The 71,420-nt window shown below is 44.3% G+C and overlaps 1 protein-coding gene across 1 annotated transcript; it reads right to left on the bottom strand.

Annotated features, from left to right (window-relative positions):
* Positions 1 to 15,347: 15,347 nt before the first annotated feature.
* Positions 15,348 to 60,537, bottom strand: GUCY2F (guanylate cyclase 2F, retinal). Its single transcript, XM_054188293.1, has 18 exons — positions 59,799 to 60,537; positions 57,382 to 57,683; positions 54,377 to 54,731; positions 49,859 to 49,943; positions 46,521 to 46,617; positions 45,585 to 45,719; positions 44,700 to 44,780; positions 43,415 to 43,591; positions 42,404 to 42,560; positions 40,884 to 41,033; positions 38,668 to 38,816; positions 37,229 to 37,392; positions 36,754 to 36,946; positions 36,439 to 36,613; positions 31,238 to 31,336; positions 28,835 to 28,929; positions 27,683 to 27,768; positions 15,348 to 15,486 (listed from the first exon to the last, which is right to left on the bottom strand). Exons 1-18 carry the CDS (start codon positions 60,535 to 60,537, stop codon positions 15,348 to 15,350), a joined length of 3,378 nt encoding a protein of 1,125 aa, XP_054044268.1.
* Between the last annotated feature and the right edge of the window lie 10,883 nt (positions 60,538 to 71,420).

The following is a 71,420-nucleotide window of genomic DNA, read 5'->3' as shown; positions in this document are numbered from 1 at the left end:
AGTCTCATGGGCTTCCCGCTCTTACATGGGAGAGGTGAGCAGGCTTGGCTGTTTGGGCTGGCATGGAGACAAGCAGAAGCACATAAACAGAAAGCAAAACACCCAGCTACTGAGGTGCTCTAAGACATCACTGCCAGTATAAGCATCATTATCTTGAGCTGACATTAACCCAGTTGCTTTTCAGAAATTACACTAAAAGAAAAGAAAAGAAACCAACCGGGCAGAGATGATCTGGCAGTTTTTAATGACTTGCAAAAGATTAGAGGTTGAACACGTGCTCACCTCACGCTTAAAATAGGCTGTATCATGTCAACAGGATGCCCATCTCTAATTACAAATGATATTTCCCCAGACTAAACAAAGTTTGATATTTATGCTCCATTTCCTCCGGCTCCAATTATAGGCTGTTCTTTTAAAAAAAATACATGAGGAAGAAGAGGGCCAAGAACTTTGTTCTGGACTCTCTTTTTCTGTTCCTGCTGGTGTTCAGGGAAGTTTGCCACGTGATGATGCTTTGCACACTGGGGTTTCAGCTTGCCTTTGTGCTGACGCTGGTGGTAAACTGGACAGGGAGATGTCCTACTTGTCACCAGGTTAGCTGTGTCTCCTGTCCCATCTCAGACTCATCAATATGTTGCCTGCATCTCTCAGGCCCTGTGTCTTTAGTTATCCTGGAGGAAGATGCTGCTCTTGATATCTCTCTGGACTAGGCCTGGCTTAGTACCCTCTGGTACCAACCATAACCTTCCTCAGATCTACCTGGCCTTGGCCCATAAAGACATTGACATTGCAAGGTGCAGACAGCTCCACTTACAACTGCAAAGCAGGCATGCCTTAGCTAGCTCCAAACCATCTAGCAGTAACCAAAGTAGCTGTGAAATTAAGCCAAAAAGTAGGGTAAAAAACTCATGTCCAGTTCGCCCGGGACGTTCCACAATCACCCACCCAGATATGACTAGCTATGAAGGGGTCAGCTGTGTTCATGCTATGATGCAGCGATTTGCAGGATGGACAAAGTCCTGGCTCATCTTGTCACTTGGGTGGCTGCCTGTTCCCAGGCATTTCTTGATGCCTAGGCAGGCAGTGCTACAAAATTGAACAAGAAAGCAAAATGCACATAACAGTACTCGAGAAATTTGTGGAGTGCTTGAGGGACATTGTACATCCCTTGGAATCGCAGATATTGTTGAAACTCCCAGTGTGAGCAGGTACCACCACAGGATTTAGATGAGGTGACTTTGGTGATAAGATGACTCTTCTGCAGAGTGAGAGACTGCAGAAGATCTGAAGAGCTACAGATGTTGCCTATCTGGACTTCTGTAAGGCCTTTGACACCCCACCCCCAACATTCTTCTCTCTAAATTAGAGCACTATGGATTTGGTGGGTGGACTGTTCAGTAGATGAGGAAATGGTTGAATGGTCACATCCAGAGGGTAGTGGTCAATGGCGCAATGTCCAGATGGAGATCGGTGTCCCTCAAGGATCCATATTTGGACGAGCACGTTTTAATATCTTCCATTCCAACCTGAACCATTCTGTGATTCTATGATTCTATGATCAACGACATAGACTGTAGAATCAAGTGTACCCTCAGCAAGTTTGTGGATGATACCAAGCTGAGTGGTGCGGTTGACACACCTGAGGGATGGGATGACATCCAGAGGGACCTGGACAAGACTCAAGAACCGAGCCCATGTGAACCTCATGAGGTTCTGCTGGTACAGGGTCCTGCACCTGGGTCAGGGCAACCCCCAGTATCCATACAGGCTGGGGGATGAAGGGATGGAGAGCAGCCCTGTCAAGAAGGATTTGGGGGTACTGGGTGGTAAAAAGCTGGGCATGAGCCAACAATATACACTGGCAGCCCAGAAGGCCAACCGTATCCTGCATCAAAAGAAGCGTGGCCAGCAGATTGAGCGGGGGGATTCTGCCCCTCTGCTCCGCTCGGGGGAGACCCCCCCTGCAGTGCTGCCTCCAGCTCTGGGGCCTCAGCACAGGAGAGACACGGAGCTGTTGGAGCGGGGCCAGAGGAGGCCCCGGAGATGCTGGGAGGGCTGGAGCCCCTCTGCTGGGAGGACAGGCTGAGAGAGCTGGGGGGGTTTAGCCTGGAGAAGAGAAGGCTCCAGGGGAAACACTACTGTGGTTTTTCAGTACTTAAAGGGGGCTTATAAGAAAGACAGGGACATACTTTTTAGCAGTGCCTGTAGTGATAGGACAAGGGGTAAAGGTTTTAAACTGGAAGAGGGGAGATTTAGATTAGATATTAGGAAGATATTTTTCACTCTGAGGGTGATGAGATACTGTCCCAGGTTGCCCAGAGAAGCTGGACGTGTTCAAGGCCAGGTTGGATGTGACTTTGAGCAACCTGATCTAGTTGAAGATGTCCCTGGTCATGGCCGGGGGGTGGGACTACAAGACCTTTAAAGGTCCCTTCCAAAGCAAACTATTCTATGATTCCGTAAGATAACAAAAGTACAGCTGGAGAGGAAATGATGGACAGATGTGGGGGTTGATGGGACATGAAGCAGTGAGACAGTAAGAGAGAAAGAACAGGGAAAACATGTGGGCAAAACTGCCAGGCAAGAAGTGTAGCACAGGAGCTGCAGAGAGTCCCGTCATTTTTGGGGGGAGAAAACAGTGCAAGTGGAATTTGTGTTTGTATTGTGGAGGGCCAAAACTGCCGCCAGGGTCCTCTGTTTTAATTTCCTGATGGCTGTGGGCCTCAGACTTACACCATTACCCAGTGAGACTTCGAGGTGCGGCTTGCAGGCAAAGTTGCCAGGTGAACGTCTTGAGAAGATGAAAATAAAGGCGGAGACCTTCTGCCTTGCACTTGCCCTGGTGGCTCTGATGGTCGGATGCAGCCTGCATCCAACATAGATTTTTCAAGTGTCTCTGGGCTTTGTCTGCGCCCCCTACCATCTCCAGGGATGTCTTCCAGCCTGTGCTTGAAAAATCCCAAGTTTTATCAACAGGTTCAGGAAATTGTGCTGTATGTGACAAATCTGGTTTATCTTGAAATGGCAAACCAGATGAGACTGATGTGGTTTCTCTTGCAAATACTTCTCATATCTCTGCCTGACACCGCAGTAGCAGGAGGATCCATGAATCAGGTGGTGCCAAACAAGCTGCAGAACAGTTTGCTCTGCCGTCTCTGTTAATGAGGTTAAAGATCATGTTTCTCTCTTTAGATCCCCTGCTCCATTCAAAATGTGAAATATCATCCATTCTTCTTCCTTCTTTTCTTTTTCTTTTGAGTGGGAGAATGAAAAGGAAAGCTGGTCTCTGCCACGGATTTTTTAGTCCCTGCTATTGACTCAGAACTTGTGAAAATGACTTTAAGCTATCAACCACCACTGAAATAATCAATTTTCCCTTTTTATTGTTGCTTCTCTTTCCACCTCTTTGCCGCGTTTACTTTGGGTAGGTGGTGTCTTACCACGGGCAAGCTATAGTGAAGCCATTACAGGCATTATATCTGCAAGGCCTTGAGGTTGATCATGAAACCGGTAATTTTCAGCTCTCGTGAAAAAGGCTTTCACCACAGTTGGTTGAGAGTGTGATCTGCCCTCTCTTTAGCTACTTCTATGCTGATTTTTCAGGCAAACACTGAAAAAAAGTTGCAATCGTATCCTAGGGAGAGAAGAAATGACTTAGAAACACTCTATTTTTGTCATGTTCCTTAAACCCTTTGATCCTTCCCATAGCCCCTTGATCCATCACTACGTCATCGCTTATTGAAAGCATTTTTTTTTATAGCCCACAGCTGGATTCTGGGTTATTTCCAAAATGTCTTTGCTTCCTGCGCAGTGTGTTGGCTTTTCTTGAGTAATCTAGCTCCCACCCCCAATGATGTATTTTGGGTTTTTCTGCATGGAGGGAAAAATATTTAAGCCCAAGCTTCATCCATGAACGTACTTCTTGCTGTGCTGAAACAGTACATTATGGCCATCCCTGTGCACAGTGCTTTGAGTGGAACATACTCCTGAAGGAGAAAAGTACCCGCACCATCTAACAACCCCTCCACACCAAATAATGAAGCGGGGGTACATTGGGAGACATGGGGAAATGAACATTAGAGTTATTTCAGTGGAGAGAGAAAGCAGACATAGGGCAACATCCTGAAAAAATGCGTTTTTAGTCCTGCTCATTGAACAATCTCTTTGATTGTTCAAAAGACTGGAAATTTAATTTCATGCTGAACATCTCCTTCTAGATTTTGGAGGTGGGATGCACTCGGCAAAAGCTTTGGATCCATTGCACAGGCCGCATTTCCACTAGGAAGTTTAGTGCACAGGAATGGTGAAATATGGAGAATAAAGAAGCAGAGGTAACTGTGCTCAAACATGTATCATCAGCCCCCTGTCAAGCACAAGTAGAAGAAGCTACAGGAGCAGCATTGAAGATCAGAGTAAACTCCTGGTCTCCTTTTTCTTATACAAATTTGTAACCCCAGAATGATGTCATGGGTGAAAAAGATGAGCTATCTCTGATCAAATGTAGACATCTGCAAGGTTGGCATCTATCAAATAAACCACTGATCTTGATATCCTTCGCAGCTCATGGAGGGAAATGGAAGCCCTTCTTGCTGATGATTCATCTCATTCTCCAGCAGATGAGTCACCCACAAGGAGCTCCTACTTTCTCCTGTGAACGCGAAGGGAGTGGTGAGTGACTAACGCAGATACAGATTCAAAATCAAAGGAAATGAGTCCCTCTTGCAGTCAGGAAACAGAGAACTGGATTTCTTGCTGGTTGTGGGAATACCTCCTGCTGGTACAAATCCCAGCTTTCCTGCCCAGGTTGGACATACCAATCACTTAAAATACTTTCCAGATTTCCTTGGAAGAAGCCACTTGGTGATAGTATTTCTGGATGTGTTACAAATATTATAAGTGATTCCGCCATTCTACTGTTGCTTTGAGGGTCTGACATCTACCACCCCGCTGAGCGAAGCCCGGAGCAGGATTCCTGCCCTGAGGAGTGTCTGTACCTCTATAAAGCATGTCCTTATTCACAAATGCAAATTCTTTGTTAGCAAGTTGGGATGTAGCTTCTGGGGTCAGACTGTACATCCCTTTTCCTACTCAGGTCAAACGCACTGGATTTTAGACAATGATCTCATGAGCCACCATATCTAAAAGGTCTGTCTGTGCCACATCATAAGCATCTCCTGGTTGGAGGAGCATGCTTCTCAGGATTTAATTTCTGGTGTCAAGACTCCTGTATTTTTATACCCTCCAGAGCACGAGTGAAAAGAACAGAAGTTCTTCTTTGCTCATTGTACCTTCATTCGCTCATGGAATCACAGAATAATTTGGGTGGGAAGGGACCTTCAAAGGCCATCTAGTCCAACTCCCCTGCCATGAGCAGGGACTTCTTCAACTAGACCAGGTTGCTCAGAGCCCCGTCCAACCTGGCCTGGAATGTGTCCAGGGATGGGGCATCCACAGCTTCTCTGGGCAACCTGGGACAGTGTTTCACCACCCTCAGCGTAAAAAATTTCTTCCTGATATCTAGTCTGATATCTAGTCTGTCCAGAGGGTCCACGTTCCTGCTAGCACACCTCATATCTTAATGGATGAAATAAGCTGTTCCTAGGACTCAGGACTACGAGAGCGGCCTCATTGCTTATTGGTTCACATCAACATCGCTAGATTCAGATCTCAACTGTTTTCAGCTGTCAGGTAACACAGTCTTGAGAGATGTTTAACAGACCCCAGAAGGGACCTGCCCACTGAAAAGTGGAGGCATACAGCTCCCACCGACCTTACCCTTTCTCCAGACACACACGTGCCAATATCCACTCCTCTTTCATCCGCAGCACTAAGGAAGCTTCTCACCTTCCACACGTGACACTCCCTGCGGTTACCCCATGGTGGCCTGCTCCCGGCTCAGCCCATCTCATCCTTGAACAATGCAGAGAATTTCTAAAAAAATGAACAAAAAAAAAAATAGCCAGCGCATTGTGCAACATCAGGTTGTCTTAAGGCTCGAGATTCAGGGTAAGAAAGTCATTGGAGATGGTCAAAGAAAACATTGTCAATACCTTTCTGGCCGCTGAACAATTTGCTCATTGGTTTGTGCAGGGAACACATAGGACAACTGATTTACATATACTTTGCCTGCCCTCTGGTGGTGAATGGCTGCTGATTAATTGTATGTATAGGTAGCTATTTATATATAGCTACCTATATATATAGTATATATATACACACATACACACATGTACATATATATATATATGTATGTGCCTATGCATATGCATTGACATATATGGTGGAAAATGCTTTCACCTGAATTGTACCTTGAACCCGAATGTTGCAGATGTGAGTGGTAGTTAATTGCTGTCCTTGGCCGTAGCTGGTCTTTTTAAATGCTGAAGATTTTCCACCTTACTGCGATTGTGCTAACACTTAGATAAGTTAAAATAATTCAGCATGAAAATAATAAAAGTATAGTTGAAAGTTTGTTCCAGCTTGGAGAGACCAGTGAGCTCTTCGTGTGTCCTTTTCCTCTCTATAAATAAACTCTGGCGAAACTGGGTGAGCTGTATGAAATCAAGAGCAAAATGTTTTTCCAGGACCAGTTCTTGCAGAAAATAAAGGACAGCATAAAAATAACCGCTGCAGGATGGATGTGCCTTCCCCTACACAATGCCGGCCTGGGTTAGCAGGAGGACACAGAGAGAAAGATGGCCCTGGGCTGAAAGCTTGGAGGAGATATATTCCTTCAGCCCCTCAATGGCGTTTGTTTTCAGTTCACCAAGGGCTCAACACCATATTTCTTACAACTGTGTCCAGCACCTGGGCATGAGGTAGTGAAGATAGGTGTGTTCAACACTGCAGCTCTCAGGACTTATATAAATATAACAAGTATTGCCTAAACTTGGTTTTCTTAGCCTTTTGTCTTTGATGTGACCTTTTACAGTGGGAAGGGCAGCAAAGGTGGCTTCTTAGGCTCTATTCATATTAACAGGGTTTATCTTTGTCTAGAGGGAAGAGAACTAGAGAAACTTCTTGTTTCAACATTTTCATTCACCACTCAGCATTTCCAAATGAAACTACAGTCTTTCCCTTTTGGGAAAAGAACCCTCAGCCCTTGGCAACCTTGAGATTTGCAAGCCCTTCTGTAGAGTGTTATCCCAATTTCACAGTTGCTTTGGATTGTGTTTCAAAACCATGCCCAGGGATGAGCACACCATGTCCCAGGTAGCCTTAGGCAACATGGAGGTGGTGTCCATAGTGTCCAAACACAGCATTTATAGCACATCGTCCAGTGACTGTGGCAGTACTCATCTTCCTTTCTGTCTCACAGTAGCTCCATCTGAACCAGTGACCAGTTCCTGGGTGCTGGATTCAACTGTTAAATTGCTACCACCAGTGGTCCCTTGGCCAACAAGCACCACTTCAAACAATCCCAGGGCATGTCCGGGGCCAGGGGTATTTCCACCATGTAGTTCGGGTGTTCGGGAGGAGAGGGAAGTTTACTAGCTGGTTCCAGTGCCAGGGAAGGGTGTAATTTAATCATGTGGGTGTCACCATTGCTTTCTGTGGAGCATCCCTTTGTCCTTTTCCATTTTTAAGGCCACAGAAGTCTCACGCAAGGTAGTTTTCTCCCAATGCTCAGGGCCTTCTGGTGTTCTAGATATGGGGGTATGATTTGCTGGAGACCTCTCAGGATGTGAAACCTGCTTCCCACCACGGCCAGAGGACTCCCCAGCTAGGGAGGTTCTTCACCCAAATCCTTTCCACCTGCCTTATCTTCTGCTGGCTGGGCACATGTGGACAATAGTGCCTGAACTTACAACCAAGGCAGGTTCATCCCACCTGAACAAACACCTTTGTATTCTAACCTTGCCTGGTCTTGTATCTCCTGTCTCGTTCCACACACACGAGTGTTGGACAGTCTGCACTTTTCCCAATGCTCAGCCACCAGTACAAAGCTATAGCAGTAGGGGTAGAGAGGAAAAGGTTTCCAGGCTGATCCCTCCTCCCCGTAAACCAAGAAGCAGCGTTCACTGGGTCACCCTGCAGATTGGACCTGAGGCTTGGACCTACCATGAGTATTGGGTCATATTTCCCTCTTGACCTGGCCGTGTTGCAGCCCTGACAGGTGCAGTCAACCAGAGCAACCTCGATGACATCTCTCCACGAATAAACTTTGGCACATTATTTGGATAACAACCTGGGATTATTCCCTCTGGTGCTTTCTACGCGATGATGGTGTCTGGGGAGCTAGAGTTACAGATTTGGCCGGGCAGACAATCACCTCCGCAGGGAGCCCACACAAGTAGGTTAAACAAAAGCTTTATTTCCACACTGCATTCTCGGGACACGGTGCCAAGATTTCACAGACTGCTCAAAACAAGGATTGGCAAGCAATGTGCTGCTCCTGTGATGCTTTCTTATTGCAAACAGCCCTGAGTCACACAATGCATGTTCAGAGCCAAGCCTGAACTTCCTTTAAAATAAGAAGTGTTCAGATTAAAAATTTTCAGCTTTATTCTTTAAAGCAATAATGTGCTAGAGCAAAGCTCACATGCAGAGAGGCGTAAGGAGTTTCTACACCACCAGACTCTCATACATAGTTAAAACCCTCTGGTGCTACAACAGAAGAAATATTCAATAAGCCATGGTTTTTAAAGCAGTTAATTGCAGTACATCTGCCGTCAGATATTATTCTGTGCTATGCTGCGTTTGGACGGTGCACTGCTCCTGGTGAGCAAAGACCTCAAGACCGGAGCTTCATCCACGCAGAGTCTGTTTGCTGCCCTCTATTCCTCCCCACAGTTTTCTGGCAAGCGTGGAGAGAGGTCAGTTGGTTTCCTGCAGGATTTCAATATTTTGAAATGTTATTTCAGTTCCAGCTTCTGAGCGAGAAAATAAATAAAGAAGGAAATTGGATGTGGAGGTTGGATCCGAGACATCTGCCTCCAGGGTTGCTTTGCAGCGAGAGGCTGGAACGGGTAACGGAGATGGCCCAGCAGACGGGCAGCTGAGCTCTCTGGCAAACAAACTGCTAGAAAACCAGACCCTTTTCCATTTGAAAACTGCAGAACATTTGCAACTTGGCAAACCTTAACAACAATAGCAAAAAAAGCTTCAGCGCTAATAAATGCCTTCTGTTCAAGACCAACTGGAATCTCATGCATCGTATTGTGGTTTTCATTTGGACATCAGGCCTATGCAGATATAACATACTTCAGCTTTGGTCCTTGGCCCTGTAGCGACTTTCCCTGAGCTTCTCTGCATATGTTCATGAAAAATGTTCCAGACATCTAGCTTTGTGAAAATTAGAGTATTTATTTTCAGTCTGTTGTACGTTTTTTTTTAACTGCACCTGCACTCTGTATTACCTAGTTTGGCTCCTGGACAGCCCCAAGTTGCAAAGAGATAGTGGCAGAAGGGAGATTTAGTTCCTTTGAATAGAATTATTTTAATGCGCCAATGAAGCAGTCAATAAAAGAGAACCAGCTGATAAAATTTTTCTTGACTTTCAGGAGATCTTAAGCAGGTCCCATGCAGGAAAGGAGAATGTATTGCACTGAGTAATGACAAAGCGAAAGGCAAATGCTATGGATCAAGACTGATGTGCAGGCAGGAAGCAAAGAGGAGAATTACATGATCAGGATTCATTGTGCAATGACTTTGTGGGTGGTCCTTGCAGTCCCCCACTGGGTCCTGTGCTGTTTAACAGAATTTAGAGATGCTTAGGAAATTCAATAAGGGCAAGTGTAGGGTGCTGCACCTGGGGAGGAATAACCCCATGCACCAGGACAGGTTGGGGCTGACCTGCTGGAGAGCAGCTCAGCTGAAAGAGACCTGGGAGTCCTGGTGGGCAACAGGATGACCATGAGCCAGCCATGTGCCCTCATGACCAAGAAAGCCAATGGCATCCTGGGGTTCATCAAGAAGAGTGTGGCCAGCAGGTGGAGGGAGGTCATCCTCCCCCTCTACTCTGCCTTGGTGAGGCCGCACCTGGAGCACTGGGTCCAGTTCTGGGCTCCCCAGTTCAAGAAGGACAGGGAACTGCTGGAGAGGGGACAGCAAAGGGCTACCAAGATGCTGAGGGGACTGGAACACCTCTCTTAGGAAGAAAGGCTGAGGGATTTGAATCTTTTCAGTCTGGAAAAAAGACGACTGAGGGGGAATCTTATCAAAGCTCAGAAATACTGAAAGGGTGGGTGTCAGGAGGATGGGGCCAGGCTCTTCTCAGTGGTGCCCAGGGACAGGACAAGGGGTAACGGGCACAAACTTGAGCATAGGAAGTTCCACCTAAACATGAGGAGGAACTTATTTCCTGTGAGGGTGGCAGAGCCCTGGCACAGGCTGCCCAGGGAGGTGGTGGAGTCTCCGTCTCTGGAGACATTCCAAACCCGCCTGGACACATTCCTGTGCAACCTGCTGTGGGTGACCCTGCTCTGGCAGGGGGTTGGACTAGATGATCTCCAGAGGTCCCTTCCAACCCCTACCATTCTGTGATTCTGTGATTCAGAATGTCTCAGAGACATCCATCAAGGAAAGGAGGAGAACCAAGGGAGACTGACATCTGTAGAAATCATGAGGCCAGGCTTGGGGATGATTGTGAGGAACTCGAGTGAGTGAGGAAAAGGATGGTGAATGAAATTTAATACCAAGAACTGTAAAGGCACAAGCACCAGAGGAAAAGAGTTAGGTGCTTCTTACACTGCACAGAGCATGGAGCTGGTTTCATCAGCTCGGGAACTCTCCCTTTTGGTCATTGCAAGAAGACTGGGGGGAGTACCCTGGTGTGGGACGAATACTGAAAAGCTTCATGTGCCTGCCTGTTCCAGCAGTCACTGGCCCAGGATTCCTGCGTGCTGCTGCCCACCCACCAGCTGCAGGATGCTGGAGGAGAGGATTCCTATACCCAGGGTCTGGAAATCATCCTGGATGCAATAGCTTTCAGTGCATTTTGGGAGATCTGGTCCAACACTGTGTGCTAACTCAATCTGCCCTTACATCAGCTCTCTATATGCTACCGCGCTGTCCCCACAAGCTGACACAGCAACCCCATAGCTCTTCATCAGGCTGAGTTTTGCCTGCAAGAGCTATATCCAAGGCCACCATTTCACAGTGCTTCAGCATGAGCATGGAGAGTTGTAGTTCCTCTGCCTCCTCCCACCTCTACAACTACTTGAAAAGAGGTTGTAGAGAGGTGGGGGTCAGTCTCTTCTCACAAGGAACAAGAGATAGGACAAGAGGAAATGGCCTCAAGTTGCACCAGGGGAGGTTTAGACTGGATATTAGGAAAAATTTTTACACTGAAAGGGTTATTAAGCATTGGAACAGGCTGCCCAGGGAAGTGGTTGAGGCACCATCCCTGGAGGTATTTAAAAGGAGAGCAGACATGGTGCTGAGGGACGTGGTTTAGTGATGGTTTTTGTCAGAGTTAAGTTGATGGTTGGACTCAAGGATCTGAAAGGTCCCTTCCAACCTAGATGGTTCTATGATTCTGTCCTTTTATTCAAACAGTTATTTTTAATACAAATGAGGTCAGTGATGAGAGTCACACTAGGACTTTGTGGCACGACTGAAGGGAAATGCAAGGATGTGTGGCTACAACAGTAGGAAATCCTTATCCCACCTTCACCAGAGATGCCCATGGACTTGCATCCAGCTGATGACCACTGTTACAGTGTGTGAGTAGGTGGGTGAAGGGGGGGGAAGCATTTCCCTGTGCATAGGACCTTGCCAGACCGTGTTCTCGGTTACATGGACAGAAGGGAGCAGATTGCCCTGATGTCTCCCATGCATTCAAAAAAGGAACAAATCCATTGCTGGTGTGAGGACAGACAGTTGACCGTGTAGTGACTGTGGAGCTGTCCCTGACCTCACCACTGAAGGACATGTCCCTACAATGCCAAGGTAAATAACCAGAATGTCAGGGAAGGCGGACATGTTGATGTTTTTGCATGAGGATGTCAGGACAGAGACAACATAGTTTCATGAGTTCAAGGAGAGGTAAGGCTGCAGAAGACTTATCCTCAGCCTTATTCCTGCCTTCACCCGGCTGCAGCTCCAAACCTCAGAGAAGGACCTTGACATTTTCCAATGAGAAATGTGCTGTGGGGAGTGGTATTGCCCCCTTCCCTCTTTAGTGTCCCCTGTCATGGGAAACTTTCCTTACAACTGTTTTGATACCCATCCACGCCATGGCTACTCCATACCTTCCTTGGGTTCTTCTGCATCTCCTCATACCTCCTCTACTTGACTGTCCTGCTGCTCATTTATGTATTTGGAGATCTTTTGGGGATCTGCCTCTAAATTACTGAATAATGGAGTGAATACGTGAACAGGGGTCTCCATAGCTACCTCATCTGCACTGAGAGCTGAAAAGTAAGCTGAGATGAGGATAAATATACAAAGAAAAAAGACTTACAGGTGGAGGGATAAGTCTCCAAGGATCTTTATTGGCATTTGGTTTTAATTCACTGTTAAAAATACTGTATGAAATATGAACTCTATTCAGACACTGTATGTTGTGCATAAATACATCTTCTAGAGCTTTCAGCGTGTTTGCATGATTGCATTAAAATTCACCCTATAACATTAGTGGTAAAACCTCTGGCAATCACATGGTAGGTTCCCGTTGATAGTGGTTTCTAGAGTGTGCGCTTCACTATCCGAGAAATCCACCAAGTGACTTGTCCACAATCACCTGAGAAGTCTGCTGCAGAGCTACAAAATTCACATTTGCTGCTTCCAGCCCCCATCTTCCTCGTTACAACACCCAAAGACTAGTTTTAGGAGCAAAATAACAAGAAAAGAGCCTGATACAGTAATCACAGTTAATATGGGAAGAAATCTCATGAGTAAACCTAAACCTGTCTAAACAGAACAACGCCAGGAAAATATAAATATATTTTATGGCTCTCTAACAGCAGAGGTTATCACACTCAGGGATGAGTCCTTGGCCTCTTCCTGTTGAAATTAAGAGAAAAAAATACCACTGGCTTCAAAGAGAATTAAGAATTATCCTGGGATTACTAAAGTCGTCAGTGATCAGAACTTTGCTTCTCTGCTACCCTTTCCCACAGATTTACTATTTTATTTTTTTTAAATAAATTCAAAGAATGTTGTTTATTTTTGAAGACTACAGGCTGAAGAAAGAATCCAAAAACTGTGTGCAGAAGGGCAGATTGAAATCCCCTTGTTTAAATCATCTTCAGCTGGAAAATTCAGGTTTTGGCTACCCAACATTTTCATAAAATTGTCTCTTATTGCATTAACAAAAACACACACTCAAAAGATTATCTCTTAGTGGGTAATCATGAGATAAAAAGCTGGGTATCCCCAAACTCAAATATATATATATATATATATATCTTTACATATGTGTAGATGTTGAAAGGGAGAACGTATGCATAGTGGTAGTTTGAAGAGGTGTGGTGTTCGTTTTGGTTGGGTTTTTTTCCTCATTTTAAACTCATGTTTGCACAGACCAGTCCAGATAATGTCCCTCCCTGGAACTGAATATTGAGGCACGTTGTGTCAGAATTGCCTGGCTCATGTCTCTTCCACAGGACTTTATTCCTGAATTAATTTGCAAACAGAGGGCAAGCACAGAGCAGAAGGCGAAAGCTTTCCTAAGCCCTGCTTGACAGCTCAAGTGTCGTATGAGCCCTTTGACAGATGGCTTTCAAGGGCCAAATTCTTCCACATGGAATACCTACTCTCATCACTGAGTAGGCAAAAACTTCTTTCACAAAACCAGGTGCCACAGAGTGCAATCTCATTATTGAAGAACATTAATGATTTTCCCTTCTGTTTTCACTTTTCAGAGTTTCGTACCCCAAACTGCTCTTACTTTGAGAGTACATGCGTTTTACACTTGCTACGGTGAATTAGGTGTGAAAATTGTATCTTCCTTAGCTTCGCGGAGCCTGGCTTGCCTCATTTCATAAAGATATTTGCCATAACCAAAGAAGGTTTGGTCAGTGGTTGACTCTTATTTATCATCTGAATGATAAAAATCTGCTCTGATTGCTCCGGTGAGAAGAGCTCAGACTGAGCTTGAGGAAGGTCTCCGTGTTTTCAATGAGCACCTTCTGGTGGTAATATTGATTAAATTACCATATCTGCTGTTCTCTTCAGCCTTGCAGAAGAGAGAACAACAATTCCCAGAAGTTTGTTAGAAGCCAGACGTTGAACAGGAGTAAAAAACCTGGAAGAAGAAATGGCCAAGAAGAAAATTATTTGGCCTTGATGAAGTGTGCTCTGTGAGAAGTGCCTACAGGCCAAATGCTGTGCCTTTGCAGAAAGGTATTTTTACCCACTGGGAGGCTTGCTTTGAAGACAAGTGCTTTTGAGACCACTTGGAGATGGGGAAGAAAAAAGAGTGATGCGTCCTAGACTTTGCACTGCTTAAGTGATGTACTTTTCATTCCCTCAGCCCCACTTTTGCAGGAAAGAAAATTCATATCTCATTAGTATTACTCAGCTAAAGGAACTGCAGAATGTCATTCTCTGCATCTCAGTTTTACAATAGCTTGGCATTCTGCTTTGGGATGAAAAGCGTAAAATGTTTTAGATATGCTCTATGAGTGTGTGTATAAAGCAAAACAAAATGTTCTTCCAGTTTAGATCTGGAATTGCGAAGACGACATATTTTGACATTTTGGGCAGAATCACATTTTGGCATTTGGAAACAAATATTGATTCATACCAAACTGTTTCATTTCAAAACTGTCATTTCAGTTTGAAAATAGCATTAAAATGGCATTTGCAGCTGAAATGTCAACTTAAAAGAAAATGTTTCAGCTTAAATTGACATACAGGAACAAAACATTTTGATTCAAAATTTCCCCTTGTGGGGGAGTAAAAAATATTTTTTGTTGTTGTGAAAATCATTTTCTTCTCAATTGCACTGATTTTCATGAAACCAGAGTTTCCTACAACAACAACAACAAACCTATTTAATGCAAAACAGTTAAACCATTTTAGCACTTGGCATTATTGTTCAAGTCCAGGCCCAAGTGCAGCCGGACGTGGTTGTGCTGCCATGCAGACCTAGCTAAAAGGTTTTCTGGGCTCATCCTTGTGACAGATGCTGATGAAGAGCTGGCATCACCATCACCATCCCCATTACTTTCTTCCCCAATGGATCCCTGCCAAAAACACATACATACAGCTCTGAGCTGGTGTCCCATTTCACAGGAGGTGATGGTCAGGATTCATCTGCCTGCTCAGGTTCACCCTCTGCAAGAGCTAAGAGGCTTCATCAGTTATACTGCTTTTGGCTGGAAGGGAATGAAATGGAGGGTGTGAGCTCCTCTGCTGGGTTGGCTTCAAGGAGTCCGTCCTGATCTTACTAGTTCTTCTCAGAGTTCATCCTCTTCAATGCTTATTCCGGCCTCCTTCATGCTCCCCAGCTCTTTAAAGGTTGCTTTTGTCAGTGTCTTCTTTGTGCCCCTCAGGACAAATTTGAGTTTCCTGGTCAGTACATCTGTCCAGTTGAAGCTGTAAAACAGGGAAGAGAGAGGGAGTTAGCAACCCTGCTTGATAAGGAATAGTCTTTCATTTTGCATCATTTTGTGTCAGACAAAGCAGAAACATTAGATGTTCTCAAAGCCATGAAGAAGCACCAGGCAAGGAGGGATGCTTGTTGAGAACTGCAGGGACCTTGTGGTCCCAGTAGACCATACAACCGCTGCAGCTGTTGCATGGTTTAATGAGACACATAGAGCTTTCATCCAAGGATACCCGCTTTACAAATGTAAATTATATTTACATAAAAACAACCAGAGGGCTTCAGCTGCTCATGAAAAACATTTCTAACTGCACATCACAAACCTCATAAAGCCCCTTGCTGGTAATAACAGAGATTCCCTGTTCATCAGCTGGGTTTCTCTGGGTTTGATGGCATTCACTGCCACCAATGAGAAATCTGAAGGTCCAGCCGCTCTGACAGCCCCGTGATCTCACCAAGGCCAAGATGGGATGGACAGAGAACCAGAAAGCCCTGCCATCCATCTCAGACCCAGGTGTTGTTTCACTGGCTTAGCCTGGCACTGCTCCTGAGAGAATATGCTATGCTGAGTACTAGGACTTTAGAGCTGGCCTACCTGAGAGACTACATCTAGATCCAGGCTACTAAACCAATGTGATGGAGCTGAAGACGATCATTTGCTATGATTCTCTAAATGTCCCTGGTGCCCTGGTTCTACCATCTGTCGGTAGGGACAGATTTATTGTAACAGAATGGGGATTTCAGAGACAAAACAAACATCAAGGACTTGTAGAAGGCCAGGAGCTGAGGGATTAAGGTAGGTCTCAACTCTGCAGCTGTCCTGTCCTGCATAAAGCACCACATGAAATGAAATTTACCATTTATAATAGAAGAAAATATCATTCCAGCTGTTGTAAACCAAAAAGAACCAAATTCTAACCCATACCAATAACACCCTTGTGATTATATAGGTATTAAAAAGAACTAGTTGAGAAATTGTTGTGTGTATACATATATGTATGGTTTTAAATTGTACACACCATTGTTGTGTACAATGAACAAGCTATTACTTTAGAATAGAAATATATGTAAAACTGACTACATGAAGCAGGGATCCCAAGAGTGTAAGATGTGAGGTCTTGACAGGCGGGGAATGAATGTTATTAGGCCCAAGGACTATTCACACTAGTGACAGATTATTAATATAGAATTGTTAAGCAGCCTAATGAAACTGCCCTCAATGACAGCCCAAGATAAGCTGTCTTTAAAGCATCTATTAAGCATCTATAAAGTATATACATATACTTTAAAGTACGTATAAGACTATAGCAAAGTCAGCTAATAGCACTGGCACCAGAACCAGGTATGCAGGGTTGACCACTCAGACACTTTGTAGTGTAACACCGCGTATCTAATGGTTTTTATTATCATTCAAGGGAATTGTATTGTATTATTCGACCTAAAGTTCTGCAGATGGTGTCTGATGGTCTGATTACCTGTGCTTGAGGACTGGCTATTAAATCTGGATGCAACAAGAGAAGAACCAGGACCTCCAAACTCAGCACACATCATGGTCCCTTCACTCAGCGGGAGACCAAGGGCAGCCAAGGACAACCAAGGGCAAAAACCAGGAAAGGGATCTGAAGGCAAATTGCTGAATCTTAAGAAATCACCCAAATGTATCAACCCAATACGATTTAGGATCCAGTGGAGGATCGACCCTGAACATTCACTCATTGAACTTTATGAGAAAGAGCTGATGCCCTTGTCAAAGATGATCCCAAATGTTTTGTAACCACTAAGGAGACAAGGAAAATAAATGTCCTTTTCAACACCTTTCCAACACCTTTCTGGTGTTGAATGAAGAAGATAGGCCTTCCAGTGTGTTGCCAGGAAATGTCCCTGCATAGCAAGAGAGAAGAAGGAGCTGATGCAGAGTGGAAGAAAGAGAAAGAGAAGAATGATGTGATGGTGCAATAGGAAAAAAAAATATCAATAGAAATGAGTGTTTGATTTCTGCAGTTCTGGTTTTAATCTTTGGAGGGATCAGGCAGGCAAAATGATCAGAGATTAGCCCTGCAGTGGGGCTGTAATTGTATGGGTTTCTGGGTAGGTGTGGGTTTCACCTTTGAGGACAGGGAGAATCTTTATCAAAAACCCTGTTCTGAATGAGCTTTCAGATCTTTACGGCTGGTCAGCCACACCTTGCTAGTCTATGGCTTGGCCAGCAAAATGCAATAATTTGGGTGCTTACTGTATTTCCTGAATGAGAAAGAACCTTGGGGGATCTCCTGTCACTAAGCTGAGTTCATGGGACAAGAGGTCAGAATAGAGGGAGAGGCAAAGTCTTGAGGAAAAAAAAAAAAGAGGAGAGAAAATAACATAAAAAATTGAGCCTCGGTACTTTTAGGTGATCTCAGACTGTTTCTTTGCCTATGCAGGACACACTACCCATATGCTTATACATCTAAAGGTCAGCAAAGATCAATACAGGTGGCACTAAGATTTATACACCATGGATCCCTCCATAAATACAGCAGCGACCAACCACATTGGGGTGAAATCTCGCCCCTTTGAACTCCACAATGAACTCTGACTGACTTGCACGGGGTCTGAGTCTCATCTCTAAAGTGAGATCAATCTCAGGATCACGGGGAGTCATTGACCTCCCTGTGGGACAGTTGTCTGCTGGTCCTTGAGGGAAAAAGAAAAATCCCTTTCTCTGTAAGATGCTAGGGGTGGGATTCAGCTGCCTGAGGATACTGTCTAGCAGTATTTGAGATGACATGTTTTATCCTGCTTGGTCTTCAGCTGCTGTTTCATCTACCAGCCTTGCAAAGGTGTCTTTGACAACCATGGTGCTCTGGCCTGAATCCCACTTGCATGGGTGGGTTGGTAGGTCCACGTTAAGATCCCATATCCTACTGCAGGAGAAAGTAGAAGGATCACTAACGGTATAGACAAGAGGTTTATCTCCAGGTTACTGGAGATGCACTTTGGTATTCCTCATGCTTTGTTGTATGTTTTTATCAAGATCTGGCCAGAACCATCACTTGTCTTCAAAAACAGATGTCCACCAAGGAAAACAGAGTCGACAGTCAGTCTTTCAAGGTTAAAGGATTCGCTTTCTGACCACAAGGAGTACAGTTTTGGCCTTCCTCTAGACTCCAGGCCAGATGAATGCTCCAAAAGCCCTGAGATGGGGATCCCTATCATCACAGCAAGGACTCTGTGAGACTGTTAGCAGTTTACAGTCCCAGACTAATGGGACTGTAAACTCAGTGAATGAACTGTAGATCAGTGCATCTGAGACCCTTGTAGAGCGTCCTTTTATTGCTATCAAGGAAAAAACAAGCTTATTATGGCATGATCCCTTTCATCATAAATGTCTAAATAGATTAGCTGGAAACATCACTAAGCCACCAAGCAGGCACGTGTGAATAAGTGGCTGTTGAGGACATAATTGCCTCCATTGAAAGCTTCACGCACACAAGAAGGATTGAACTAGGACTGCTGAAAAGCTCCAGGTATAAATGCCTTATTGATTTTTCTGCTGTTTCCCATGGATTGAGCCAAGTGGGCTAATGAGGACCTTCTGTTCTCCATAATACACTGCTAATCAGCCTTGCTTCAGTGCAGAAGATTAAGTCTGTGGGTGATATATGTGCTAAATATTTTACTATCAGTATATGTGCAGTTTTTGTCAAGCAGGGCTAACCCAAGTGAGAGATCCTCTTTGTCTCTGGCCTTGGAGGATTAGCTTGTCCTCATAGGTGCAGATCAGCAAAGCAATCCTCTGTGCCTTGGAGCTTATATTTAGCAGTGAGTGTTCACATATGGTAGTGCTTATGCAGGTCTCTGCACAGTATGTCCCATATTTAAATATTTTTCTTTTTTTAAACGAGGAATTTCTGCCCAGCTCCTAGAATAGGGAGAGCCTCAGATAAAAAATTAAAAATCTCTGAAGGGAGATAAAGCAGCTTAGTAACACTCCCTGAATCTTTAAAAGTTGTGGTTGGGAAAGAGTAACGCAGCCAAAAGTCTTCTGCTGGGGTTTATCCTTGTGAGAAAATTGGATGGAGCTTTAGTCTCTACAGTAATCTATCAGCTTGATACGGCGTATTTTAGGGGTTTTTAACCAGCCTATATCTAGGCACCTTTTCCTAAGAAAGTGGAAATTAAGTAAAAGTTAGCTCAGAGGCACTGAATAGAAGCATTATTGCTGCTTTCAGAGCTATTATTTAAAAAAAAACCACAACCATACAGCATTTTCACAGGACATCAGACCCTCTATGTGCATGCGTGGGTGCACGTGCTTATATGCCAGACTTGCTCTGGTAGCACCTATTTGATCAGGCACCTCAGGTCATGCTGTGATACCCCATGCAGCTTCTGAATTCCAAACAAATCCTCCTAAATCCACATTTATTTTTTGTACCAGCAGGTACCATAATGTTGAGTAACAGAGCTGGATCCTCTTCCATGTCATGAGATATGGAATTATACTAGGCAGGAGATACACGTTTCAGGAAAGCAACGATAGGCAATTTGGATTCTTCCAGGCTTGAACTCCAGCTTTATCTCTGCGTTTACCATGGACTGGGCTCCTCCTGGCACAGTGCACATCGACATCCAGTGGATCGATAATACACTGCAGGTAAGCACAGTAATACTGTATGTCTTTCAGGAACGAATGTGATAACAGGTCAAGAATTTGCTAGGAAATCGCCCAACAAGGCTACTACTATCTCTACACAGCTTTGTTGCTCTTCCGAGCACCTTGAATGAGACTCTTTAAAAGAGTAATACATATTTTTGACCACAAAAAAAAAAAAAAAAAGAAAAGAAAAAAGGCATGACACTAAAACCAGCAAAGTGCAGACAAATAACACATAAGCAGACACTAAACAGCACAGCTACGTTGGGACTGTCCTACAGCTACTACCTCAGATCTAGGCCCTTTTGCCAAGGAGTTTTTCAGCTTTCCTCCTTTTGAACTCTGCAATTTCTTCCGGGGGTAACCCATGAGCTCTACACCTGCAGTGAACATGTAGGCCATTAGAGAAAGAACCAGTTCAGTTTCATCTGCAATAAAGAACAGACCGTAACAGAGACCAAGGGAAAGGCAAGTGTCTTCTGGGGCGAAAAAGGAAAACAAGTATTGGACCTGGTTCCGATTTTATTTATTCCCCTCTTGTATCGCTTCCACTTGACTTATTGCAAAGGGAGAGGTTAGCTAATTTAATTTTAAATGTCCCAAAGTTAGATGCCTGCTCTGAGAAAGGCATCTTTTGTAATCTGTATAGCCCAGCACTTCCAGAGGGCTCTTGACACATCTTAGACCCTTCTCCTTGGATGAGATGAATGACTTTGTTGATTGAGGAGCACAAACGAGGTATCTATCATGGCTGTATCCAGAATCTATTAGACAAGATGAATCCTGGGAGAATTATTGCATTATTCATCTGATCCTCCCCCTCATTCATCAAAGGGAAGAGCAGAACAAAACTGCTGTGAAGGCATTGTCTTCTGTTAGTTCAGCTCCTGCCTCAGTGCCTTTTGGTCTTCCAGGGTTGTTGCTTTCAGAAAGTCTCAGCTCTCAAAGCCATGGGCACACTTCCAAATGGAAATCCTATTTAGCTGTCCCTAGAGGCAGCCAGTTGTCCCTGAAAGCTTAGCACAAATTTAACAGCCTTTCCCGAGGGAGATCGGAGTCAAGTTTCAGCGCTTTTGCGAATTCTGTCCTACAAATGGAAACGTCCAGCCAAACTGTCCTTCTATGCCTTACCTAAATCCTCAGCTCTGGAGACATCTTTCCTTTTAACAGAAACAATGATCCTTGTTTATAAACCCCCCCATGAGTGCTGGAGCCTTTAGGGCTACGTCCCAGGGACAGTGAAGCCAGGAAGATACAATCCTGATGGGCTGAATGAGGAATGGCTTCTTCTGGGAATCTACAACTCAGGTAGAATTCCTCTCCCTGAAATTTAGGTATCTGCAACAGAGATGTCTCCATCCAAGCCAAATATCTTTGCCTCTATTCTGAGCCAGTAGAGGGAAGCAGGCTGTACTGGACCACAGTGGGGTTGTATCCCAAAGTGGATGTCCTCTGTGGAGCAGAAGAGGTGCATCTAGAAGTGCCTGTTTCTCTGCATTGACTCTAAAAGGAGTGTAAGATGACCAGCTCGGATGGAGGTCTCTGTGCTAGAGGTATATAGCTTTTAATAAGATGAAATCCTACCCATTGGAAGGGGCCATCTCCAGTGCCTTTATGCAAAATTCAGCCATGCATGAGGGGCTTATTCTTTGACTCCAACCAGCAGGACTTCATCCACAGGGGAGTAGAGGAGGTTGCTGCCTGTTTCTGCGAGGCAGAAACATTCTGCCTGTGCAGCAGGTTGTGACCCACAGAAGGTGAAGACCTGACCAGAATATTTGGGGATGAAGTGCAGTATCAGATTGCCTGAGCTCCACCTCCAAACACTGCTCACACAAATATCAAATAACCCTTTGATAATAACTTGACTTTCATACACAGCACAATAACAAGAAAAAAGATCCAGTGTAAACAGCACTGACATCTCTAGCTTTAAACTAAAGGGTGGAAGATTTAGACTAGACCTAAGGAAGAAATTTTTTACAATGTGGGTGGTGAAACACTGGCCCAGGTTGCCCAGAGAGGTGGTAGATGCCCCATCCCTGGAAGCATTCAAGGCCAGGTTGGATGGGGCTCTAAGTTGAAGATGTCCCTGCTGATGGCAGGAAGGTTGGACTAGATGATCTTTAAAGGTAACACATTGAATCCCATCTTCCAATCAAACAATGCCACGACCTGACTTTGCTTCCTTTCAGTGCATTTAGGGTTTCTTGTTATTGGCAGTTATTATCTAATCTAATATTCCAGCCAGTTCTCCCAGAAACCTCAGCTTGCTCAAAAAGACCTTTTTAGAATATATCAGCTGAAGTAACAGCATTCTAAGTCAGAGAGCCTTCTTCAAAGGCAGCTAGGTCACTGGCTTTCATTCCCTTTCTCCCTTCAATCAGATTTCAGAGAAAAAGTCTTTTTTCTCACCTGCATTATACCATAGCCATGACCAGAATATTCCTTTTTCTTCATTTTGCTGTTGTGTTAGGAGTTCAGAAATAATTTGAAAAGAAAGCATTGATTGTGAAGGAAAAAACATCTGTCCTGACGTTGGGTGATCAAGCCTATGAGCCAGAGGATGTTTTGATTTCCCCAAATAACTCTTGTTACATGTTATAAAAAGTTTATTTATGAAATGTTGTGCTGCTGTTGTATAATTCCAGCTATGTAAGGACAGCAATAGTTTTTCGCTGCTGTTTGCTTCATAAGCTCTTTTATTTCTGATTTAGAAGCACATTGGGTGAAAAACTTCAAATAGGAGCCTGAATGGAAATCCTTTTGCTTATTGCCCCCAGAAAAAACACATCAACAGCAATGCAACACTAGGTCCTCTCTGTTGATCATCTCCCATCCTGCCAGGGTGCCTCAACACGGACAAAGCAATGAGAGCCTTGTACTGGGCAGAAGAAGTTGTCGTGTTGTCCTAATGGGTGTCATTTTCCTGGCTTGTACAAAGATGCTTCTCATCTGGTGTTGGGAGATGGATTCTTTGAGCATCCTTCCCTGCTTCTCACCCATTTCACCTTCAAACAAGGATCTTGGTGCTTCCTCGAGGGCTGACACTCATGTATATGAGGATGGGAGAGCCCCAAAACTTCCTCCTGTCCCTGTCTGCATCTTAAGTTTTTAGTGATTTCTCAAGTCAGGTTGTACTTATCATTGTGGATGGTGGTGGCCTAGATGCTTTATTTGCCCTCCTGGACTTGAGAACCTGTATGTTTTGATACAAGAGAAGGGATCTGGGTTTGATGATAAAAATCCAAAACTCTCGTATGTTCTTTCCCCGGGCACTGGATTCATGGTTAAAAACCCTTGAGAGGACCCACGATCTGTATCTTTCTTCACTGAATTGTATTCTTTCTTTTCTTTCTTCTTTTTTTTTTTTTCCCTCCAGTTTACTTTCCTAGCTAATTTAAAATAGAGTTAGAAAGGGAAAGTTTCTAGATAAAACTACCCCCTGGGTAGTAGGGCTCCTACTGCTTGAAAGCGCTGTATTCAGTAGCAGAGCAAAGGATTTCTGAAACAGGATGGTAAAAGTTGGAAAGTCAGAAAACTGAGTATGTCACTCATCTCCTTGGAACTGCAAATGAACATGATCCTGGCTCTTGGGGCGGTTTATCTGAATTTCTTTAGCTATTGAATTTTTTCCTAGTGCTAGATATTTTTTCAGTGCTTCGCCAAATGCATCTGTGATTTAGTTCAGGTCAGGCTTGTATCTCCTAGATTTGTATAACATCATATCTTTTCATGGAATCATATATCTTTTCTGGTGTTTTGGACAAGAGGAGCACTCCAACAGTGATGATGAGGTGCTGCCCGTGCCAGAGCATCGCTGGATGCCAAATTCCAATATCCCACATTTATAACCTAGCGGCTTTGCGCTTTTTCCATGACTGCTCTGCAGCCCCAAAACTAGTCTCCTGGTGTATCCTTAAAGAAACCTCCCAGCCTTCCTTTAAACCTATCTGACTGTGAAATTTCAAAAAAACAAAAAAAAATTTATCCTACAGGTAGGCTGCTGCTCCACTGCTCAATATGCTCTTTTTTGCTATATTGTCATTTTGTTACACCTTCTCTATGTCCACCCCAATCTGCTCTTATTTCTTGTGGCAGTACCAGGCTTTTGCAGAAAGCTTTTTTCTTTGCCTTCTGTAGCGATTGCACAATGGAGCCCCAACCCACAAGATCCTGAGATACAGTAATACAAATCCTAACAAGCTGCAAGGAAGGAGAAATAATATTCATTACAAGGCAAACATCTGCCAGGGAAGGCGTAGAAATTCGCCTTGGAGCAAGGAAAGGACCAAGGATCCTATTGAACTGCCTGTCCTGTTCTTCATGATGCAAAGTTAACCTAAAGCTCCCATATAAAGCAGGTAAAATTGAGATGTGACCAGACCTAGAAAGAAGGAGGCTATCCTTCAAAAAGGAAAATTCTCTGGGGCAGGAGCCTGCAATCTGGACATTAAACTTGCACTTTCCCTGTATCCCATAAAAAGAGCTTGTGAAGGGGCTTCTTACTTGATTCGCAGTAAGCTTTTTGCTTCTGAAAACAGATATACAGACCCGGAGCAGCTGGACTTAAGGCTAATTTTAAGAATAGTCTTTTAGTTCCTTTGATTTTATTCATGGTTGGAAGAAAGTAGGGACGGTAAGAAGCATATTAGGTCTTTTAATGGAATTATGTTTCTTCTTAATTAAAATGTTTTGTATCCTGCATGAGCCGTGTCACCCACAGCACTTGCGTTTTACAAGTGCATTTATCTGAACTTCCTTACACAGCTGTAAAGGTATGAAATCCTGGTACGGAGAGTGGAAATCAATGAGAATGTTCCAACTAATGCTTCCAATAAGTCTGTAATTGGGATTAAACAGAGAGGTCGGTGAATATCAATTAAATTCAAATTATGTAGGTGCAATGATTGTTCCTTTGTTAGTCATTTGGTGGTGGCTTGAGGTTTATTACTAGACAAACTGATGTATTCTCTCATCAATTTCAGCAATACCAGAAGCAGTTGTTATCACAGTATTTTGCTGGACCGTTAGTATTAATCCAATCACATAATTAAATATTCTTCCATATTTTTAAGATTAATGAAGTTTGGCTTCTAACCTCAATATAAACTCAGCTTTGTAAGGTCAAGGACCATTGTCCAGGTCTCCGGTGCCAAGACAACTGCGAGCACAGTAGGATAACGAAGCTTGATTTGTCCCTAGATATCTGTGAACAGCTCTGTGAGGTACTTGATCGTAGATCTGCTCATGACCGCCTACCACAGATGAAAAAGCGCCTTCTCTTGTCAAGAAATCCTGCCAAGGACTGTGCTTGCAGCTTTGATTGACTGATGGGGTTTATGTCATGGTAAATAATAGGAAGATAGCAATTCTATTTTTTTTTTATGTCACCTGCTGTCTTTTCCACAAACCACTGCAGTGCAGGCCTGAAATGCTCCATATCTCAAGGGCCATGACTTGTCATGGCAGTAAGAAGCACTAACAGACTACGAGTGAAACCAAGCGCATCAAGTTATCTGGGTCTATACGAATTCCAGGAGATAACTCGTGGGGTCAAACACAGATCCAGAGATTTTAAGAAGATGAAATCATTTTTTTAGGGTTACTTTGAGCCCTTTCTTCACATAGAACTTCCACCTCTAGGATCTGACCCTTAAATCCTTGGCCCACAGGTTTGCATTTCCATAGCACAGACATGAAGCCAAGCACAATTTATTAATCTTCTCTTAATAAGTACCACTTCTCAGCAAGACCGCAACAACTGCCACCAAAGTCACAAAATAAAGCATGAGATAAAAGCAAATGCTCATGGAAAGGAAAAACCTAAATAGAAGATGAGTTGCTTCAGGACAGGGTGAAAACATGAGCAGAGGAGGAATTTATTCAGTACCTCCTCCTTCAGCTCAAAAGCCTACAGATGAGGAAATCCTTATGGAAGTGTATGAGGCAGTGACTTGAAACCATCATATTGGCCAATAAGAGAGAAACAACTTTCAGCCTCTCATAAACTGGTACAAAACTGAATCATCAAGATAAGGCTGGAAAAATGGGATATAATGTCGGATACCTATCTGATAATGTCACAGCCTATGCATGAGGCAGTTCTCCAAATATTTGCTTCTCTTGAACATCCAGTTACTTCTTCCTCCCATTTGACATTTGACTTCTACAGGGCATAGCTTTGATTTTGACCCTTCACTAGGAAAGATTCAGTTTCATATAACTTTTCTTTTTCCTCTGATTACTTTCATAATCGTTCAACTACTGTACGGCAATCTATGTGGACAGAAATACTGCAAAGGAACAGTGAAGATCAGAGCCTTGGGACAAGAGCAGAAGGTCACCTCCCTCTCTGCAGTGGGAAAATTTTTTGCCTCCTCTTATTGTCCCCTTGGACCTGATGTATTTTCTATCACTTACAATCCATGTTTAGAAACAGCTTGGGCCTGCGTAAGTCTGACTTTGGCACACATGAGCAGAGGACAGGCTCTTTGAGGACTGTGGAACGAACCTCAGCAGTCAACAGAGGCCTAACGCATACTTTTAGATGGTAAAACCAGGATGAGAAGAACCTACTCTCAAGGTAGAAGTCTTGGGGCTTCCTTGGTTGCAGAGGAAGTCAGAGCCAAAGTAAAACCAGACCCTGTTTGCTGTCAGACATCTGTCTCTGAGCTAGTCACTGCAGGACATCTATAGAGTCAATAAAACAGGCATCTTGCAAGGAGGATTCATCTTCTAATACAGACGTCCAAGCAGGCCAGTTGAATCAGACCCCTGAGCATGTATTTCTCTTTGTTGACTATAAAGGGAGTCAAGGTTGACTAGCTTTAATCTGGGTGACTACACTGTTCTTGTCAAACAAATCCTTCTCCTGGTTTTTATGTCCTGACCACAGTGTCCTTTCCAGGCACACAGCATACAACAACCGAACAGGCAGTACTCCATTTGCAAAGTCAGGCATTGCAAAGCTACAAAATGGGCTAATGAATTTCAGTCTTTGCTCACCACCACTTGCATGGTGGCAACATCATTAAGTCTGTAATTACATAATGCTGCCATGTTTTTACAACACAAAATCTCTTTATTGTTCTGTTCGAATGAACAGTGCTACAGGGAAGAAACATGTTTATATGGTGCATGAGGCTGGTGTTTTCTTCAGGAGGTTGATGGAAGGAGAGAAAAATTTGAGTGTCACCCATACGCTAACAACACCAGAGTTATGAAAATGTCCCTGCCTGTGCATGTCCCACACGCACATGGAGTAGGAAGGAGGTTCAGGAAGGAATTCCCTGGTGCTCCATCTCCAAGGGACTATAGGGGGGAAGCAGCAAGTTTCCCTGCCACTTCTTGGGAACTGGCGTTAAGGAGAGGAGTTGAAGAAACCACACCACTTCTGAGTCCCAGTACTATGCCTGAAAATGTAAGTCACCTGCGGAAAATGATGCAGACTTTGCAAACAGGTACTATGGAAAGAGAGCTATTCATCCTGTGAACACCAACAAGGACCTTCTAGTGAATGTATTGAACAGCGATGAAGTCACACTTACCCTGGTTTTATTTCAGGAGGTTTAGGTAAGGGCTTCAGGAAGCCTTTTTTCCCAACTAACCAATATGTGTCTTCTACTCCTTTACCCTAAAATAAAAACAAAAATCCAGATAAGAAGCAGCTTTCTGACCATCCTCTTCTTAATACAGAACTTTCTCACTGGGTTTCTGAGGGCTTCATATACACCCAGAGACAGAGCATGGCTGGAAATCTTGGGCTTCACAATGGTTCAGGGATGATTTGAATTTCCCTATCCTAGAATAGTACATCTTGTTCAAACTGTCATCTACAAACAACCCTCATTGATCTGGGTCGTTGAAACTACACAGCTTAGCAGAAATGAGAAACTACGGGTTTTCTAACCATCTTATTTGGCAGCACTATCATCATTAATCGAGAGATTTCACAACTGTTGCTGGGCTGAGTATCAGACTAATAATGTTCTCTCCCACCACTGATGATTTAGCTTTTAAGGTGAGATGCACCTGATGAAATATAGGCATCTATAATCAGAGTCAATCACCCTTGACTGGAGAAGTGGAGGAAAACAGGCACTTCTAAGGCAACATTCATCTTCACATAAACTGGACCCCTGAAAATAAGTCAGGTTAATAATTTCCTAAAGTGCCAATTTATCTTCACTAACTATGTAAAGGTTTCTTTCCATTGACTAAACCTGGAATAATTACCTCAGATCTCCACTTGCAGACATATGAACCCGGGTGAGATGATTCTACTTGTCATGAAAGATTGTTGAGAGACCTGGGGCCATACGCAGACCTCTTATGGTAGGTGTTTAAGGCAAGCAAAGCTCCTACCTCTGCCTAATGACTATGTAAAGGGAGAAGTGATGTCTTGAATTAGTTGAATTAGAAAGTATTGTCTTGTTTGGACACTGTGAAAAGTAGCAGCTTCTGTCAAGGGTGGACTAAACAGAGTCCTAAATAAATAACTAGATCCAGCACATACAGCTGATTGTTTGATCCCATGGTCCTTCAAGAATTACCTCATGTACTGAAACAACTGATGGGGACAATTGGGAAGTATCCAGTGGAAGAGTGGCGGATGAAGGCCAAATAAGAGCTTAATATGAAAATTCCTTAAGCAAGAAGATTCCCCTATGAAGCATTTCGCACAGCCCTGGCCTTCTTACCTTCAGTTCTGTTTTTCCCCTAGGTATGATTTCATAGCCTTCGTTTAGACTCCGCAGCGTATCCACTGTACTTTGGCTGACATGAATTCTGTAAGCTGGGAACGGAAAGCAAAACAGCTGGATCATTATACTGCACACACACACTGCAAATTCCCCACTGCTTCATACTGGCAAGGAAAAGTCCTCCAAGGCATGCAGGCATGTATCTGGTGTAGCTGTGTGGTGCTCCTCTACATAGAGTACAATGCTGATGGATGGATCCTTCCATGCAGGGCTGTAACGAGCACAAGGTGAGAGGAGATCTACACTGGGGACTTCCCGGAGAAGGTTACGAAACACTCTAAGTATAGAAGTCCAGCTCTTAATTAATGTTTTTTCAGCACCGTTGCCAACTGGGATCAAGAATACCATTTTCATCTATTGCCGCAGCATAACTAGGCAGCAAGAAAGAAAAGAAAAATAACCATTTGTCTTGTTCCAGACACCCAACATCATTTGAAAGTTGGGATGAAGAGCAGAGAGATGGAGTTTGCAAGGGGAAATAATGAAAATGTGGCTGTGCATCTAGATCCATCTGGGGTTTTCAGTAATTGATTCCATCCAGAGCTGCCATTAACAGCCTATGAACAAAAAGGGCAAAGGTGGAGATCTTTATCAAATTCCCATCTCCCACCAGCTTGTTTTACAGTCATTGCTAGAAATCACTGAAATTTGTTGCTGCTCTGTTGGTGTGAATGTTTCTAATTCAAGGAATGTTCCTAAAACATTTCCCCCCCCCAGTTTTCTTTGTTGTTGTTTTTGTTGAACTTTTGTTGCAAATCTGTCAATCACATTCCCTTCCCCCTTGAAGGACAGGGGATGAACCAATTAATTTTTTTTTTTTGCAGAATAATCAGAAAGAAGAACATCAGTTCAAATATACAGAGGAAGACCACACAGCTTTGAGCTACATTTCCTGAGACACTAACATACAATCTTCCTATTACTCTGTATCTATATACATTTCAATTAATGTATAATGATGCTCCTGTTTCTGCAGTGCTCCTGCTGTCTCCAGTCTCAGTGGGACTTTGCACTTCCAAGGGCCTAAACCTTGAGATTCTTCAAATATCTGTCTTGCCATTAGAAATCTGCTATCAAAGTATTTCCTCCTTTCCACTGCTTTCCAAATGCAACGCATGCCTCTTAAAATAAGCCAGCCATAATCACAAGCAAGGCAATGTTCCTTAATTAATGATTAGCCTAACTGCTAGTCTTAATTAGTCTTATCAAAACCACTAAAGCTAGAAAATGTGAGGATTGTATGAAAGAGTGAAAAAGTTCCAATGTAGCATATATACTGCAGCGTGTTTCTAGCCTAGCAGGACCTCAAGGTTTTAATATTAAATATCACAAACTTCGTGTAGCTTGTAAACCAGTCACAATGGGTAATTTCTTATAGCTGTTGAAAATATCAAAAGAGAGACCAGAGATCAGGGATTAAAATGCATGAGACATTGCCTTTGGAAATAAACTTGTACTGATAACCTGGACATCAGAAGCAAATTTGAAATTCATCCAGGGCTCTGACACTGCTGTCCACTGCGTCATCCACAGTTCATCCACTATGGTTTACAGATCTGTGTCTTAGCCAAGGACACCATGAAAAAGCAGATCAGGATACACATATGACTGAAATACAGGGAAATGTTCCTTCTCTACCACCTTTTTTTACATGTCTGGAAGACTCCAGACATGTATAGGATGGTATCATCTTATCTGCTGCAGCTATTGATTCAGGGTGCATAGACTCACCTTTTATAACTGGAAGCCTCAGAAAAATAAAGGCAAGAACTTGAGGGAAAAATAGCATCAACATCAACCCATCAAGAAAGACATCAAGAAAATCCAAAGGGGAAGGGAAGCTTAAGGATTTCCTTAGGACCCGCCAACTCGTGGAGCTGTTATTGTTGATAAATGAAGCCATTACAAATGATGTCCTTCATGTTGCAGGACATTGTCGCCTGTGGTTGCCCACATGTGCTTCAACCTTTCCCTTGCACTGGCCAAGACGGGTAACTGCATTATTTTACTGTGCAACGAGAGGTCTGAATTAAGGGTCCTCAGCAATGATTGAAAGCAAGATCCAACCCATGTAGGAGGAATCAAGGGCAATATTCGTATTCCTTTTGGTTGATGGGATCCAAATCAGAGGACTGTAGCTGGAAGGCAGGGTCTTAAAGCTGACCTACAATGGCAAAACTGATGACATCCTCTTCAGGCTGCTTTGAATTTTGTTGTTTGACTTGCCCTTTTCTTCAGAGCCGATTCAGTTGCAATGCTTATAATTAAAAATGCGCATTTCTTGGTCTGTCTTGAGAACTTTGTCAACCACCCACCCCAGGGACTGTCCCAAATACTCACGCAGGCCCGTGGACTCCATTCGTGACGCCGTGTTCACCGTGTCTCCAAAGAGGCAGTACCGTGGCATGGTGAGCCCCACCACGCCAGCCACGCAAGGCCCTGAAAGACACGTCATCTGTATAATCCAGAAGGTTCCGCACAAAGTAAGGGGCCCACTGACAGACAGATCTCATCCTCTCCTCTGATATTGAAAAACCATGTGGGAATACAGGATTTTTAAAGATCTTATTGGCCTTGGTGCTTGCTACAATCAATCAAAAATCAAGCATTAGCGCTTTATGCCTGACAAAGGCCTTGTGTGGTAGGACCTCAGTTCACCACCATCTGGGACAAATTTTTCAGAGTTCATGGAATCTCAAGAACTATTGAAATCTCATTGTAAAAAGACCTCCTTTTCTGTCTGAAAAAACTAAGGTCCTGTAACATGCCCTGTGTCCCGGTGAAGCAGGACTGAAAATCACCCTTGGACATCCAGGGATGCTGGCAGCACGCTGGACCACCCTGTGTCCCCTCCTTGTGTTCCCCTCCTTGGAAAGGAACACATCATTAGCTCTTCTGTCTAGCCAAAGACTGTTTATTTTTTCCTCTCTCTCATTCTTTAGATGAGATCCACTCCCTTCCAAACTAGCTCCCAAAGAACCAGTGCCAAGTTCTCAGGGAGAGGTATGCGTGCAGGATTCACACCAACACGCACACACACGGAGACAAAATGTGTGGCAGGCAAACAGCACAGACAACTGTCATCTGGGGCACTCGGGTTAGCTAATGTTTGGACTGTGCTCTGAGGGATGAATTGCTAAATTTCATCACCCACAATTTAAAACATCAGGCTTGCAAAATAAATGCAAAAAAAAAAAAAAAGAAAAAACCAAACCAAAAGAAAAAGTTAAAAAAAAAAGAAAAAAGACAATGTTCTCAGAAATGTAAGGAGGTGCGGGGCTTCCTGCAGAGAAAAGACAGACCTCTTTGTATTTTGCATTCGGTGTATGTATGTTATATGTCTTTTCAGGCTCCGCCTGCCTTTTCAAGTTCATGATCCTTCTGGATTAAGATTTAACAAAGCTGACATCTAGGAAGTCTTTTCCCATGCCAGGTTACAAGAGATGTGAAAGTAGTACATCAATAGTATCTGAAATTATGCTATAGATAAAGTTTTTCATAATATGAAAGGTTGCAGGTTAAAAAGTTTTAAAATAGTAATAATAGCAGTCATAATAATAGTAATAATAATTGCAGCCTAATTTATAAGTGATCGGTTACTTGGTTTAAGACAATGTAATTTTACTGTGATTTTAGCTGCCTTAGTTACAAAAACTGATTCTTCATATAGTATTCATATACATCAGGACACTGAAACTCCATAGCTGAAAGCTATGGGCAACTTTGCAAGAACCCCTGTTGCTGTGACCTCTGAAAAATTGTTGCTGCAGAGTCCAAGTAACAGGATTTCAATATAATTTACAGAGGATGCAAGCTGAGAGGTTAGATGGAATTTAACTCCTGCCTGACGAAGCATCACTTGCTTAAAGATTAAAAAAAAAAAAAGAAAAAAAAGAAGAGGGAGAATATTTCATACCAAAAATGTTACAAGGACTTAAACAGCATGTCTGGGTCAAACACAGCATGCAGGGACTGCTGGAGGTCAAGTAAAGATGATTTAATGGTGCGGCCTTGGATAAGACACCGCCCCTCAGAATTTCTTCTAATTAAATTCCCATCCTTATCAATACTCGCTAATTTGGTTCAAGCTCTTCAGGAGGAGCTATATCCACTAGAGGCCGTTTTTTCAGGGTCTAGTCTGTAGGCAGTTTGATAGCACAACTGTAAGGACACTGTTGATACTATGGTGTCAAGGTCCTAACGCTTACCTAACTGGTCCTTAATGTGTGCATAAAAAAGGATCTAATTGGAGACATTTTAATTCATGCTTCAGTAAGAGCTTTCCCTGAGAAAACACGAACTCACATGGCATCGCCTCTCTTCATCTTCTGGTGACGACATGACAGCAGCACTCAAATCTCAGTAAGAACCAAAGCCCCTGCTGTAATAGGCATTGCAAGGACACAAAAAAGTGGTTCTTGTCAAAAACCAGACCTCACTCAGGAGGATTTGATTCAAAGTACCAATATAGGTAGCTGAGCTTCTGCTGTAGTTGGTGGAGGCCAAGTCAATGCAGTCAACTGAACTGGGTGAGCCTTTCCAGTCCTGCACCTGAGCAACTGTCCAGGGTCCGTTTACATGTCCACCAGACCTCCACTGACCACAAAGTGAGTGCAGGCTCCCTAACACTCCTGGAAACATTTGCACATGGGTGCCCAGGGAATTGGTGGAGTCACCATCCCCGGAGGCATTTAAAAGACATTTATCTATAGTGCGGAGGGACATGGTTTAGTTGTGGACTTGGCAGTGCTAGCTTAATGGTTGGACTTGATGATCTTAAAGGTCTCTGACAACCAGAACAATTCTATGATTCTATTTAAATTTAGGTTTCCTACTGAGTCAGTACGATCACCCAATCATTTCTGCAAAGCTCACAACCTAGGATAGGCAAGATTTTTAGGGACAGGCACTACTTTTCTAGATCACTGCCTTTAAGCCCGTCCTCCTGTTGCAGAAAGTTGCTAGTTCAAAACCAACCCTGCAGTGCAAACACAGCCAAAGAACTTCTCCACGGTGAAAGCATCCAAGAGTTAATTCACTCGCTGCCTTCGCTGCCTGTGTGTGTTCCCCCTTTGTCTAGACAGCCTCAGCAAAGGGCTAACAAAAACTCCCAGCGATAAATCTCCCACAGTAACAAGTTTCAGAGGAAAACAGAGACCCTGTGATGAGAACATTATGGCCGAGTTGTTTAATTATACAGGTTCGCTGGTTTGTTTTGAAGCGGCGCTTTGCCAGGGCTTGCAGGGTCAGTTAATGAGCCGTGCTGGCTACGACTCTGCAGCAACCATCAGTGGAGGTTAATAAGCTTGATCGAAGCGTGGGGCTGGCTGCCAAAGAGCCTGACTGATAAACAGATCCTCTTCAACCTCCGCGGAAAAACTTGTCTTCTCACCACCGCTCTCCCCAGCCATCCAGCTCCAGCCCAGAGATGACTGGTGTGGAAACAGCTGAGTCAGCTGAGTTTTTCTGGACGTGCAGTCAAGTCAAGAGAGGACACCCAAGACTCCAGGGTGCATTTAAAGCAGAGGAGAAACTGCAGACCAAACAGCGGTCTTATCCTCTTCGCCTTACCCATGCATTGCCACAAGCGGACCATGGGCATGGGCGAGGAGATGTTCCCAGAACTGCAGCTCTCCATTGGTGCTGGACAGACACGGGCAGCCCATGTCCAAACGGCATTTACTGCGTTTTCAGAGAGGGGAACACGAGCTCTTCTTGGCATCAGTTTCCAGAGAACAGTTGGCCCACAAAACTGGTGGTCACACCCGTTCTCCATCCGTTCCAGGACAGTGAAAGTGTAAACCAAGCCCTCCTCTCCCCCAAGTGCTTCCTCAATGCTTTCATGATGCTGGTGATTCCCTCATCATGCTTCTTTCCTCAGGAGAAACAGGGTCTAGGGTTAATCAAACTCTGCTGTCAGCTCAGTGGCTCAGAGAGCTGGTTTGCTTTGGAGCATGCATTTCTCGCTGCTCCCATGACAGTAGGACATTGCCAGATCTGTGCAAAACAAGATCTGGCTTCTGCTTCTTTAGAAATAAAATACCAATTCCTCCCTGTCTTCCTCTTGCACCCTACACGACAGCTCATAGCAACACTGCTTTCCAGATACCCAGAGTTCAGAAAAACAAGAAAAAATGTAACCACCCCCCGCACACATCATCTAGGGATAGATTTTTGTCTGGGTGCATGGAAGACCTGTTGCAGAGCTGCTATCAACAGGCAGCAGCAGATGTTGCGCACTGGATTCCTCTCTTTCCATGTTGAAAATGTGCTGCTGATTCTCCAGACACTCCTGCTCTGGGCAAGACAAGCTGGGGCCATAGTCTCGTCTCATTTCTGCCAGAGTATAAAACTCACAGTGCTCCTGCAATCATTCCTTAACACTTTAAACTTCTGTGAAGGGACAGCCAAAACCCCCAAACTGCAAAAAAAACCAGAAGGGAGTTGAGTTTTCAGAGATAACCCCAAAAGAAGAACTCATGTGGTCTAGGAGATACGAAATAATGACTTTAGCCCTGCTCAAGTCACATCTCTGTTCTCAGAATATTCTGGGTGAGATTCTTCTTCTTCTCTGCTCTTACTTCCTTATGCATACAACAGGATATTGACTTCTGTAAAACATTTGCATGTCAAAGCTGCAAAAATGTGGGCATTATCGGATAGACTGAAGGACAAAAAACCCTGTAATACTGGGTCAGACTCCTGGACAATCTTAATTAATTATTTGGCTTCCCGCAATGGGCAGTACCTGGTACTTCAGAAGAAGATACAGGAAGTCTGGTGATGAATAGCTGGGAAAAAATTATTAATGGATTACTGTGGTATAAAATTATGAAGCTTCATATCTCTTCAAAAATATTGATTCTATGATAACTCCAGATGACTTTTCCTCTGTTTAAAATCCCAGTCATACTTTTGGTTATCTGATGATTGCAATCCTACTGTATGTTTTGTTTTGTTTTGTTTTGTTTTGTTCTGCAGTTTGATTACACTTTGTGTAAAAAAAAAAGGAACTTATTTTCTTTTTAAACAAGCCACTTTTCTGTTCATTGAGCAGATTATGACTTCTGTGCTAGAGATGATTTACTTTCCTTATAACATGCTTTTTTTTAAATATAGCTCTATCACATATTCTTCCAGTTACGTCCTACCTGTAATAAATCTCCCCAACCTTTTTCATTCTTTCATCACCCTGTATGCCTGTTTTTCTGTGCTTTTTCATTTCAGAACAGAGTTACAAACATGTCTCCATATCACACTGGAGAAGACTCTACGGCACATCAAGGAGCCGCCCTTACAATGAAACCCTTGTGACTAATGTGTCTGATGCAGTTTCTGACTGCGACAGAATACACAATTTCTCCCCCAAATGATACCGAGCCATTTCCCTCCTTGGGGTTTGTGCTTCCATTTTAATGTCCTTGTTGCTATGGAAGACTTTAAAGCGTCTTCTAAGGGTGCTTGTTTTGGGGTAGGAGGGGAGAAAGCATTCAAAGAAGTAGTTGTTTGATGTTCAGGCCCAGGCGAGTGCAGCCACCTACCTGTGTGGAGCCCGATTCGTATCCTGAGGGGGATGTCTGGCATGTGTCTCATTTTGAATGTTCCCACCGAGCTGAGGATGTCCAGGGACATGTTGGCTATCTCAGCCGCGTGCTTGTTTCCATTCCGTTTTGGGAGCCCTGAGGCAACCATGTAGGCATCACCAATTGTCTCCACCTGGCAAATACCATGGCATTAATAACCAAAACAAAGCAAAAAATAAATAAATTGAAAGAGATGGGAAAGAGCAATAGAATAAAACTACAAGAGTGTTTGACGCAGGCATGGCTTGATCCTTGTGTCCAGGTACTCCTCACCTTGTAAACATCATGGTTTCCAAGAACAGCATCAAACAGCGTGTAAAGGTCATTCAGAAGGTCAACGACTTCAATGGGTTCACTGAGGGCTGAAATGGTTGTGAAGCCCACAATGTCGCTGAAGTAGATGGTCACCTGGTCAAAATACTCCGGCTCCACAGTGCCACCAGTCTTGAGGGCTTCTGCCACCGATCTGAAATAACAACACAAGCAAAGACAACGGGGCACAAACCCTTGTTGTAGGCCATGCCCAAGAGCTTAGAAAGTCTTGCCTTACTGTGCTCAAAAGGTCTTCCAACAAATAGAAGGATCTATATGGCTGTAACAAACACTGACTAAAGTTTATTACTTTGATTGGAAGGTGCTTGCCAAAATTGGAGGTCAGCTCTGCAATCTTGCTCACTCCTGGGGAACTCTTTTGTCCAGTCTAGCTATGATGTTTTTTTTTTTTACCATCTAAAGTACCAGTACTTACGGGGGGAGCATTTGTGACAGTAGTTTTTCTGTCTTCTGTTTTTCAATCTCCAGCTCTTCAGTTCGCTCCCTGATTAAATCTTCCAGGTTGCTCGAATACTGCTCAAGCATCCTGAGCATTGAGTCAATGATATTGGTCTTTTTCCCTTTGTTGATGGTTTTGAACTGGAAAAATCAAACTAGAGAGTTATTTCACCATCTCATTACACCATTGTAGCACTCTAAGTTTGGAAAGGAACAAAAAGCAAACATTTTAAGGGGACAATGCTAAAGACTGGCTTTGTCAGTGGCAAGACATCAACAATAAAGGCAAACTAGAAGACAAATTTGCATCACTAACTATGGAAGCTGCCCAGGAGCATGTTCTTTTTTATGAACTTTCAGTGAGCGTTAAGTGAAACACCACCTTCCATGAGTTGCCAATGTGTGTGTGAGTTGTTACGGAGTTCTAGCATGCAGCAAATTTGCACCCTCAATTATCCCATGACCAACCTTTAGGGTGACTTGCAGCCCTTTGCATTCAGAGGTGCAAATTTTGGGGCATCAACAACACTTAGAAACTGCTTATCTATTACTGGTCTTAAATCCACCTTTGCACACTGTCATGTATTCGTGTGCTGCCATCCACCACCCCCAGCTGCTCATTGAGTTGTTCTCTCTCCTCTTGACCTGAAGCTGAGCCTCTGGACCATTTGGATAATCTGAGGCTTCAGACACTGCTTTAGACTCAACAGTGAAGTCCCATGGGTATAAAATTAATCACAGTTTCATAGGACTGAAAGGTAAAAATTAGGAAAAGTTTACCTAGTTTGACCTTTTAAGAACATAGGAACAGTACTCCTGGATCAGACAAGGTGTTTATTTTGCCAGTATTTGTCCATGACACTGGCCAGTAACAGATGTCCGGGAAAGCTGTTCAAAGAGGGCTCAGCTACAGCCATATTTCCTTGGGATATGCTCCCAGCATACACCAATTTGCAGATCAGAGAACTCCTATGCCAAACGTTGTATCTTTGTGTTTAACAGCCTTTGGTGAATTTTCCTTTTAAATTAATCACCTTTTAAATACTTTAGAAGATCAAACAACATATTGATCTGAAGGTGCTATCATAATTTACAGGTCTTTGATGTCCATGAGAACATCTGTGCAGGTACACTGCAAATGTGAAGACACTAATCCCATGTCCAGCCTGCTTCACACCCCATGTGGTGGTGCCATGGCAGCCCAAGTTCAGGACAAGGTGTAAGCCAGGCCAGGCCTAGCCAGCAAACCCAAATATCTAGACATCATGAACCATAAAATAACACAATAAATAGCAAAGGCAAGACTAGAGCTCTGGGGCTTCTCCAATCATTATTTAAAGGTTCACTTAAAGAAATAAAACACATTTTCCGGCCAAGTACAAACAAAGGATTCCACCTGCTGGTCTATTCACCGACCTTATGAAATACCTCCTCAAAAGTTGGACGTCGCTCGGGGGCTTCACCCCAGCATTGCTTCATTACCTGGATGCACTCCAGGGGGGCCAACTCAGGGGCTATGTTTGGGCGGCACAGGGGAGGGGGCTTCTTCACTTTCTTTATAATTTCTGTGACAAAGAGAAGAATGGGAAGCACATTGTGAGATGGGTGGTCTTGGTGGGGACAAAGGACATGGACCTTTTCGCCTGTCCCTTGCTCACTCCTTCAGCCATCACCATTATTCCTCACCACCCACCAGCTGCATCAAACGGACCTGGGATTTTCTGCTTTCCTCTGCCAGGAGTCTTTTGGAGGATTTAAAAGATAACAGATTCATCTGCCTTTTTGTCCCTGGAGAACCAGGTTATGAGCAATAAAGGGGCTGGATGGGGGAGGTTGTGTGACAGATGGATGTGTGAGCCTGCAGGCTTGTGTTTATTGAGATTGCCTCTGACTCTCCCCATTAGGCTCTGCGATCCTCTATGGGAGCAGAGAATTATGGTCAAGCCCAGACAGGAAGGATACCAGTCTGTGACGCTTCACCATTGACTGGAAACCAGTACTTAGGAGGCTGATGGGAATAGAGACAGTGGAAAGTATTTTAAGGGGGAGAGTTTGGGTTTAAAACAATGTGTGGGAAATTACTCTCTATCCAGAGGTGAAATAAGACTAATGAGGAACTGGTTTGGTCTTTCAGACCCTGAGAAGTCAGCCCTTGAATCTGTGGTTTTTAGATAAAACAGTCCTACAGCAAAGGAGGGGAGCTGCAAGTTTAATTGACAGCTGAACCACGGACAGGGGAGTGTGATGTCTTAATCCAACCCCAGCTTCAATTTTGGTATTTCTTAGTAAGGTTACCCTGGAGGAAATGTGTTTTTCTTTTCACCCAAAGTGACTGTGTTTGAAAGTTTCATCTTGTGTAGTGCAGAGCAGTCATCTGGATTGAAAACCACCCTCTTTCTGGCAAGAGCCCTGCATTTCCACAGCTGTTACTGTGAGTACCCAAAGCTTTTCAGTGTTGACAGTTTACTTTTAAGCTCTTTGGCTCATCCCACCGCTCTCCACCAAACGAACCAAAGAAAGCACCTGACACAAATATTTCCTGGGGCAGCCAAGGGGAAACGCCTTCCCCAGACAGTTTTAAAGTTCACGCCACAAGTGAAAGCTCCTTGAGGGTTAGGATGGAATGAGTAGAAATTCATCATTTCATCAGGCGAGGAAACTGGAGTGTACTATGTGTAACATTTGCTGGAGGTTTCCCATGGGGACTAGGTAGGGGGACACCTGATAATTACATCATAGGCTACATCATAGGTCCAGCTCTGAATTACAGGGTGGGTTACATCGTGTTCATTGTCATTGCGTTGTTGCAGCAGTTTGGTGCACAACAAGGTCAGAGACCCATTTTTTCAGGCACTGAACTGGCAGTTACTGAATGGCCATGCCCCACTTGGTGACTGTCCAGCTTAAAATATGTTGAGAACGGGCTTTCACTGAAACCAGCTCTTTTTTTGCTTTTTCTCCCTCCCTCCCTGTTCACATGCTTGTGACCTGACCCTGACTGCAGTGTGTTTGCTCTTCCTATGCATGCACAACATGGCTTGAACTAATGAGAGTTGCACCATGAGCAGTTCCTAAGGAGTTCACCTATTTGCTATTTCTGTTACAAACCACCTTATATATAAGCCAGCAGGGTCAGGATGTATCACTTTGATCTTTGCTAATGAGACAGCCTCTTTAAATGGGGAAGTAATTAAGGAAAAACAGATGGGCAGATGGACAAAATATGATGATAGCAAGGGAAACAAAAAAGGGCCGATGAGTGGGAAGCAAAGGAGTTTCCAAGCTATGGGAAATTCTGCCATCAGACTTCACCCCACACTGTGATGAAGAGTCAAAATCTGGACAGGGAACTGGAGATGCAGCAGTGCCGGCCAGCTCTGAAGCCTCTTCAGGGGGACGCAGATCCCCAACCCCATTGATAGCAGTGATGGGTCTCGTACTGTGGCTGAGATCAGAACTGCACATTTCGATGTTTATTTTGTATGTTTTGTTGAAAACAGTCTTTTGTCACTGAGAAAGGTCATGAGATTGGAACATTATATCCATACTAATGTTTTACCCAAGGGGCTTGGCCAGACATTTTATGAGCACTCTGTGTAAAGCCTTAAAATAGTACTGAAATAGTTGCCTACCTTCAGCTGAGAGTTCTGACATGCAGTATGGTGGACCCCGAACAACCACTTCTTGTAGGATGATTGCAAAGCTGTAAATGTCCCCTTTGAACGTGCCTTTCCTGCGCATGTCCGGGTCCCTCAGTAGCTCAGGAGCTGTCCAGAGCAATTCTAAAAAATTCAAGAGCATCATGCTTCTTACACATGAGCTCAGACTATTGCAAATGAAGTGCTTAAATGAACACTTCATTTCAGTCATTTGAGAAAAGGTTGGAAAGTACTTTATTACTCAGTCTTTTATTTCTTGTGATGTGTTAGAAATATTAAACTTCCATCCTGACAAAAATTTTGAATTTTCCAAATTTCACTCTACCTTTTAAAAAAATGTTAAAAAAATGTCATACCAACAACATATATCCTATAACACCAACCCTGAACTTCAACATAAGAAGTCTTCTCACCGTTGCCGAAAGATTTAACACCCTTTTTTGTTTGACAATGTCAATCAGACAAAATATTGTCGCTGAAGCCTGGATTTCTTGTTACTGTCACTATTTTACAAAGCAACAGTTAATAAAATACTTTCTGTAGTTCTTCTTAAATGAACGTAGTTTCCGTAAAAGCAGTTTGTGTCAGTCTGAAGCATGACCAGTCTTTGTAATCCGATAGTTCAAGTGATGCAAGACACAGTTATAAAACATACCCAGCCTCATCAAGAAATGAATCTTCTTCAAACTGGGATGTTGTTACCCTGGTAACTGTGTATTCTGAGTAACGGGAATAAGGAACATTTCAGCCACTGCAATACATATAACTTTCGTAAGGGAGGAGAAGGTGGTCTTCTGGCAACTGCCCTATCTGAGACATTGGAAGTGTGTAGGAATCAAATCCTGTGACAGAGGGATCAAAACACTACATACTACTTGAATGAATTTGTTTGAAGTTTGAAGGATAAACTGGGATACCAGAGAAACCCCAAGGCAATGGCCAGGTGAAAGAAATCCTGCCAAAGTCTCCAAACCTGGTCCCAAGAGATGCTGTCCCTAAGTGGTGGGAATGTCATGTGTCAGCCTTTGGTGATTGGCATGTAGAAGACCTATTTCAAAAAGACCTGTACCACCCTGTGTTTCAGATGGCTTAGTTTTACCAAACAAGGCATTTGGGTTAACCTAAAATTTCAAATATAGGGTTGGGGCTAAAGATGTGAAGCTAATTCCACTGGTCACAGAAATTCAGGTTTGATCAGATTTCAGGGGCACTTAAATTCTTCTCCGTCTACTACAACTTTAAGGTCTGTCATTGCTTACAATAAAATCTTTTTTACTTACCATGACACTCTGCTATTCATTTCACTTTCGGGAAGTCTGAAAAAACTTTGGTTATCCTTTCCTGTAACAATGCATTGTATACAGGCAACGAGAAATTGTGAGACTGAGCACATATATCCTTCTGTGGCCACTGGCCTGCAATTGCATTAGGACAAGCATCTATTAAATCAATAGACAAATATTTCTAAAAAAATATTTCCTTATGACACCTACCTTCTGGGGGTGGCTGAACATACGGGCATTTCTGTGCTTCTAAGAGCTCATTATAACCATAGTCAGTGATCTTCAGCACAAACCGGCCATCCACAACACAATTACGAGACTTGAGACGTCCATGGGCGAAATCTCGGTGATGTAAATATCTAATTCCCTATGAAAAACAGAAAAGATTGAGGCTGTTCCTTAAGAATTACGTTATCTGTCAGCATTCAGAGACACCAAGCCAAATTGTCACCGCGGATAGCATCAAATACAGCATTAACTCTATGTGAAATGCAGTGCTGATCAACCCAAGAAACTACGGGAAAAGTTCAGAAATGGATTAGGAATAGGAATTGGGCTATCTGCACCCTAAAGTAACAGTCTGATGCCTCCCTCTGTAACCCTAGGACTCATTGCACTCAGAAGTTGTACTTTTAGACAAGGTGGACACAAGTGGTACCCAATGGTTAGGTCAAGGCAAGCCATTAAGAGCTGGATGCCCTTACCCAGCTCACTCAAGGAGGATCAGAAGGTGGACCATGGGCTGTAAGAATGGCTCTGGCAGTCTGTCCTCTGTAGGCCACTTGTCCCAGATTGGTTGTTCACCATGGGACATGATTGGAGCATGAACACTCTTCTAAAGTGACCTTAAACATAGCCATACCGTGACAGGGGATGGCTACGGTTTGGTTCTATGCTGGATTCATTTCTGATTTATGACAAGAAAGGACCTTTGGAAAGTAAGAATTTGCCACCAAAGTCATTGTTCTAAGTGATCAGTTCTGGCCTGATAATGTAGTTTTAACGTCTCATCCTGCTGAGTGGATGCAGTCCTTTTACCCTGAATAGTGCTTCTCTCGGATGTTAACAAATCAGGAATAAGATGTCTGCGTATACCAGTATAATTGCATTCACATTGGTTTTCCCTGCATTACTACAAAAATCCCAAAGTTCTGGATGAAATAGCTACGTGAATATAAAAGTCACATGCAGGTCATGCCTCAGCAGGAGCAATGGATTTACTTTAATTAGATCCATCACGAGAGAGGACTTGAACATCCAATCCAGTTTCATATCTTCGTTTCTCAGCAAGTCCTCCAGGCTTCCTCGGGAGCAGTACTCTGTCACGATGGCAAAGATGCCACAGTCAGAGAAAAAGCCCAGGAACAGATTCACATTTTCATGACGCAGATCTTTCATCTGAAACAAGACAGTGAATCACAGCGAGAACAAGTCAGCCAGACATCTGCTCAGCAGCTTCTCTATATCATTAGATGTCCTTAACGTTCCTGTACTTCCAAACAGTCTTTCACACAAGGATTGGGGAGCAAACAACCTCTTTGCTGCTTACTTTCAGCGATCCTACACTCTTTTCTAACTTTGCTTTTCTTAGTCTATCTGTTAAGACAAAGAAAGCAAGATAGGAAAAGCAAACTGAACAGAAATTTGGTTTTATTTAGACAAGATGGATTGGATCTTTCACTAGGACAAAATGGCTTCACGGGGGTAAATTGAGTTCAGCATGTGGAGTCTTGCTCCAGCTCTAGTGTGATCTGGAAAGGAATACCATGCCTGGAGGATCCAAAGTTATCCATCAGTGGTGGCTTTGGACACATGCCCTGGTAAATTTGTTATACGCATAAAAATGCCACTCCTATGTTAGCAATAGCTGCCAACAACTAATGGCCCTGAATTTGGAAAATAAATGTGTTTGCTCGTCATTTAATAATAATAATAAAATGGACGGCTAAAAGTAAACTTCTAACAGGAATCTTAGCTGGAGACACAAAGCAAATCCTAGAGAAATGCACAACCGTGTCTGTGCCACATTGTCAACAAATAACACATGAAAATAGCGCCCAGTGCATCACCCTGCCCTGACACAGGCAGGGATGATCTCCTCCAAACCGCCCTGCCTTTCTAGACAAGGCCACTTAGAGGACTCGTCATACATTCAGCACTGCACCAGCTTTGAAGTGTCAGGTCCAGGCTGGGGTTTTGCAAGCTGCTGACTCTGACACATGTGTCATTGGTAAGTTTGCCAGATGCAACCGCGCATGGTCCATTCCAACAGATTTCACTGGGTATGACTCAGTGACAGCCATGATTTGAGCAACTGGGTCCAGTGGGAGGTGTCCCTGACCATGGCAAGGAGGTTGGAACCAGATGATCTTTCAGGTCCCTTCCAACCCAAACCATTCTGTGATTCCATGATAAACAGGAGACAAGGAGGATAAAAATACGCTGCAGTCACAAAGGTCCCCCAAGCAACCTTCCCTCCACATACCCAGCCATCCCCTGTTCCTACCTTCCTCAAGATGCCGGTGGAGCTTTGCCGCAGATTGTGAATGGCTCCCATCTCAAATTTTTTCAGCCACACCCAGTCTCCCTGTCCACAATACAGGAGGGTGAATGATAGAGCAAGTCTCTGAGCAACAGCCAACATTGGGACCTGGGTCTGAATTCCAGATCCTCGACTTTGAAAGTGGCTGGGGATTTTCAGTGTTCATGGTGGTAGATTTTTTCTATATTGCACCCAAATAAGAATATCCAGTGGAATCCCTAAAAAATTGGGGTGAGATGGGACCTTCACCTGGATCAGAAATTCATACCTGGAAGGTGTATTAGTATCTGATAAACAATGATAACTTAATTCAAAAGGCAAGTAACTCTGTCCAGAGCTTTTCTCTGGCATTAATGATCCAGTTTATTTTGCTTCTTTCGGTGAGAATCATCATGCCATTTTTTCAAAAAGCTGTGGTTTTAGGAAAGAACTGATGGATGGTGTGTTTTTTATTGGCCCCTGCCTCTGCTTAAACTCCATACAGTCCTATTGGCACACGGGGGAATTTGATAGCCTTTATCCTTTGTATTTGGATCCTGTCTTGTAAGAAAGGTCCTTATTAGACATGTCACCACCTAAAGGCTCTATCTTGTGAGAAAGGTTCTTCACAGTGCCTTCAGGACATCTCTAACAGGGACCAAACCTGGCAACACCACATAAGGATGTCAAATAGCACCACCCAACAGGACTCCAAGTGTTGGAGTGAGGTTTGGGGTGGAGTCACCTTAAGCACTGGTAGGTCCATGCTTGGGAGTAACTTATTTTCACCCTCGGGGTCTGTCAGCAGTATGCACATCCTGAGACCTCAACTGAAGCAGTGGGAGAAGGCTGCATGAGGTCCCAACCTACCTCATACAAACCCACATTGGAGGTTTCATGGGTGGCAGCTGCACTTTTCAAGGAAAAGGAGCGGGTTACAGATTTCAAGCTTCTGCCATCCGCTGCTACGCTGTTTGCATCAGTCAGACTGTCCAAGGTCAGTCTCTGGAAGGCAACAAAAGCGGGTGCAAGACAATTACCACCTCTGGATGCAAACCTCCACTCCAGCTCTGCCTCAGGCCGTACATTTCACCCATGCTAGCAACCTCCCAAACTTCTCATCTCACCTCTCTAAATGCCTCTAAAAGGCTCATGAGGTTGACCTTGTGTAATACCTTGAAACACTACAGCGGCACTCTAGGTGATGGAAATGCCGTGGCTCAGGGGAGACACCAGAGGAGTCAGGTGTCTCTCTGAGCAGGGCACAGGGAAATGTCTCCTCTGGCATAGACAAGAAGCCTGTAACTGTGCCAGTGACCTCAGCAAAGGGATTGCTCCGCAGCAGTCCGTATCGTTGGCATGGTCCCGGGCATGGCTCTGGCCTGTACCAAATAATACTCCCTCAGGAGATCCCCAGCTCTGGACAGGAGCCAGCACAGGACAGGAACGGTTCCCAATAGGCAGTTTGGATGCAGAGGCTTTATTTTAGAAGGTAAGATGGTTTAGCTATATGGACATGAACTATGCTATGCCATCTAACCTCAAGAACAAAGAATAAGCTTTGGATGTTAAAATACACACAACCAAGGGTACTATTTTACATCATCATAACAGCTTTGACAACGCATGTGCATCTAATCTGAGCCTCAAAAACACTCAGCGTACGGGAAATTTTTTGATATGCTGGGGAAAATGAGACACGGAGAAGTGAATGACCTTCCCAGAGCTTCATGGGTATGAAAATACCCAAAGCAAACCTATCTTTGAGTGTCTCACCGCATTACTTTCAAGAGTGGAAGGACTTACCTTTTTATGTAGTTCTGGGTTGATGAAGACGAGGTCATCCAAGGTCAGTATTATCTTGTTAGGTCCCTTGAATAGCTGGCTGTTCAAGATACTATGCCTGAGAGATTTGGAGAGTCACAGTTATCATTATTAGGCAGGTAACCAGTTTACACCACCTTCAAGTCGCCCACGTCTGGCTTCCCTGCAGTATTAGGAAAGTGCAGCACGCGGTGAAGCAGTAGGGATGGATGTGGTTGAAAGCAGTAGACAAACCATGATGTCGTGTCTTGAACTGATATCCCCTGAGTCAAACAGCAAGGCTCAACCAATTCACAGACAACAAAAGCTTTAATCTCTAAGGGTCTCATCACAAATAGACATCTTGAGTCAATCTGGCTGCAAATATGAATTGGACATCTATGTAATGCATACTTTGTTTTGCTTGGGTTTATTTTTCATACGCCAAATCATTCTGCATTAGGAGACAATAATAGGTTTTAATAGACCAGCCAGTCTGGCTGATGAGCTCTCAGGCACACCAGCCTTTCCTAGGGACTGAAAGCAAACCATGGATAATTTATAAAAGCTGCCTGGGCAAAAGTCACCATCAAAATTTACTGGCTGAATCTCCATATCGTAGCATGGTGCAGTACAAAGCACACAGCAAGATGCCACCTTGTAATGACTGCAAGCTTGTACAGAGGGAAAAGCTGCAGGGAATGAGCAGTTTGGCATGTGTGACAGTGCAATGCAGCGTGGAGGTCTTGGAAGCAGTATTGCTGAGCCAGTGCTGCTCGTCTTGGTCAGGAGTAATTAGAACAAGAAGACTGTGCTGATTTAAAGCTACTTCTTCCAGGACTTGAGCCAGATGGGATATCTATCATGCACTGTGTAACACAGGACAAATGTGTTTCTGGCATCTTCACAGGATGCTGCTGCCCATTTTCCAAGGGATGACTCTCTGCACTCCTTGATAGGCTACCAGACTTGAAGAATTGCCACGGGTGAGAGAGAAAATTCAGTATAGTCGTCAGACCGGCAAAGAGACTATCTGTTCCTTGACTGCACCCTGCTACTGGCCCATCTTCTCTTGAATTTACAAGGCAGAAGAGACCACAACAAGAAACGGTGCACTGTCAAGGACTACGTGTTCATGGGACAGTTCAAACAGGCTTATGTCCACTTCCTGTAAATCAATACGAAACATTCCAGCATTTCATTGTTAGTTTTTAGCTGGGATTCATCTGACACTAGTACCCACCACATGGCCATTTTAGGGACTTAGGGAAGAGGCAGAAGTCATACCCCATCATTTTGAACCCACTATTTCAATAGACGTCAAGGTCTAGCACTGAGCACAAAGCACACTATATCTATTAGACAGTCAAAAACTCATCAAGCAGGAACAGAGAAAAGAAAGGAAAGCTCCCTCGCTGCCCTCAGTGTTGCTTTATTTGTTTAATGAACTTTGTTTACACTACAGCAGATGTCTCTGCACACATCTAACACTTTGCCTGATGAAGTGGGCAATAGGGTGCCTTTTTCTAACTGTACTATAGCAGGAATCCACTTCGCAAAATATCTATAGATCACCATGATTTCCGTTGCACGTACCACTCCGGGCAATTTAGAAGAGCACAGACAGCTTTTTGGAGTTCAGAGGGAGCCTTGGCCATATGACCTTGGTCATAATCACCTGAGATGATTTTTTATAATCTTTCTCTAACCACTTGCCCCAAGCCACCCAACCCAGGTGCATGCAAAAATCTCATCATTTAGGTACCTTTCACCTGCCCTCCTGAAAACCTTGTTTGGTCAATCGCATCCTCTCCCCCAAGCATGGAGGAAAGCACTCCTCTGCTGAAAGCAAAGCACGGAGAGCGGAGTGACTTGTTTAAAGCCATGGAGCAGATCCCTGGCAGAGCTAAGACCAGAGCTCCCACGTTTGAACTCAGACGACGCTGTGGTTTAAATTTAGTTCCAGACATGCCCCTCCCTTACATAAATCATTGCCTGAGTCATGCTAGACTTTTTCTTTTCCCTTGCAGATGGCCATACATCTTCACTCATGACTGAGCCTTCCCAAGCACAGTCTGGTACTTGTGGAACAGCTTACAAGTAGAGTAGGCAGTAAGACTGTCTTTTATTTACGTAATTGTTGAGGTCGGTGGCCAAGGAATAGACGAGGGCTTTAAAGTGCGGGTGGATGGAGGCGACCTCCTCAGTGCCTGCAATTATAAGGTATCAGGAGCAGCTGTGTGTTATAAGCAGGGGAACTGTTTGGGGTGTTGCTTTCTGGGTGGCCTTATATCATCTGGGTTTGGAGGGATGATTCAGGAGTGGAGAGAAAACATGTTTTGGGATGATTTGAGAGGCAAAGCTGGATGGGAAAATCCAGGAACCCTGCTCTGCTGAATTCATTGCTGCTGATTAAATATGGCTTCTAATTTCACTCTAATTTCACTCTAATTTCAGTCATGCACCAAGTAAACATCACTAATGAGGGACAGATTACTCCAGGGTCCAGTTTGGAGCATATTACTTTAGGTTATGGCCATAGTGTCCTTGCTAAAGAGGTACCCATAGCTCGTGGACCAACCAGTCCATTCTGGCTCATGTCCACCTTGGTTATAGAGTCGGGACACAAGCGTGACCTACGCGATTGTTGGAAACTGTCCCTTCCCCAGCAGACCACTTCATTTGCTCCAAAGATCCCATGCCCAAACCAATCTATATGCCACGTGAATGACCAGGGAGATGGACTCCAGTTCAAAACAGGGAGTGAATCAGATTGGTAATAAAGAGGTATCCTAATTCATTGCTCTGAACCCTCTCCAGAGATACTGTCTCTTTCTCTTTAGTACTTGAAGAAAGTAAAGAGGGTCAGCCTAGGTGTTTCATTGGAAACATGATTACAGTAGGGACAGAAATCCAGGAAAGAATGTGCTGGAATAAGAAAAAACCCGTTTAGCATGGCAGCCCACTTAGCCTCCACCCTGATGTTCTTAAAGCAGATTCTATTGTTGGTTTGTATGGCACACTTTGCACTTCCAAAGTTATAGTCACCTTCCTAATGCTTCAGAGCCATCATCCAGCTAATCATTCCAGCAGCAGGTGGCAATGTTCTTCCAAACCTGGACTGGATTAAGGGTAAAATTGCTCTTCATGAGAACTGCAGAACCAATGCCCATAGTGCTTAAGCCACTATCACTTCATAAAGTGAAGAGACATGTGGATGGAGAGCAGAGGCCACAGTCAAACCTGCTCTGTGTTCCCATGGTCCAAACTGCTGGTTAAAATGCAAGTCTCCCACAGAGGCGAAAAGTGGCACCCAATCAAATACGTACTGCGATTCTCACCTGATGAGAGAAGTCAGGCCCACAGCACAAAGCACCAGGGCAAATATCAGCATTACTCCCAAAATCATGACTGTAGGCTCAATCCCTGTGTGGAGAGGGGGAAAGAATCAGTGAATTAGAAAATCCCTTTGATTTAGGCAATACTATTGAAAATATCAGTATCAGACCATTAGACTACAAAGTCAAATATTCAGCCAGGAGAACGCTAGAAGTCAATTTTTATGTGATATTAATTTGTGAATACACAAATACTTACTGACTTTATTTACATGAGACTGTAACTACTTTAATTATTTATTTCCATGCACTTTTTTTCCCTAACAGATCTAGAGCCCTGGTTGAGTGGAAAAATATTTTTTTTTTCTTCAAGTAAATAAAGACTGGACTTGCAGGGAAGAATTCAGTTTTAGAGGCAGCTTCTGCAAAGTTCGTAACTTTTGAACATTTGACCCTCTTCTCTCCAGGAACTGAAACACTGAAAAAGCTTTATCATGTGGTACCAAAGTGACGGCCAGAGTGAGTCACCAGCCCATCTGGGATTTTTCATTCCCTGCTACAGATTTCTAACACTGAAAGGAAGGCTGATGTCTTCCTCAATGGGCCCATCAACAGAAAATACTGGAGACACATATTTTGCTCACGAATGTCTGTCTTTGCTATAGAGGTAAGGAAAGCTGACATGAGTGCATGAGCTAAATTCCAGTGGGAAGTGTTTGCTGTCTCTGCCTCTTCTGTCTTCTGTTTACTCTATTTTATTCTGTCTGTGTTCAAAGATCCTTAAACAAAAACACGCATGGAGAAATTAGGGTTGATAAAAGGTTCATGACTTTAAGTCACTCCTGCATCTAAATCACAGGCCTTTTTGCAAGCACTGAGACCAAGAGCTTCCCAGTGAAAGCTGCAGGAATTTTTGAAAATTAACATTCTTTTCAGGAATAGACAGAGCATTTTAGCTGAAATTTTCCTGCCAGGTTTGGACTTACTTTCTGCTTCAGCCCAGGGTCCTGGTCCCTGATTGTTCTCACGCATACACAGAAACAGGTTGCCCAGAGAGGTGGGAGATGTCCCATACCTGGAAACATTCAAGGTCAGGTTGGACGGGGCTTTGAGCAACTGGGTCTAGTGAAAGATGTCCCTGCCCATGGTAAGGGGGTTGGACTTGATGACCTTGAAAGGTTCTTTCCAACACAAACCTTTCTATGATTTTATGGTACTATGATTCTATATAAGAAGTCACTCCACTTTCATGCTTCAGCCTGGAACTAGCCCTGTATGCCTCCATCTGAGAAGAAATTCAGGTGCAATAGAGTTGATACTTCACACCCATTTCTCCACCTCACAGACAGTGTGGGTGTAGACCAAGGTTTCGCTCCACTAAAGAAAGTGCAATGGAGACACAGACAGCTTTCTTCAGGAGGGGCTCAACTTGAATACAGGAATGAGCAGGGTCACAGCAACCTGGCCTGGAGGCCAGAGTTTGTTCTTCATGCAAAGACAAAATCAGAGTGTTGGTGTTCCTGTAAGAGCAGGTGACAGCAGCCTGATATTCATATGTTCATCCCTAGGAGTCAAGGGAGCTGCCGAAGAGGTGTTTCCCTTCGGAAGGGTGAGTGTGAAGCCAGAACACATCTCATAAAGGTCTTCCACAATGCTAGATCCATGGAAAAGGAGGGACTGGATCAGCTTAGAGGCAGACTTGTAGAAGACCTAATGCTCTGGATCCCTGGACACCTGCTGGGAAACTTGCTACTGAAGAGAGAATGAGCTTTGAATAGCCCAGTCATAGGGGCATGGGTTGGTTCTCTTGCTGGACAAAGTGTAAAATGCCTCCTGAACAAACTAGTGATGAAGTGTAGGGGTATGAAATGCCCATCTCACATCTCTGCATGGCCTTCTAACATTTCCAGAGAGAATCTGTAACCCAGACCACAATATGGTAGGGATAATGTGGAGTTTGTTAATGCTCTCTTCTGTATTCAATCAAGGTTGGGGTTTTTTTACTGGCACCATCTCCTGAGCTTCCTCAGGTAGCCCCCAAAGTCTCTGATGTCTGAAAAATCTTCTTTGAGAAAGAGTCTCAGATAAATTCTTTTGCTTATTGCCATTACATTTTATAACCCACAAGTGCTTGACCATACTTTAGAGGACTCTAAGGCAATGTGGTACTTGAACGTGTTACCAGAAAACTGAGGAATAGCAAAGGGCCTGTCCCTGATCATATGATTTGCTCAAAGTATGGGCACTGTTACCCGTCATGACATGAGAACTCTTCCACAGCTGGAAAACATCCAAATATAATTTAATTCACTGAAGCAGCATCTGATAAGCTGAGAGAAAGAACTGGTTGGAGCACAAAATTCACTGGGGTGACAAGAGACAGTAAAAGGACAAGAGAAGAGGAAAATAAACACCCAGATAAACAAACCCTAAGGAATAGGAGATAGTGAAAGCAATACCAAAGACCAGAGCGCCCATGTCGCTCATGGATGGGCCATTGCAGGAACGATGCAAAGCCTTGAGAAACCTCCACCAGAGCTTTATAACTAATCAGAAGTGAAAACAAGGTTATCGCGGGCTCATGGGAAAGAGCAAACTTCCAGCATGCTTGAGGATACTTGTGGGATTCTGTTAAACTCATTAGGGGATGCTTTAAGGGGACTAGGGGAGTATATGAAACTTCTTATTGGTTGTTTAGAGGAAGGGAAAAAATGGGGAAAGGGAGGAATATGGTTGAGTTGGGGAGGCTCAAGTGTGGGATACTGGATGGAGATGCTGGTCACATATAGTCATGTTGCGCATTTTTCCAGACAAACCCTCCTCCTGATCATCACCATCTGTCCTACCTTCTTCCTAACCCCTATTCCTAAATTTTTTTTTCCTGGGTGAGTGTGCTCTCTGTCTGTGTATGACATTTGTAGGCTTCATGTCAACCTAATCAACAGGTAAGATAAGAAGTCCTGACATCTACAGCCCATGAGAGAGCACAAATCTGGAGACTAGTCCTGCAGATGCCAGAGGGTTTGAGAGCTGGCTATGGGGGGAATTACAGGTCTGGACCACCTACCAGAGGATGCATTTGTGTGTGTGCAGGAACCTGATTAGGTGGTGCATAAGAAGAGCATCAGGTTGTTTGTGTTGTCCCATGATTTGGCAATGCTGGCTGTGAGTGGAGGTGCCTGTAAACACATTGTTCTCCTGTACATGTTAGTGTGTCAGTGTCTGCATTCTGTGTGCGTGCGTGTGTACTAGGAGCACCCACTGAGCCCCACTCCTGGTGGACCTGGGGTCAGGAACCACAGCAGCCTGGCAGCTTCACATCCAACCCTTCTCCAACCCTAACTCCATACAAAAGCCAGACCGAGGCCTGAATTTAACTCTAGTCATAAAATTCAGTCTCTGAAATATTAGCAATAATAATAATTAACTGCTTCACTGACAAATGCCTCAAGCTTTATGCTTTCGTAAAGGTGCGAACATAAAATCTCATCTCTCTAAAAATCAGTGGGATTTTTCCATAGACTGCAATGGGATGCTAAATTGCTACGCTGTTCCTAATGGCAGTGCAAAATTAGATATATGATAGCATTATACTTGTCTCTTCTATAGCTTGCCAGCTGCTGTAAGGTCAGTATATCTCCAATTTCCATGGAGCAACACTGATTTAAACCAGCTATGGCTGAGCCAAGGGGAACGTTTTTCTCAGCTGTTGAATGAAATATTCTGTAGATGTGGTTAATTTTGTCTGTTTAAGTCATATCCTGGAGCCGTAGGAGTAAATGCTTGGTAGTATAAGTAAATATGTCAAGTGGAGGCTAAGTATCCTACCCTGAGATTTTGGCTTCCCTGTGGACTTTAAAACTCCACCACAGTTGCGGTAAATTAAAAACAATAAGTAAAGGCAATGCCCAGTCTCACAGACCTGGGAAGCGGCACAGATACCTCCGCCCCCAAGTCTTCGATTACCACCTCTGTTGTCTACAGTAACTCAAATTATTTTGAGTAATGATTATCATCTTTTCTTGATGAGGTGAGCACTGATGATCCTTAAAGCTGCATAGCTAACTGGGTAAAGAAGCTGGGTTTAACCAGGAGAGATGGCGAGAGCATCTGCTGTTGCGCAGCTCTCTTAGGCTGTCTTCAGTGCAAATCCTCTTAGTGCCCTCTCCCTCAGAAGGACAGGGACACAGTGTTGGCTGGAGCCTCTGGCATGTATTGGTTGCTGTCAAAATATGCAAATGTTGACTGTTAGACCTGGAAGACTCTTTCCAGCACACAACAGTGGCAACAACCTTATTGAACTAAAAAGTGATGAAAGAGTCTTGTGGATCAATTGTGGGATCTCTGTATAGGACTCCCATTACAAGCAGCATGATGACTGTTCATATTTATATGAATTTCTGGAGTTTAGGGTTTTTTTCTTTGGGGCGCTCTCCCTTGGAGTAAAAGATGAAATAAAAAAGAAGCATGGACCCAATGCCACTTGACCCTGGGTTCTGGGTTTTTTTTAGTCTTTCTTACCTCCATTGCAGAGAACATCTGGGTCAAACCAACAACTGGAGTCTGGCTTGGGTGGAGCTCCGCTGGGAAAGTGGATGTCCCGGCCCAGGGAATTCACAGAGTCTGAAGACAAGTCCAGCAAGTGGGTTGGGAAGAGCTGGTTCCCACCACCATCTGTGTCCAGTACCACATAGTTGCTCATCCCCTTCCCACAGTGGTCTGTCTCTACCCGGTGACTAAATCCAGGGAAACTGAAGTTTTTTGTGTGCTCAGCTATGTGAGCTCCTGAGATTCTGACTCCTTTCCTCCGAGCACTGTCTATAGCCATTGCCATGAAGTAAATGGCATCATAGATTGTTCCAAAAAGTGGAGAAACCTAAAAATACAGGAGAAATTGAGGTCAGGATATACTGCTGCCAACCTGTGGTTTGAGATCTGTGGCAAAAGATGTCCCACTGACTAAGCTGTAAACTCAAGGACTGAGACATCTGGGCGTTAATGCTCACGGAGCAATGGGTTTGAAGAATCTTAGGTTGAAGGTAGCTATGGATCGACCCAATATACGCGTGACTTTGAATATCTGTCTTTTCTTATGGCTGCTTCCCAAAATACAATTTTGAAATATTTTTAAAACTGAGTAAAATTGCTTTGTCATGGGAAGAGCCAAGACTCTGAGCCTGATGTTCAGCTGGCATTTTATCACAGCCTGCCTCAAAACACTGTGCTAAAACATCTCCCATAAACAGAAGATCAAAGCCAGAGGTTTGCCTCCCTACCCAGGTAGGGAAAATGTCATGCCCCAGGGATCAGTTCTCTCTGTCAGAACACTTTTTATTCCTAAGATGTAAAAACCACCAAGCAGAGCCACAGCAATTCATTCTCTGGGGTACCAGAGCCTTTTCTCCGTGCATTTCTCCCTTCTGCGCCAGACTTGACTTAGGAACCTATAATTGTACCCTCTCCTAAAAACACCCATGGTGGCTTTGCAATCACATGGTCATTCACAGTTGGTAGGTGAAGACAGAATATAGCCATTCACTCATGATAAAATGATGTGTGCGGTAGGGACTCACAGAAATTCACATCTCTATTGGGATTTGTTGACCAGATATAGACACTTACAACGTAGATCCTACACTCGTTATAGTTAACTTGGGCTCTCATTATAATGACAGGAAAGAAATAGATACTTTCAGGGCATGATTCATCTCCTCCTAAGGCAGACATCATGCAGATCTGATAAATCATGCCTTAAAAGTACTTATAATTTTTTGAAAGATCATAGTGAGACTTGAAGATTAGCTCATCTGAATCCAGCATCTCTTTACCAGTATGGCAGATTCCCCAATTTTTCTTGCAACGTTTCCAAGGTCGCAACTGACTTGTTTTTTTTCTAGGCTACCGGTGACATTTAGATAATTGTGCTGACAAAGAATAACTTTGACTATAGTGTTGAAATGAATAATGCCACAATGATCCTAAGCATTTCCCTCTAGAAGCACCCAGTATTCTGTTTGTCTGTCACATCCCCCCACATTCTCAGGCATGTGGACATCTTATTCTGATGCCTTAGAAACTCCACGGACTTTATCCTCCTTAGGAGACACCCCTTCATCTTGGGCCTACACCAGTTAGCATGTAGCAAATCAAATCTGAGAGCCTCAGAGACAATTCCTTTCTCTTGAATTTAGATTAGATATTAGGAAAAGAATCTTTGCTGTGGGTGGTGAGCCCCTGGCCCAGGTTGCCCAGAGAAGCTGTGGGTGCCCCATCCCGGGAGGTGTTCAAGGTTCAAGGCCAGGTTGGACGGGGCTTGGAGCAACCTGGTCTGGTGGGAGGTGTCCCTGCCCAGGGCAGGGGGTTGGAACTGGGTAATCTTTAAGGTCCCTCGCAACACAAACCATTCACCAAGCTGGGTGGGGTGGCTGACACACCGGAAGGCTGTGCCACCATACAGAGAGGCCTGGACAGGTTGGAGATCTGGGCAGAGAGAAACCTTATGAAGTTCAACAAGGGCAAGTGTAGGGTGCGGCACCTGGGGAGGAACAACCCCATGCACCAGTACAGGTTGGGTGCTGACCTGCTGGAGAGCAGCTCTGTGGAAAGAGACCTGGGAGTCCTGGTGGACAACAGGATGACCATGAGTCAGCAATGTGCCCTTGTGGCCAAGAAGGCCAATGGCATCCTGGGGTGCATCAAGAAGAGTGTGGCCAGCAGGTGGAGGGAGGTCATCCTCCCCCTCTACTCTGCCTTGGTGAGGCCGCACCTGGAGTACTGTGTCCAGTTCTGGGCTCCCCAGTTCAAGAGGGACAGGGAACTGCTGGAAAGGGTGCAGCAGAGAGCTACAAAGATGATTAGGGGACTGGAACACCTCTCTTATGAGGAAAGGCTGAGGGATTTGGGTCTCTTCAGTCTGGAAAAAAAACGTCTGAGGGGTGACCTTATCAACACTTATAAATACTTAAAGGGTGGGTGTCAGGAGGATGGGGCCAGGCTCTTTTCAGTGGTGCCCGGGGACAGGACAAGAGGCAATGGGCACAAACTTGAACATAGGAAGTTCCACCTAAACATGAGGAGGAACTTCTTTCCTGTGAGGGTGGCAGAGCACTGGAACAGGCTGCCCAGAGAGGTGGGGGAGTCTCCGTCTCTGGAGACATTCAAAACCCACCTGGACGTGTTCCTGTGTAACCTGCTCTAGGTGACCCTGCTCTGGCAGGGGAGTTGGACTAGATGATCTCCAGAGGTCCCTTCCAACCCTATGATTCTATGATTCTATGATTCTATGATTCTATGATTCTCTGAATTTCCAGGATTGTCCTACAGTTGAACTGAGTTAGATTGCCATATATTCAGGACAAACATCCTTTCCAAACCAATGCAAACCACATTCAACTATCACCATATATTTCTCAAAATAAAAGCACGCATTCTGGGTTGTCTTTTGCCTGTACTTTCTCTATAGCTATTGTTTGTCTCATGTCTCCCACTACCAGGTCTCAGAAAAGCCCAAGAGAAAGAATATTTACCTGGCTGGCTTCCAAATCCCTGGTAATTTCACCACTTTCTTTAGCTTCTCTGAATGCATCATAGAAAGTCCTTTCTCCAGACGCCAGTGTGATTGTCAGCACAGCATCATATGCTTCCTGGAGCTTGCTGTTATTATCAAAGACGTTGAATGAGTTGTTTTGGTAAGGAAGACTGTATAGCAAAGTGTCGTATGGAACGAAGACGTATCTTCCATCTGCTAGTCCCATTTCCAGAGCTTTTGTGAGTAAGTTGGCCTGTTCCTCTCCTCCAATGAGCACAGAATGCATGCACAGGAGTATAACTGAAACACAAGGATTGTAGCGTTGTTAATCCATGTGGGGTTTTCAACACAAAATAGGTCCCTCCCACTAATAAAAGGGCTGTCTGAACTGCTGTGTCAGGTCAGACCCTGATGGTCCCCCACCAGTGTGATGTTCTGAGGAAGCTGGGAGCTACGATCATTTTGTTCAACCTCTGGAGGTCTGCAACACCTAGTTAAAGAGGCTGTGAGCATTACCCATTCCTGGAGCCATACAGAAGGAGGAATGGAGAGAAATTTTGACAAAAGTGAGGCACAGACCTCATTCCTATCATGATAGGAATTCATGGTCCTGTGCCGCCATGGGCTGAGAGATGTGAGCTTTCCCTTTGTGTGCCCTGAGCTGACAGACACCACACAGGCATTAGCAGTGCCTAAGCCCCACCTGTCACCATATATATGGATTTTAGGTTGGGCACCGTGTTGTGTTTCAACATCTGGTCCATGCTGTTTCTTTGCCTGCAAAACGCCATGGGGTCAACGTCCCCATGCCTTGTGAGGAGATCTGAAATACAGGTGTATCTGTTTTGCAGGCTTTCCACAGTGCTCACTGGCCCTTCATGAAAGGAATCACTCCTGATCTTTCATCCGATACCGCGCTTCAAAACTCAGTCAGTGAGAGGAGCAAAGTAGGGCAATGATGGGAAGGAAAGGTGCAAAGGAGACCTGCCTGCTAATAAACCAGGAGGGAGCAGGATATATGGTCTGTTCCTTAAGAGAATAAATATCCTTAGCAAAGTAGAAGCTGAAGAGAACAAGAGCATTTTCAGGTCTCTGAATTACAGAAAAGAGACAGGTACTAGGCAGTGATTCATCCCATACTATAGTAGAGAGCATAAGCTTGTCAGATGACCTTATGAGGAGCCACTAAGGGAACTGGGACTGTTCAGCCTGGAGAAAAGAAGGCTGAAGGGAGACCTTCTCGCTCTCTACAACTCCCTGAAAGGAGGGGGTAGAGGTGGGGGTTGGTCTCTTCTCCCAAGGAACAAGCAATAGGACAAGAGGAAATGGCCTCAGGTTGCACGAGGGGGGTTTTAGGGTGGATATTAGGAAAAATTTCTTCACCAAAAGGGTTATCAAACATTGGAACAGACTGCCCAGGGAAGTGGTGGAGGCACCATCCCTGGAGGTATTTAAAGGATGTGTTGACATGGTGCTGAGGGACATGGTTTAGTGGTGTTTTTGGCAGTGTTACGTTGATGGATGGACTTGATGGTCTTACAGGTCCCTTGCAACCTAGGCAATTCTATGATTCTATGATTCTAATCATGTTTGAAGAGGAGCTGGTTCTCTCCATTGATTATGAAAGGAGCCCATCATCTCTAACTCACATGGAGAGCTATGATGGTGATGAGATTAACCCACTCAAGGTGGATTTGGTCTCAAGCATAGATTTGAGCATTGATAAAACTCCAAGTTAGATAGCACCTTGCTACCATCATTAGTCTTTCGCAGAAAAGTGGAAGTCTTAGGTAAAATGCATCCTCATCTGGATTCACAGTGCTGCGTGCAGAGGTGTACACCCAGGATCAGAGCTTCATCACAGACTTCCTAACAAGACTCTGAACCAGAAAAACATAACTATTCCCCCACATTTTCTCAAAAGAAAGAAGATCATTCTTTATTATGTGCTGTGCATCAACAAAGGCCCTTGCACTCCTTTAGTATGTGGTATATAACACTGTTTTTCATTTCTGATGCCTTCACTGAACCACACATAGCAAGGACACAACATCGAAGCATGAGATTTTTGATAATCAATAATCCAAACCACCATAAATTTAAAACCTTGTATAAAAACCCCACTTTACACTTGACAGTGTCAAGCACAGACATCCGTATACTAAATATCATTTTTTCAGACAACCTGTACCCAATCTTTCATGTTGTAGAAGACAATTTTGCCCTATCTCCATTCACATACAAGATGTCCAGCATTCTTTTACGTGAAGCCCTGGCTCCATTAGGGTCAGAGATAAAATTCTGCTTGACTTAAATGACTTCAAAATATCATTCTCTAAACTATGCCCATTGAATAACAATGCAGTTCTACCCTGGAGAAAATTAAAAAAAAAGAACGAGACTCAAAGCACTTACTTCTAATGCCGGCAACTGCTTTAATCTCATTCCAGGTGTCTTCAATGCCTTTTTCTCCTTTACGCACAGATGTAACAATGCCTACAGGAAGCCCCTGGTTCCTGAGAGCACTCGCTAACTTGTTGGCTGTGTCCATCCAAATATCCTCATTGGAAGCAATGATGCCAACATGAGCCCAGTTAAAATATTTCATTATTGTAAACAAAACTCGGGTTGGAGAGGGCAGGGTCCTTACGAATATAGGGTGGTGGATGGTGGAATCCAGTTTATAATTGATGCACATCCATGAGAAGATGGCTTTATTCCAGTTTTCCCCTAAAAGTGTAGCCACCTCACAGAAGCCAGGGTTCAAAGGGCCTACGAAAGCCGAGGAAAGCTTTCCAAAGTCAATGAATCTAACCAAAGCTCTTGATGTCTCACATTCTTCTTGCAGGACCACATAATCCAGCCTATGGCCAAGATCTAAGGAAGGATCTTTGCTTATTCGTTCCACTGCTAACCTGGCAGCCACGTGGGGAAAGGCTTTGGAAAAGAAGGGGTCACAGTGCCAGGGGCCGAGCAGTCCAATTTTAAAAACAGAACAAAGTGCTGGAGAGGAAAGTAGGATTATTCCCAACAGCAGACACCAGAGAGCCTGGAAAAACGTCTTGGGTGAATTTCCAGTGTTGAACTGATATAATCTAATGTGCCTCAACAGCACGCTCAACAAGCTCTTAGGACACAGTAGGAGAAATGACATTGTTCTACAGGTGGGTGGGTCTGCGCCGAGTTCTTCAGGAAGCCAGGCAGTCCATTACCAGCTGCTGGAAGAAAAGTAGATTACACTTGCCTTCCTGTATACGTATTTGTTCAGTGCGTGTAGACACAGCTGAGTCAGCCCAAATTACACAACAGTTCTCAAGGTGCAAGTCTATGAGGTGTCCAAACCCTGCACAGACACGTGGACATGCACCACACAAGGCACCACACCACACAGACGAATGTCCAACTCGTGTCAGTTAGACGTACCATAGCCCTTAAATGGACACTTATATAAACATCTCAAAATGCTTTGCAATATATTCTGAAACCAGGTAGCGAAAAGTGAGTCTGCTTTGTTTGCAGCAGTAAACACAATCTATGGACACACTGTGTTTTGGGTTCTTCAGAAGGATAATTCCCAAACCACACAGACAAACACATGTATAAGAAAATAAAAAGGTGAAACGCAATAAGCCAACAATTTTTGCCAATCCAAAATCCTTGGTGAGTTTTGAATATGAATCAGAGCCCCCACAAACATAAATATACACACACATATATAGACCTCTATATATATATACATATAGTTAGAGATCATGTGTATGGACATATGATTTAAAAACTTTCTGAAAAGGTTTTTCAAGGACAACTCATGACAGAGACTCTTAAATCTGGCAAAATGAAAGGTGGATAAACAGGTAATCACAAAAGGAGGGAAAAGGAGGATTATGATTTGAATTTAGATAAAGAACTGTTAAATAACTGTCAGGGCAAAAGCTTTGTGTTCACTCTTGGCTTAAAATATTCCTGGCTAAAGACCAAGAGCCATGGGGTTTTTTTGGGAATAACAACCTCACCTTTCACAGCCAGGTACAGAAATTGCAAACCCACAACAGTCTCCCCACCATCTGCAGTGTCACCCCGTGGCTTAGAAAATTTGCTGATCCAGGCAGGTTTGAGCTCTAAAAATAGCAGCCCCCTGACACCAGCTTACCTCTTCATTACCGGAGAAGTATTTTTATCCTGGATCCTCAGCCACGGCGGCATGCAACACAGAGCACCCGCAATGCAGCGTGTGCTGTAAACGCAGCCACAGGTCCTCTAGCCTGATGGAGAGAGACCTCCAGAAGGACCCAACCACCAGTGGAGCAGCTTCTCACCGGTGGCAGTGTCTATCCTCAGATGTGGGTCTCGCCTCAAGGATAGGAGATGCATGGTCAGCCTCCCCCACAAGTGCACTTGGGTGCCCACCTCCTTCAACTCCTTGCTTGCATGGGCCACTCCAACTTGGTGTGTGCTCTAGGACGGTGTGCTCCACGTTGTATCAAAAGCTTCCTATGTCCCTTTTGGTGAAGGCCATCCTTCTCCTCCAAGGTTTCACGACTTAGGGTACATCCTCACAAGCCCTTAGTTCCTCGATGAAGGTCTTGCAGAGCTCCAAGGCTGCTTCACTCTGAACTGCCTCAGTGCACAGGTGTACTCATATCTAACTCAGTAATTGTAGGGATGGCATCTTAAAGCTCTGCCCTTGGATTAGTGGGATTTAGCTCCTGGGATCTGTCCCTGCAGAACAGCTCCTTAAGTCTCCCTGCGCCTCAGTGGGGATAGCTCCTCTTCTGCCCCATAAGCAGCAGAGACAAGAGCTATTTTAGGTTTGGGGTAAGCAGAATATTTGATTTCGGGCTTTACCATCCTGCTGATGTGTTACATTCCACTTTTCCCTGTTTCTTCCTTGTACCCATCATGACACGCACTGAGCTTTTTTCACTTACATCAAAGTCATCTTGGTTATTTCCCTGGGTCCTCTCGATATCTCCCTACAGCTGAGCCCTACAATAACCCTCCCCACACTACTAGACATCTTCCTTCCCCAGTGGACCTGGCAATAGAACTGTCATCCTGGAAAGACCTCAAATGTCTCCACGCCTGTCCTAGCTAGGAAGCCCCTTGCCATAATTTAGCTGAGGTCACAGGACCAGTGCTTGCGGTCTAGAGGGAACCATTTGTAATTCAACCTTTTAGCAGTATTAACTTCAAATACATCATATAAATTATACACATCTGATCGGTGTGTGTTCAGAAGCAGTTCTTCATGACTAATGATCGAGGGAAGCCACAAAGTGTTTCAGATGCAGCAGGGAGAGCAGCTCTCGCCATTCGTTTCATTAATTTCCTTCTACTCATTGATTTCCTTGCATAGCTCAGGTCCAGGAAGGTTCCTGGATACATACTTCATTGAAGACTGGTATAGCTCAAGATAGTTATCAGAAATTACCAAATAGCTTCACATTTGGAAAGTGCCTAAAAGACACGCTAACATCAAGCCTAAACTCAGAACTTTGCTTTGTATGCTGCTAGTGCATTAGGATTTGACACTAAGTTTTAGTCAAAGCAGAAAACTAAATAAAGCTTTTGCAGATAGGACTCTGATTTTTTCAACTGAGCTTAAAAGTTTGATTTCTCTATATACAAATATACCTACATCTCTATCCATATATCATATGCTCACTGCTATCTCATTTCTTTTGGTATCGACAAGGGTGCTGCACGGCTCAATTCCACTGAGGGTCAGCCGTCTCAAAGTCTTCTGAAGCAGCTGCAAAATTCCAGTCACTCTCTTCTAGGGGATGTTTTTATCATTAAAATCTCCTGTGTTGAACAAAATGTGGGTCAGGCATCCAACAATGAAAGATTAAAAAATAATCGCCTTGGAGGTCTATTTATTAGCAGAATTACTCTGACCCTTAACAATTCATATTTGTCCATAGCCAAGTGGGTTGAAACCTTTATTACTTTCTCCCTTTTCTTCTGCTTCTTCTTTGCCAGTGGAAGAAAAGACCCTCCTGCAATCAAGTCATAGCAGTGGCAGGAATCCACCCTCCATAGGAAAACCTGGTTATCCAAAGTAGCTCTGCTACGACTGTCCCATGCTCAGGGCACCCAGGACTGGGAATAATGCTCCTGCATTTGCAAATCAAGCTCAGGTCCTGGCACTGCCTGATTTGCCTCACTAATAAACAAGCAAGGTAAATCAAGCAGCCAAGGCAAAAAAAAAAAAAAGTATCATTAAGGTAAAAAATTAAAGTGACAAATTTGGTGGCCTTCTACAACAGGGTTAGCGCGTTTGTGGATAAGGGAAGAGCAACTGACATCATCTACCTGGACTTGTGCAAAGCATTGGACACTGTCCCGCACAACATCCTTGTCTCTAAATGGGAGAGACACGAGTTTGACTGATGGACCACTCAGTGGATAAGGAACTGGTTGGGTGGCCTCACTCAAAGACTTGTGGTCAATGGCTCAATGTCCAAGTGGTGATCAGTGACGAGTGGCGTTCCTCAGGGCTCAGTGCTGGAGCTGGTGCTGTTTAACATCTTTGTTGGTAACATGGACAGTGGGATCAAGTTCACCCTCAGCAAGTTTGCTGATGACACCAAGCTGTGTGGAGCAGTCGACATGCTGGAGGGAAGGGATGCCATAGAGAGGGACGTGGACAGACTTGAGAGGTGGGCCTGTGCGAACATCATGACGTTCAAAAGGACCAAGTGCAAGGTCCTGCACCTGGGTCACAGCAATCCCAAGCACAAATCCAGGCTGGGTGGAGAATGGATGGAGAGCAGCCCTGAGGAGAAGGACTTGGGGGTGTTGGTGGATGAGCAGCTCAACATGAGCTGTCAATGTGCGCTGGCAGCCCAGAAACCCCCCTCCAAGCCTGGGCTGCATCCCCAGCAGCGTGGGCAGCAGGGCGAGGGGGGGGATTCTGCCCCTCTGCTCCACTCGGGGGAGACCCCCCTGCAGTGCTGCCTCCAGCTCTGGGGCCTCAGCACAGGAGAGACACGGAGCTGTTGGAGCGGGGCCAGAGGAGGCCCCGGAGATGCTGGGAGGGCTGGAGCCCCTCTGCTGGGAGGACGGGCTGAGAGAGTTGGGGGGGTTCAGCCTGCAGAAGAGAAGGCTCCGCGGAGACCTTGGAGCCCCTTCCAGTCCCTCAAGGGGCTCCAGGAAAGCTGGGGAGGGACTCTGGATCAGGGAGGGGAGAGACAAAACAAGGGGGAAGAGTTTTAAACTGAAAGAGGGTAGATTGAGATGAGATCTCAGGCAGAAATTCTTGGCTGTGAGGGCGGTGAGCCCCTGGCCCAGGTTGCCCAGAGAAGCTGTGGCTGTCCCATCCCTGGAGGGGTTCAAAGCCAGGTTGGACGGGGCGAACACCAATCGTTCTATGATTCTATGAATTCTCTAGCTGTAATTAGCATTAAAGTTTAAAACCTTGCATATGCCTCCAAACCTTGCTTTTTTCTCACATCTTAAACCCATCATTACTGCAGCAACCACATCACAGAGCAAAGATTTTTTTGTAATCCTGTGTTATTTGGCACCATCAGATCAATTCCCAACACTCTTCCGTACTCACCGAAGTGAGTGAGAGATACGCGCATTCATACAGCCATAACATTTCCCACGGGAAGGTTAAGCCACAGCTGTGTCGCTTTGCTTTAAATTTTTAGAGCAGAAGAGGGTGCTCTAATCTCTCACTCTGACCTCCCACATCAGCCTGGCCAAACAGCCTCTCAGGAGCTGCTGCTGCTCACAGCTCTTCAAGCGTCCTGGAAATAAAATACGTTTTGTAATGAATTATACCAGAGGGTACCGCTGAATAAAGCTGATTTCTCTGGAAACCCCTCTGCAGCCAGCAGAGAGAGACAGGGAAAAGGCTTGGCTCCTGTTCTGACTCTCTCCGCAGAAAAGTCTCGTATCTCCACTGATAACAGAGAAAATCGAGGGAGAGCAGCATGGCGACGCTCGCGTTAGCCTTTCTTCATGTCCTCTGAGCCTTAATTAAAAGCTCCAGCCTTGGAGGATGTACCAGGTTCCCACGTCTATTATTCCAACTGTTAATTACCTTCAACATTAAAAATACCCACTTAACGTCTAGCATGTCTGGCTTCAGCTTCCTGCAACTGGCTTTCACTCCGCCTTTGCCCATGAAACAAAAAAAACAGGAAGCACAATAAATACCACCTCCCTGTAGGCATTTGCACACCATAATTAGCTCACATCCTAGTCATCCTCCGAGCAAAATAAATAAACAGCTCCTTAAGGCTTTTGCCGTAGAGCCTGCTTTCAGGATTTCATCCTTGCAATGCTCTCTTGGCATTCATTTTTAATTTTCCTTCTCTTTGCTAAATTAAAAACAGCATCCATTAGTAAGCCTCACTCCTTAAAGCTGAATTTGAGGTGATGGCATCTTTTATCACCTATTCGATTTTTCTTCACTTTAATTCCATACCTCAGGTGAACACAATTGCAGCATCACTGTTTTAGAGCCCATCTCTGCTTTCCTTTAATGCAAAATCTGCCTTGGAATTGTGGTATGAATTCTTTGCTCCCAGACGTACACAAACCTCTCTGGTTTTAGTTCAGTGGACACTTTTCAAATATGTCCATTTAATGAGAGGTCCAGACCAATCCGCAAGTTTTTTATGAATAATGATTTTTCTGTTTCTTCTAGATAATGTGATACGGTTATTGAACAGCACTGGAAAAAATGAGATTCCCAGAGGCTCCACATGAAAACACTGCTAAAGGAGGCTCCTCATCTACTATTTTATTTCAAAATATCAATTAATATTTTTTTATTTCTTTGTGACATGGACACACTGACCATGTAGCACTGATTTTCTCTCTCAGTATCGCCTTTCAGTAGGATGATGACTTGTAGGGGTTTAAGAAGACAATGTCACCACTTGCCTTTACATGCCAGACTTGTAACTTGATCACAAAAATTATGTAAAATCAGACTGACAAGATTTATTATCGCTCCAGCCTCCCCGCCTGGCATTAGTTAACCTCCATCCTTTAATTCTTTACAAATTCCTCTCGATTTTGTCCTTTCCATGACTTTGAGTAAGCTGGATATCAACCCAATCTGACATCAGTTTCTTGGCCATGCAGCACGGGAAGGGTTTGATGTCCCATGGTTTTGGTGGAGCTGGTTTTTTGGGGGGGAGGGAGTGTCCTGCTGTGCCATATTATCCTGTTTTCAAGTTGCAGTCCAGCACATGGAAGCCCTTTCTTCTTCAGATTATCTGGTTTGTATCAGAGCGGCTATGTGTCAGCCCCGAAGAGTCCTGTGGAGGCAGGTTCAAGTGGGTCCACTTTTTTCCCCACATGGCTAGATTTATTTGATTTTCTTGGAAGCTGATTTTGTAGGCTGTGAGATCTGAAGCCTCTGTCCCTGGCATTAGTGGAATATATGACGTTGCCGGTAGTTTGGATAGTCAATATTAGAGCTGGCAGGAAACAGTCTCATAACACCGGATGAAGTATTTGTACGTGTATTTATTCAGGCATCAAAACCTGAGTGTTTAATTTGACAGCCTCGTCTCCAGAAGCTCGTTACATAGCAATACGCAGAGAAACACTCCTCTTCCAGGGGACATTTCCAAACCTCTTAGAATCCAGCTGTGATTCAGCCTAAGAAGTGGCTACTGTTCATCATTTGCTTTACATGGGGCTTAGTGAGGCTGGACTTTCAATAAGCAAGTTAAAGCCAGATACTGAAGGAGATGGAGTGTCTCATGGTGTTAACTGAAAAAGCCCTTGCCCAATGTGTCTAGAATGTTTTTCTTGAAATACGTCAAATTCAAAAAAACTTCAGACATGTCTGGATCTATGTCTGGAGACCTTAGAAATTTCCAGGTGTTTTATCTGGGAATAAAGATATCAAGCAAGTCTGTCTCATAGGCAGGGAAGCTGAAAGTGGATGAGTGTTTGATGTATATTTTGCAAGCCTGACCCACACTGAGAAGCCTGGAAACCAGCTACAGCAGCTCAGGGGCAACAACAATTTCATTGATGGCCTTAACAGAAAACCTGAGGGCAACAGCAAACCCACCCAGCACTTGTAGAGTTCAGGAAGCTTGCAGTTCCTTGGATATTTAAAAAATTAAATCGCTTCATCAAAGTGCGGCCAAAAAAAAAAAAAGAGAAGAAAAAGAAAAATCACACTAAATCTTCTGGCAGACAAAGAATGATGGGTTTTGGCCAACTCTGTTCTCGGTGAATGGTAACAAGACTTCCAAATGCGTCAACGGACTCATGAATGGCTGGCTGACGTTTTGCATGATGACTTACCCTATGCTATGCTGCAAACTTTCCCGCAACCGCATAACCTCACTGGAGCGTTCATCAGATCCTGCCAGATCTGATAAATGACATTTATTCTTAAAATAAAGCTTGAACATGACACTGAGTTGCGTTTCCTTAACACCAAGGTTTTACAAACCCCACGGAGGAAATAATCCCAGAACATCTTCTGTCCCAATAGGTCTCTCCTAGCCTCTGGCATCTTTGTCAGCTTGAAGAAAATAGCCAGATTTACAACCTTATCTAAACATCTGAGCTTTCAAACATTTGCTGGAGAGACTTTAACTTGAACACTGAACTGCAGCATAGGCCATACAGTACTGGTGTTATATGATCAGAGGGCTGGAGCCCCTCTGCTGTGAGGACAGGCTGAGAGAGTTGGGGGGGTTCAGCCTGGAGAAGAGAAGGTTCCAGGGAGACCTTCGAGCCCCTGCCAGTCCCTCAAGGGGCTCCAGGAAAGCTGGGGAGGGACTCTGGATCAGGAGGGGAGACGTAGGATGAGGGGGAATGGTTTTAAACTGAAAGTGGGAGATTTAGATGAGATATTAGGAAGACATTCTTTGCTGAGAGGGTGGTGAGCCCCCGCCCCAGGTTGCCCAGAGAAGCTGTGGCTGCCCCATCCCTGGAGGTGTTCAAGGCCAGGTTGGACCAATCTAGTCTAGTGGGAGGTGTCCCTGCCCAGGGCAGGGGGTTGGAACTAGATGATCTTTAAGGTCCCTTCCAACCCAAACCATTCTATGATCTTCCTCCAGCTCTCACCTTGCCTATCACAACATATACCCTTGTCCCCTGTTACCAAGCTACCCAAGCATCTAGACAATATTTGGTGGTGGAACAGCATTGTTACCATAATTTGAAGGTTTAGAAACTGAGGACTCACAAAATTTAGCTGTCTAACCTAGCCTGCATAGGAAATGCATGTACTAGACCTAAAGCTTTATGTTCTTTTTAGTGTGGGATGAAACAAGACTGGAAAGATATGTTACCTGTGTTATTATAGCAGTAGACTTCTATCACTGAGGATTTAGGCCAGGATTTTTAAGGCAAGGTCTCTGCATGACATGCCAGATGTTACACAGAAGATCATACAGGAGCAGGGAAAGGAAAAACCCCAGGCTCTGAGCTGCATGTCCATGCAGCCATAAATCACTTCTCTGACAGCATCTGGGCTCCCCGACACCCGACTTCTACTGCATAAGAGCTCTCCTGTCGCAACACGCTTTTTTAACTTACCAGCAGCACATGCAATAATTTCTTATATGCCCATTTTCTATCATCACTTCATCCATAGCGAGGAGTTAGAGAAAATAAATAAATACATAAATAAAGTAAATAATTAATTAATATAGAGCATGAGTTAGGTATGAACTTTCCTGGGTAGGTGGAAGGTCTCAGCAGGCAGCAGCTTCCAGCAACCTGGTGGCTTCATCTCTCCCACTTCAGTTACATATATATATATATTTTTTTATATATATATATATATATATTCAGCTCTTTATATATATCCTCCGGGCTGCTCTGGTAGTGTCTAGCAGCAAGGCAAGAGAGTCACTGCCTGGCTGCAGTCTGGCCCTGCTGACTCCTTGCAAAGCCATCTCCCACAGAAAGCCCATGGTCTTCCTGAGCCTTCCCACTAATCCCCTCTGTGCCCACAAGGTTGGACAAGCGCCTGCTCAATTTTCTGGTAATTAACTAACCCCATTTCAGACTGGCAGAAAAGCTAATCTGTAGGAATTTCTACTGGCATTTTTTAAAACTCTATTTAAAGCTTTTCTGAGGGCTCTCTCTGAAGGAAATATTTTGATTTCACTTCATTTCCAGAGCCTACACAAAGCTTAACGAGGGTCAATGTACCCAGTTTCAGAGCACACCTGCTTTTTAGTCCCCTTTAATTGTCATTCATAAAGACAACCCCGGAGGTGACTATTTCCAAGGGACATTCGAACCACATGGAATGTTGCAGATGGTTATTTTGTAGTGCTGCTCAAACTCAGTTAACCCAGCTAGAGTGACACATCTCTTAAACACACGCTTTAACTCTTCAGTAAAGCTAAGACCAGAGATAACAGAGCAAAACATCCCCCATGTCTCTTTTTCTTTGCTTCCTGTGGGTACAGAAACAATTAGTCCTATCTGCCTCCCAGCCATCAAATAACCAGCAATACCTGCAATTCAACTACCCACAGAAGGGGCAAAAAAATAAAATAATCAATTGCTCTTATCTATCTTCATGCCAACCATGTGATTACTTTTTTTTTTTAAAAAAGGAATTATAATTTAATGAAGACGTTGACAGGAGCAAGAGAAAGGAGAAATCCCAGTGTAAACATTGCCGTATGTCAAACCTGGAGCCTGCAGGAGTCCCAGACGAGCCCCCAGATATTAATCCCTTCATCTGAAATATGTACATCCAGGCTAAGACCTCGCTAAGTCCCCATTATCTGTTGCTGCACGGCATGGGTACGCGGCAGCGGGGCAAGTGCGGCGTGCCCTCGGAGAGAGGGAGAGAAAAAACAGATCCAAACTACCGGTGAAAATAAACACTGACCCAGAAGACAGCCAGGGGTTTTTAAATAGCAGCAGCCCGCTGTGTCCTGGCACAGCTTTTCAGGGTGGCCCATCACGAAGGGTGCCTTCCAGAGCGGTGAGAGAAATAAACAGCATGTTCCTCAAGGTAAAGGAAATCCTTCAGGGAAATTGGATGTCCAAAGTACATCGGCGGACGAAGATCCAGAGCGTTAGCAGTTGGGGATCGACATGGCATTGCTGCCATTCGTGGAACAATTTATTTCTGCTGGGATGAACATAGGAAGGGTCCCAAGAGCTGCAGCTCAGCTCTTCTGGTGCCCGTTTAAGGGAATTGATAATATCTCTGTCTCTTTGGGTGTGAAAGTGTCTCTGCTGATTAAAACTCCCTGGAGACCTACATCTCTTAAGCTGATAACGATAAGCCTCTCAGGCTGACTGTGTGCTGCTCTGTTACCTCCAGCGCTGCTGTGGGTGGGTAGCAGACATGAGGCATGCATAGTCATTGTGGAGAGCTCTGCAAGCCAGAATGAAAATCTTGGATGCTCAGAGCCATGGGAGAAAATGGCAAGAGCAACATCTAGGTCTGGGGAAGGGATCTGCAGCGAGGTTTACCAGAGGCGGGTCAGGAAAGACCCTTCCTAAACCGTCCTTGGCTCTGATTGTCCTTACAGGCTGAGAGAGCTGGGGTTGTTCAGCTGGAGAAGAGAAGGCTCTGGGGAGACCTTATAGCCCCTTCCAGTGCCTGAAGGGGGCCTACAGGAAGGATGGGGAGGGACTCTTTGTCAAGGAGTGTAATGATAGGACACGGGGTAATGGTTTTAAACTAGAGCAGGGCAGGTTTAGATTAGACATTAGGATGAAGTTCTTCACAATGAGGGTGGTGAGACACTGGCACAGGTTGCCCAGAGAGGTGGTGGAGGCCCCATCCCTGGAGACATTCAAGGCCAGGCTGGATGAGGCTCTGAGCAACCTGATCTAGTTAAAGATGTCCCTGCTCACTGCAGGGGGGTTGGACTAGATGGCCTTTAAAGGTCCCTTACAACCCAACACATTCTATGATTCTATGACTCTATAATGGGCTGGCCCTGACTTTCCATGGTTCCAGCTTCACTGGCCTTCACTCCCCATCAGAGACCAAAAAGTCCCACATCTGATCTGAGCCCAGACTCCAACCCTGGCCAGGCCAGTTCTCATTTGACCTTTCAAATC

Source organism: Rissa tridactyla, chromosome 1 (assembly GCF_028500815.1).
Source record: "Rissa tridactyla isolate bRisTri1 chromosome 1, bRisTri1.patW.cur.20221130, whole genome shotgun sequence".
In the NCBI taxonomy this organism is placed as follows: Eukaryota; Metazoa; Chordata; class Aves; order Charadriiformes; family Laridae; genus Rissa; species Rissa tridactyla.
This window is presented reverse-complemented; position numbering and strand designations above follow the sequence as displayed.

Excerpts from the sequence above, each read along its gene's own strand:
- GUCY2F (XM_054188293.1), bottom strand. The coding sequence starts at position 60,537 with ATGTCATTTCTCCTACTGTGTCCTAAGAGCTTGTTGAGCGTGCTGTTG. Across the intron at positions 45,720-46,520 it reads ACCCAGAACTACATAAAAAG|AGACTGACCTTGGACAGTCT; the intron begins GTAAGTCCTTCC and ends GTTGCCTTCCAG. Across the intron at positions 27,769-28,834 it reads GGGGAAAAACAGAACTGAAG|GGTAAAGGAGTAGAAGACAC; the intron begins GTAAGAAGGCCA and ends TTTTTATTTTAG.